Here is a 52,492-nt window from a genome sequence, read left to right as displayed (position 1 = left end):
CTATTCTGTTCCATTGACCTATGTGTCTATTTTTGCCAGTACCTTACTATTTTGATGACTGGTGCTTTGTAGTAGATCTTGAAATTTGGGATTGTGGTACCTCCAGTTTTGTTTTGTTTTGTTTCAAGATTGCTTTGGCTACTTGAGGTCTTTTGTGGCTCCATACAAATTTTAGAATTATTTGTTCTAATTCTGTGAACTAGATTGATATTTTGAAAAGGATTGCATTAAATCTATAGATTGCTTTGGATAGCATGGACATATTAAAAATATTTATTCTCCCAATCCATGAGCATGAAATGTCTTTCCATTTCTTTATGTCATTTTCAGTTTCTTTCACCAATGTGTGTAGTTTTCAGAGCACAGGTCTTTCACCTCCATGGTTAAGTTTATTCCCAGGTATTTTGTTATTTTTGGTGCAATTGTAAGTGGAATTGTTGTCTTAATTTCTCTTTCTGCTACTTCCTTATTAATGCAACAGAGTTCTGTGCATTCATTTTGTATCTTGTGACCTCACTAAATTCTAGTAGTTTTTTCAGGGAGTCTTTGGGGTTTCCTATATATAGTATCGTGTCATCTGCAAATAGTGAGTTTTACTTCTTCCTTACCGATTTGGATGTGTTTTATTTCTTTTTGTTGTCTGATTGATGTGGCTAGGACTCCCAGTGCTATGTTGAATAAAAGTGATGAGAGTGTATGTCCTGGTCTTATTCCTGACCCGAGGGGAAAAGCTCTCTGTTTTTCCCCACTGAGTATGATGTTTTTCACATAAGGCCTTTATTGTGTTGAGGTATATTCCCTCTAGATCTATTTGTTGAGGGTTTTTATCATGAGTAGGTGCTGTACTTTGTCAAATGCTTTTTCTGCATGTATCAAAATGATCATGTGGTTTCTATCCTTACTCTTGTTCATGTGATGTGTCATGTTGATTGATTTGCAAATATTGAACCACCCTTGCATCCCAGGAATAAATCCCACTTGATTGTGGTGAATCATTTTCTTTTTTTTTTTATTTTTTCTGAAAGTTTATTTATTTTTATAGGAGAGAGACACAGAGTGTGAGCAAGGGAGGAGCAGAGAGAAAGGGAGACACAGAATCCAAAGCAGGCTCCAGGCTCCGAGGTGTCAGCACAGAGCCCCACGCGGGTCTTGAACTCACAAACCGTGAGATCGTGACTCAATCCAAAGTCGGGCGCTTAACTGACTGAGCCACCAAGGCGCCCCTGGTGAATCATTTTCTTAATGTGTTGTTTGCTTCAGTTTGCTAATATTTTGTTGAGAATTTTTGTGTCTATGCTCATCAGAGATATTGCTAACTACAGAGTTCTCGAGATCATGAGCAATTTTTATAATTAAGAAACTTTTTCCACTATGGAAAACGGTATGGCAGATCTTCAAAAAACTGATCATGGAATTACCATATGACCCAACAATCCCACTTCTGGGTAGATACCCAAAAGAACCGAATGCAGGGACTCAGACAGATATTCACACAGCCATGCACGTAGAAGCATTATTCTAGCACCCAAGAGTTGGAAGCAGTCCAAGTGCCCACAGATGGATAAATGGCTAAACAAAATGTGGTTTATGGATACAGTGGAATATTCTTCAGTCCTCAAAAGGAAGGAAATTTTGAACATGTCACAACATGGATGAACCTTGAGGACATTGTGCTGCATAAAATAAGCCGGTCACAAAAAAAGGATAAACCGTGTATAATAATACATGGTTTTATATGAGGACCATTTATATGAGGACCATTTAGGGGCACCTGGGTGGCTCAGTCGGTTAAGCGGCCGACTTCGGCTCAGGTCATGATCTTACAGTCCATGAGTTCGAGCCCCGCGTCGGGCTCTGTGCTGACAGCTCAGAGCCTGGAGCCTGTTTCCGATTCTGTGTCTCCTTCTCTCTGACCCTCCCCCATTCATGCTCTGTCTCTCTCTGTCTCAAAAATAAATAAACGTTAAAAAATAAATAAATAAATAAATAAATAAATAAATAAATATATGAGGACCATTTATATGAGGTCCCTAGACCTGTACAATTCAGAGACAGAAAGTAGGGTGGTGGCTATAGGGGCTGAGGTGGGGGGAGGGGGAGTCAGGACTTAATGGATATGGAGTTTCAGTCTGGGAAGATGAAAACATTCTGGAGCTGGATGGTGGGTACCGGCTGCGCAACAGAGTGAGTGCTTCATGCCCCTGAACTGCACTCTTAGAAATGGTCAAAATGGTAAATTTTATGTGACATATATTTTCCTACAATAAAAGAGAATTTTAAAAATTTTTCAAGTTTCATTTATTTATTTGGAGGTAGAAAGAGAGAGTGAGTAAGGAGGGTCAGAACAAGAGGGAGAGACAGAATCCCAAGCAGGCTCTGGATCATCAGCGTAAAGCCCGATGGGGGGCTCAAACTCACGAACCACAAGATCATGACCGTAGCTGAGATCAAAAGTCAGATGCCTCATCGAGTAAGCCACCCAGGCGCCCCGAAAATTTAAAAATTTTTAATAAAACACATTTGGTGGGAATATGGATGCATTCCTCTTTTGGATTGTTCAGCTTTTAAGAGATACTTTGGGTATTTTTCATAACGCTTTTAAATGGGTGAAATCAGCCTTATTTAACATTTGGTAAGGATTCATCTCACCCTTCCTACTGCCCTAGGTTCTCCATCGCAGCGAGTAATAGGGCTTACAGTGAAGAGCGGGTGTGCTAACTCATGAGCTGGGCTGGAATAGTTGTTGTTCCTCAGACAGAGAGGAACTCTCCAAGCATGTGTGTGTAGGAAGTGGTTTGGGGACAGCCAGGGGAGGAGACATGACACACAAGTGCTTGTCCTATTTGTTTGCATCTGGGGAGAAATCCCACCAGCCCAGATTTTGCTGGGCACCCAGCACTACAGCCAGGGCACAGGGGTGCCAGAATACCTAGCTCTGGGGGTCCCAAACAGACCAGGTTGAGCCACCTGCCACCGGCAAAATCCAGAGGCAGAGACACCCATGTAGGGAAACAGGAAAGGAATTTATTTCAGGCAGGCCAACACCAGGAAGACAGCAGACTAGTGTCTCACAGTCTCCAAAGTGCCAAAAATACTTCTAGGTTTATATAAGGAAAATGTGGGGCAAATGTGGGTGGGTACAAGCAGGTGAGCAGTGAGGGTCATATCACGGGGCGGGAGGGTCTTGTTGGCTCAGGGCAGTGCTTCTTGCTTGAGGAGGTAGTTTCCTTCCCACTGGGGATGCTTTGCCCGAAGAGTCTTTTTCCTGAATTAAATAGCAAAGAACTGAATCAATTAGAACGTACAGACTGAGGGGCACCAGAGGGGCTCAGTCGGTTAAGCGTCCGGCTCAGGTCATGATCTCGTGGCTCGTGGGTTCGAGCCCCGAATAGGGCTCTGTGCTGACAGCTCAGAGCCTGGAACCTGCTTCGTATTCTGTGTCTCCCTCTCTCTGTCCCTCCTCTGCTTGCGCTTTGTCTCTCTCAAAAATATAAACATTAAAAAAAAAAAAAAACGAATGTACAGACGAAGATCAAAATGGAGGGAACTGAAACGCCCTTTCAGCACTCGGATGGCATCGCTGTGGGCTTTGAATTGCCAACGTCGATGTGCAGGGCATCGAAAGTTATGGCAGGAGTAGGACGGGCTGAGGTTGGGAGTTCGAATGTGCATTTTTTTCCCCCAGCACCACTGAGCAGGGAAACTAAAGGGAGACCATGAAAACTGTTTTTTTTGTTCCTTTTCCCACTTCCGTTCTTGCTCGGGTCTATTCCCCTGCCTTATACATGCCTTATAGGACAGATGATATATGTCCTTCTTGTAAAAGGTCAAGGACTTAATGATTTCTTTGGGGTCTTCCAGCATAGTAGAGAACATCTAAGGAGGGACCAGGTGGGGTCATTATGAATATCTTGGAAGATTCCACTGACTCACCAAGACCCCTGGCTCCTGGGTATAGGTGACTTACAGAGGACACCTACACACTCCTCTTTGTTCCTGTATGCCTGCGAAAACACAGGCACTTGACTATACTCAGTAAAAAGCCCAGACTCCAAGCAAAGATGAGACTCACTCTTTTTTCCATTCCGAGTTTCCCAGGTGCTCTGCCTGAATCTGCACTCTCTCTAGGTCTGCAATAAATTCTGCTCTCACTTCATCTCAGCGCATTTGGTTTCTATTCTGCGCGAAGCCAAGGGCCCTCTTGACCGGTCCTGTGAGACCCCCCTCTCCATCCTTGGCCCCATCCAGCCTGCAACACCACCAAGCAGTTACCCCAATTCTGGTACTATCTACCTGGATATAGTGTCAGACGGCATAGGTTATGGGCTCAGGCCTAAAAAGACTGCCCCCCCCCACACCTGCCCCCTTGTCCCTTTCCCCCCTTGTCACCTGTGCTTCTGAGGGGCTGGAAATAGACTGGAGGTTCCCATGACCCCGTACTTGGGTTTGATACATGTGCTAGAGTGGCTCACAGAACCGAGGAACATGTTACTTACCAGCTTACCAGTTTTTTATAAAAGGACAGAACTCTCTGCGTGCCATTCTCCCCAAATCTCCACGTGCTCCCCAACCCAGGAGCTCTCCTGGCCCCGTCCTTTAGGGCTTTTACAGAGCCTTCAATACTCAGGCACGATTGATTAAATCATGGGCCGTTAATGATGGATTCAATCTCTAGCCCTGCCCCACTCTCCAGAGGTCAGGGGGTGGGACTGAAAGTTCCAAGCCTCTAATCACTCCCTTGATTCCCCAGGCAACCAGCCCTCCAGCTTTAGGTGTTCCCCAAAAGTCACCTCATTAACATAAACTCACGTGTGCTAGAAAGGAGTTTAACACTATAAAAACACTTTTTTAAAGAAACTTTTAACGTGTATTTATTTTTGACAGAGACAGAGCGCGCGCACTAGAGAGAGAGAGAGAGAGAGAGAGAGAGAGACACGCAGAATGCGAAGCAGGCTCCAAGCTGTCAGCACAGAGCCCCACGCGGGGCTCGAACTCATGAACCTCATGAGATCATGACCTGAGCCAAAGTCCAACGCTTAACCCACCGAGCCACCCAGGCACTCTTAGAATATAAAAACACCTTGATCACTCTTATTAGGAAATTCTAAGGGTTTTAGGAGCTCTGTGCCAGAAATGGGAATGAAGATCAAACATATATTTTTTATTATAAATCAAAATACCACAGAGTAGGAGGAAACCTCTCCATCAGGGTTGCCTGTGATGGTTAATTTTACGCGTTAATTTTAGTGGGCCATATTAAACATTGTTTCCGGGTGCGTCTCTGAGAGTGCTCCCAGACAGGATTAGCATTTAAATGGATGGCTCTTCTGCAAATAGGTGGGCATTTGCAATCTGTGGAGGCGGAGGAAGAGGAATTTCCTCTTTTCCTGTCTCGCGGAGCTGGGACACCTCATCTCATCTCCTGCTCTTTTTTTTTTTCTTAATTTTTTTTTTTAGTGTTTATTTATTTTTGAGAGACAGAGAGACAGAGCACAGACGGGGGGGGCGAGCAGAGAGAGGGGGAGACGCAGAATCCAAAGCAGGCTCCAGACTCTGAGCTGTCAGCACAGCTGGAACCCACGAACTGTGAGATCATGACCTGGGCAGAAGTCGGGCGCTTAACCGACTGAGCCACCCAGGCGCCCCTCATCTTGTTCTGGGATTTACACCATTACTCCCCTGGTCCTCAGGCCTTCATAGTTGAACTGAATTACGCCTCTGGCTTTCCGGGCCTCCAGCTTACATTTCCAAGGGACTGCCATGATATACATAGCAAAAATATGTATCTATAGACATCTATAGATGTGCAGATACATCTCCTACTGGTTCTGTTTATCTAGAGGACAATTGTACACAGATCAAACCCCAACAGAGACCCTGCAGGTGATCCACAGTGGGAAGCAGGCAGTGTAAGAAACTGGCATCACCAAGCCCAAGAAGGAACAGCCACAGTTGGCCTCACCATTGGAGGGCAGTAAGGATTGGTAGGGACTGGGGCAAATTGGAAAAAACAGCCCAGCCCCAAGGAGCCTCCAGCTGCTTGCTGATACAGAGGTGGGAGGGCGCAGTGTCACCTGATCTCTTGATTTCTTTACGTAAACGGAAAATCCGGATATTTAAGCCAAAGCGTCCAACTTGTAAAAACTGGTGACAAAGTCAAACATTTTTTAAACAGGGCACGCCAAACAAAATGCAAAAGCAGGTCAAGTCTGGCCCCCTGCCCTCACTGTAGGAACCTACTGCATAGTTTGGGACAGGAGAGCTCATCTCAGCCCCTGGCTGTCAGTAGAACGTGCAGCTCTTGATCTTGGGGTTGTAAGTTTGAGTCCTGCGTTTGGGGAGTGAGAGTTTAGTTGAAAAAGGAGAGCACATCACTCCGGTGAGCCCTCCTGGACTGGCCTGGGCAGGCCAGCAAGGGAAGCATCTGGTTCCCAGGGAGTTCCAGGTTCAGAGAGGACAGAGGCTACCCAGGAGAGACCCTGACACGTTCACAACCTTGGATTTTCAAGGCAACTGAAGCCAATGCCAGTCATGGCCAACTGGTTTCTGTTTTCATCATTTTGATGAAAACATTTCTCAGTAGACCACACATCTCTGCTTTCTTAAAAATAACACTGAACTGGAGACGGAATCCCTTTAAAATATGGACTTCCTATGTCTGCCTGAGACACCACCTAACAAGCCACGTGTTCCATCCTCTCTGTGGAATCTAGATGAGGTGTCTCTCGATCGGATGGGGGCCCCTGAATGTGGGGTGACGATCGAGTGGAAGCGGGGGGTGCAGGAAGTGAAAGAATTCATCTGAGGCAGAACAAAGGGGATAGAAGTTTATAGAATACACTGAAGGGAGCAGCGAGCAGGACCGAAGAGAGGCTATCTGCAAGAATGTGGTGGGTGGGGGTTGCTTTTAAAGGGGGACGATTGGGGCGTGTGGGTGGCTCAGTCGGTTAAGTGTCCAACTCTTGATTTCAGTTCAGGTCATGTATGATCTCACAGTTTGTGAGATGGAGCCCCACATCGGGCTCTGTGCTGACAGTGGGGAGCCTGCTTGGGATTCTTTTTTTTTTTTTTTTATAACTTGTCTTATTTTTTATTTTTTTTAATTTACATCCAAATTAGTTAGCATCTAGTGCAACAGTGATTTCAGGAGTAGATTCCTTAGTGCCCCTTACCCATTTAGCCCATCCCTCCTCCCACATCTCCTCCAGTAACCCTCTGTTTGTTCTCCATATTTATGAGTCTCTTATGCTTTGTCCTCCTCCCTGTTTTTATATTATTTTTGTTTCCCTTCCCTTATGTTCATCTGTTTTGTCTCTTAAAGTTCTCATATGAGTGAAATCATATGATATTTGTCTTTCTTTAATTTCACTTAGCATAATACCCTCCAGTTCCATCCACATAGTTGCACACGGCAGGATTTCATTCTTTTTGATTGCCGACTGATACTCCATTGTGTATATATACCACATCTTCTTTATCCATTCAGCCGTCGATGGACATTTGGGCTCTTTCCATACTTTGGCTGTTGTTGATCGTGCTGCTATAAACATGGGGATGCATGTGTCCCTTCGAAACAGCACACCTGTATCCCTTGGATAAATGCCTAGTAGTGCCATTGCTGGGTCATAGCATAGTTCTATTTTTAGTTTTTTGAGGAACCTCCATACTGTTTTCCAGAGTGGCTGCACCAGCTTGCATTCCCAGCCTGCTTGGGATTCTTTCTCTCCTCTCTCTCTGCCCCTCCCCTGCTTGTGTGCACTCTCTGTCGCCCTCAAAATAAATAAATAAACATTTTTTTTTTAAATTAAGGGGGAAGATTGAGAGGTATGGTGACGTATCGAATTCTCCCCTTTTGTGGTAACCATGCTTTGGTTGTATGTAGCCCTTTGGCCAGTTAGGGATGAAGGATATTTAGAGGCGGGTCGCCTGATGGGCTTTTTCTACCTTCCATTGTTCAAAGTGGCCTCTGCACACTCCATGGTTACCAAGGCTGTGGTCGGCTGCCCCAGCTCCGTGCGGAGCCCCGTGGTGGCCCCACTCTGAATGTTAGTCATGCCTTCTTCCTGCTGGTGGAGGGCTGACGTACCGCCCCCCCGGGAAGTAGCCTGCTTCCTGGCCTGGCTTGGAATGGAGCCAAGAGGCTCGTGGCTAGAAGCCCCCTGAGCCGTGGCCCAAAGCTGGCCATTGAGCCCTGCCTGCCTCTCCTTAATAAGGGAAGGTGCTGGGGGTCCCTGGCTGGCTCAACCAGTAAAGCGCACAACTCCTGATCTCGGGGTTATGAGTTCAGGTCCCGCACTGAGGATGTAGCCTACTTTAAAAATAAAATAAGGGAAGACACGGGATGGGAAAAAGTCTTGGTCTTAACATGGAACACGGCCTCTGTTTCTCCCTAGGAACAGGGAAGGGGCACGCCGATACATGCACCAGAGCGCTCTCCATGGAGACTTGTTGACAGACCCTATGAGGATTTAGAAATGAGCTTGCTGCATAGAACAGAAGCCCTCCTGGGATGGCTTTAACAGGTGAGGACTGTGGAGTCTGGATGAGGGCCAGTGGGGCTGGGACAGCAGCTCTACTGCCACCAGGAGCCCAGGGAACCTCTGCCTTTCCATGAACGTCCTCCATGCAGGGTTGCTGTGCCTCCAGGCGTCACAGTGGAGGTTCTCATGGGGGAGGAGGGGAGAGGGCCAAAAGCAATCCAGCCTCATCTGACCACTTTTATTCCGACTTTCTCAGGAGTCCTACCCTGTAGACTTCCACATCATCTCAGGGCCAATAGTCCCTCCTGATTGCAAAGCAGTCTTGAAAATCAACTATTTTTTCATATATATACTGTTGCCCAGACCAAATTGGGGTTTTGTTAGTAAGGGGAAAGGAGAACATGGCCCCTAGGGAGGAGACAAACAGTGCCGAGTGGCTGAAGACTCAGACCCCAGCTAGACTGGCCTCCTTGTTGCAAGCATAGAGGGGGAGGGGTGTCAGGTTTTCTTTGGCTCCTTAGACACCTGTCCCCCAATGTCCTTCTCAATTGTCTGTTTAGGGTGGGTGTTTGTCATGAGCTCCAGGGGCTGAGCTAAGGTTAGGAACTAATGAGAATGAAGTGCATAGCCAAAGCTGCCTTGCTTTGCACAGTGAGGTCATGGCCAGGGAGAGGTCTCCTGGCCTGGACAGCCAGCCAACGTGGTGGGGCTGCCCTCTGCCTGACTTCCTGTGTGGCCCTGGATGTTCCCAGGGAAGGGGGGAGGTCCCAATATCAGTCAATGGGGTGGGAAGTGTGGAAGAAGACAGGCAGGAAATTCACCCCTCCTCTTGCCTCTTTTTTATAACCCGGGGGAGAATAGAGCAGAACCATGGTCACCCCTTGACCGTGATGCAGGTGTTACTACTCTGTGTTAGCTTAGAAAACTGGGCTCTGAGAGCCCAAGGCCCCTGAGGTCCTGACAGGCAGGGTTAGGAGAAAGCTAAGGACTGCCTGCCACCCCCTCCCCATCCACCTCTTAATTTAGGAGAAATTTTTATTTTATAAAAGAAATGCACCCACAGGTTGGGGCTCCAGAAAGCAAGTTTGGCCTTCTCCGTTAAATAAGCATAAATTACATACATCAAAGTTTTATCAGACTCTTGGCATTTCATTTCTAAAGCCTAGCTAATTACAAAGGAAATGGGGAGTCTTGTCAAATCACTGTGTGCTACACCTGAAACTAATGTAAGATTGTGTGTCAACTAAGGGACGCCTGGCTGGCTCAGTCGGTTAAGCGCCCGACTTCGGCTCAGGTCACGATCTCACGGTCTGTGAGTTTGAGCCCCGCGTTGGGCTCTGTGCTGACCACTAAGAGCCTGGAGCCTGCTTCGGATTCTGTGTCTCCCTCTCTCTCTGACCCTCTCCTGCTCGTGCTCTCTCTCCCAAAAATAACACACACACACACACACACACACACACACACACACACACACACAGATTGTGTGTCAACTCTCCTTCGATTAAACAAAAAGGGAAGGGGACATCTACAACCTACTGGTTGTAAGGCAGGGAAGCAGTACCCCCCCCCCCCACCCCAACCCCATCTCCCAGACCCGGTCCCACAAGAGGTTGATGCCATGGTCTGCCCTGCATTGGAGGGAGGAGCCAGAGTCCTCTCCCCAGAGGGGCTTGTTCTGAGTAAGGCAAAGGGTTTGGCCTGGGTCCCATTGTGTGAACCAAATAAGAAAGTATCCTCCCCCCAGCATGCTCTCAGTGGCATCAGAGGGCAGTGCTCTCTTTGGGGGTCTTTCTCCTCCCTCTCTCCTACCCCCAACCCAGTACTACCTTGTGTCTTCCTCTTGGTCTCAGCTCAAGGGGCTAAGAGATCATGGGGAAATCCACTCACACCCACAGCCTGCGGCACCCCAGAGGATGCGGACATCAGACAACCGGAGTCAAGGAGGCAAGGGGAGGGGGTCCTAAAAGTAGGGGAAACCTTAAAAAGAGCAGAGCCTACTTCAAAAGGAAGGCCTGGAAAAGCATGGCCACATAATCCCCTTTGCCTGGGCACTCTGCCTCTGAGCCTGGGTTATGGACCCAGCCATTACTGAGATCAGAGATCTGAGCGGGGGGTGGGGGGTGTGTAAGAACACAGCTTCAGGCCCAACAGGGCTCCTGCAGGACACATGGCCCCAAACGTGGCTCTCTGGAGCCACCAACTCCCCTCAGGAGTGACTGTGCTGCATTTTCCTGTGCCCCACGCTGTGTGAGACATCAGAAACACCCTCCTCTCTCCTTTTTTCCCCCCACAAAGTACCACTTACCTTTTAGGGCCAAGTCTTGCCTGCCCCTATCCCACTAGCCCGTGTCCTCCTTGCCCATGACACCTTACACGGCTTCTAGTTAATCCTTTATTTCCCTGTTTTCCTTCCCGGACCCTCCAAGCCCCAGGCCTGGCCGTGCTCCTTGGGTCCCACAGCTGGGGGCACGGAGGTGAAGAATGTACATCACAGACACCCGGACGGGCCAGCAGATGGAAGGACAGCTGTGTGGATGGATGGACAGGAGGCAGCATGATTCGTAAAACAGGACAAAGGAAATGCTGCCCCCTTGTCAGGAGAAGGACCGGCAGGGGCTTTGAAGGGACTTGTTGGTGCCCAGTATCCATGGCATGCACGCCCTCCAAAAGCTCCTGGAGTCCAGGCTCCTCTGTGGCAGGCTAGGGGATTTAGCCCTGGACAAGGGTGGTTGCCCCCTGCCCAGGGTTCCCAGCAGTCAGGGACAAATGGCCCCATCTCTCCTGGCTTAGCTGGCTCATCCGTAAAATGGGGGTGGTAGTGGCACATCCCCAGATGAGGGCTTGTGTGTGAAATTCCTACCCCAGGAGACAAAGGGGTGTGCTGAAAGGTGCAGTGTGGCTGTGAGGGTGAGGACAGGGACTAAGTGGGCGAGGGGACCGCAGCCGGCTCCTGGGCTCCCCTCACAGCCGCAGGGCCTGCTGGAGCATGCGCTCATCTGCCACCTCCTGTGGGAGCGTCACCACCAAGCCCTTGTTGTCCTGCATCGTCTGGCAGATGATCTCGTAGGCCTTTCGGTTCCCAGACCAGCAGCGCCGAGCCACCTGCAGGGTGGGGACAGATGGGGCGGCTGCTGGTGCCAGCACCGGGTCCCCGGCAAGGCATTCCGGACACACCGAGGGCGGGCTGCAGATCCTGACCGTCTCCCATTTGAGGGACCCTCTGTGCTATGTGTGATGCACCTGCCCTATCTGTACCTCTGGCTCAGCCACCTTCTCTCTTGGCTGGATGACTCACTTAGCTGCCTCTCCGATCTGAAACTGGCCATCCTTCGACCCAGCCTACTCCATGTCCAAAAAAGAGCTCGCCTTCACGCAGGGGCAGCAGGCCAGGTATCGGGGAATCACCCTCCACACCCTCCTCCCTCCACCCCATCTTCAGAGAATCTGCATGCATCTCAGCTCTGCCTTAAAGTCTCTCTCCAGTCTTCTTCCTTCTCTCCCCCCTCAGTCCTCAGGGCTCCCCCCGCCTCCCTGCTGTCATATTTGCCACCCCCCATCTTCATGCCCCCCTCACCTCCTCCATCCCTCCCCTCACTGCCTCACGGCCCTCAGGAGAAGTCGGCCGCCTCCTCTGGGAGCTCCCTGGGAGTCAGCCCCTCCAGGGATCCCCCCCCCCACTCTTACGCTCACTCTCTCACCCGACATCCACCCACTCACTCAGCACCCCTCCCCATCATCGCCTGACCTCCCATTTGGGCCCATCACCCCTTCTCGCCACCTGTGATGTGGTCACAGAGAGGGAGGGAGTCCCCGCAGGGTCACACACACATGCACACACAGAGAAGACTGCATCTCCGCACACAGGTGATAGCAGGTGATCTCTGCCTTCAGAGATGTGGAAAGAAAATGCTTTAAAAGGAGGCCCTCAGCCCCAGAAGTTGGGGGTGCTCTCACTGGGAGGGAAGGGCCGGGACTCCTTGTGCACACAGATGCTGAAGCTGGACTGGAGGAGTAAGGCCAGAGGCAGGGAGACACAAAGGAGACTCGGAAACAGCTCAGAAGGATACACAGAGGGACCCCGGTCGCTGGAGAGGAGAGACACTAATGTGCAGGTGTGGTGTGACTGTTTTCTGGGGAGGAAGGGAGCAGAACTCTCTCTCAGGTCTGCAGTCTGGGGAGGCAGAGCCCCCCATTGGAGACAAGGCCAGCGGAAAGGCCTGGGGTGTGACTTACCCCATTGGACACGTCCCAGCTGAGCATCATCCTGGCCTTCTGCTCAGCCTCCTGGGTCCCATCCAGCACGAGGCCAAATCCTCCATTGATCACTTCACCCCTGCAAGAGGCAAAGGGGTTTCCAGGTCACTCTCCAGGCCTGCCCCTGCTTGGAGCCAACAGAAGAACACGCACGTTTGGGGACACTTTGGAAGCCTCGGCTCACAGAGGTAGTGTGTCAAGCACCTGCAGCCTGGAGCCCACGCCCTGTCCACAGCCTAGGGGACGCTGGGGTCGCTGGGCTCTGTGCTGCCCACCTGCACCTCTGGGCTTTACCCATCCCCCACACCCCCCTTCAGGATCCTCTCCTGTGTCACCTCCTGGAGGTGACCTCTTCCTCTGTGGTTCTAAGTGTATCTTATAAAGACACGCTTCCTTGAGGGTCTCTTGTGTTGCTCAATTTAACTGTCATTCTTCCCGATTTCCCTCTATGCTCTTTATTTTTCTTGCCTCTTCTTTCTGCTTGCTTACAGTGTATTTTGGGGTCCTGATAACTTGATCTGAAGGCTGAGTTCCTTTATTTCCCATATATCTTGTTTTCCAACGAACAGATTTCTCTGAGCACTGTTTGGACCCCCTCCTGTCACAGATCTGATACGTTCATGTGCTCATTATCGTGTCTTCCCAGTGACACGTGCCTCTTATTGAAGTACGTTAATGCTATCCGACTTTCCGCATACTTGCCCTGAGGTTTTGTGCCATCGGCTGTGAGCACCCTCTCCTTCCTGGCACCCTGGATCTTCATCTTCACCCTCGGTGTCATTATCAAGGGCTGTGGCCTGTGCCGGACCTGACTGCCACTCCCGCTCAGTGAACATCACTACACCCCGCATTCCCCCATCAGTTACACACACAGGAAACGCCCTCCATCTCGTCAGCACTTGCCAGGACTTTACTGCCAAACACGAACCCCTGGGACCACGGCATCCAGCCTTTCAGTCTCCACTTCCAGCCAATTCGCTCTTGCTCCTTCCTGCACCCAAAAGGTGCATCTAGCTTCTCTAGTCTCAGATCCTTCAGGCCTTACCTGCTTCTCTGCCCAGTTTGGGCTCTCCGGACAATCGCTGCCAGTTCCCACCAAGAAGGCGAGATGCCCTCTACCCCAGGAGCCAGCCGTGCTCCCCTCTCCAGGAGTGGGAGCCAAGCACCCCCACCAGCGGGCAGCCGCCCCTGCCCTGCCCTCAGCCTGTGTCCCTGCAGCTGGACAGCCCCGTGCCTGCTGGCGGGCTCCCTGCACATCTCCCACCAGCTCCTGCGCAGATTCAAGGTCATCGTCATTCACCTGCTGATGTTGGGTAACAGGGGAAAGCCGGTGCCAGCCAGAGTCACCAAGTGAGGACCTCAGTGTGTCCTTCGACCAGAGAAGTCTTTGGACAATCAGAAGTACATCTGTCCAGTGCACGTTTAAGTATGAGATGTGCTCTAAGACATTGTTTAGTGAGGAAAAGTGTTGGTATTAGGATAAAGATAGTGGGTCAAAGGTATGTGTTTACTCCTCAAAGACGTGGACCCTCAGGGCTGAATCTTGCTGTGAGATCACAAGGTACATCTGAGGGTGACATGAAAACACGGATTGAGAAGTCTCAACACCCAACCTCGAAGCCCTGTCCCTTCAGCTCAGCTCCCAGAACTGGCCGCACCCTCCCTACAAGGACAGGTGACAAGAGCTGTGTTTACTGAGCAGACCAACCAGTCTAAAACCAGAGACTGAGCACTGACCTCTTCTGCTCTGCAGCCCATGGTCCAAAGGTCCATGAGCACACCCGGCCACGGGCGCCATCTCTGAACACAAGCAGACAGCAAGGACCACTGCACAAACAGCACAAGGACAGACTCCAAACAAGCAACCAGAAAGAGGGGCTCTGAGGAGACAGAGGGAGAGAAAGACGACACACAGCTGATGTGGATGAGGCTTGTCTTGGAAACGTAAGAGATCCAAAGCAGGGAGCAAATAGACAACATAAAAACTGAAAGCAAATAAAGAAATGGGGGGAGGCGGCGGGGGGGGGTGCTTATCACTTAATAATGGATTTGTGTAGAAAAAGAAAAAAATTAGCTGACAAGTTGGAAGTGATTTCCTCCTGGACCAGGAAAGGTTGAGGTTCAAATTTTTTTCCCTGCTGATTTTTGCAGTAAGCCTTGAAGGAGTATCCGACAGATTAAATTATGTGCCTGTGTGAGTATGATGAGAGTCCAAAGTGAATCTGAGGCACCTTCCCAAAAGAGCCCTCGAGGACTGCCAGGATGGGCGGGGGTGGGGGTGGGGGTGGGGGTGGGTGTTGATGCTGGCCTCTGGCTAGCCTGCAGCCCTCTCTGCACAGCCTGGGGGCACAGCCAGAGGGTGGGAGCAACTTGGGAATTGGCAGGGAGCCTTTCCTCTCTTGGGAGCTCCCCACGCAGGGGGTCCTGCCCTGAGGCCCTCAAGTCATGGATGCTTTCTCCGGCCAGCTCTGCTCCGCCCCTTCTTGCCCTCTGTGGTTCAGTTGGCAAACAGCAGGTGGATTCTGGGAGGTGAAAGATCTGGGTTCGATCCTGGCTCCACCCCCAGCTCTGTGGCCTTGGGCACATTACTCAACTTCATTCTCTTCACCTCCAGCACCGAGTCAGCAAACCCAGTGCCAAGACGCCAGGCACCCCACAACCAGGCACTCTTCGTCCTGATTTTCTCTAGCTCGTGTATCGGAAAGAACACGTACTCCGGTCACATTTTCCATTAATTAGAGCCACCTGACGGTTCCAGCTCGGAATTCTGGCCTCGAAGCCAGCCCACCGGAATGCTCTGGGAAGCTCCAGTGCTGAAGGACTTGGCTCGGGAGGGCAAGGCCAAGCTTAATCCGGACAGCACAGGCTCAGAGATCAGTTCAGAGATTGCCCTCCCGGGAGCAGTCCTCTCCGAAGCAGCAGCGCCCCCTGCTGCCCCGGGGAGCCAGGAATCCAACTTGGCCTGATATCCCAGACCCAGCCAGGTGAGGCCAGGTGAGCTGGGACAGGTCCAGCTCATTAACCTCCTGGTGCCTCAGTTTCCTCATCTGTAAAATGTATTTTCCTTCTAAGATTAGGTAAGAGACTAGATTCAAAGAGTTTATTTAGCAAATGCTTGCCACATCATCCATGTGTAATAAATTTTAGTTATTCATTATTCTTTGTGAATGACTATTCCTTGTGATATTGTGATTCATAATAAGAAATATACATTTATTTGGTCTTCGCTCCATTTCTGGCACAAAGTTCCTAAAAACACTTGGAATTTTGTAAGAAACAGAGCAGTAAACGTGTCTTTTGCTATGTTAATGAGGTGACTTTTGGACCACCTCTAAGGATGGGGGGGGGACGTGCTAGTTTCCAGGGGGATCCAACCATATCTTTAGGGGAATCAGAACTTTCAGTCCCATATCCCCAGACCTCCAGTGAAGGGAGAGGGGCTGGAATTTGAATGCTCATCAGGGATCAATGATCTTGTCAATCATGCCTAAATAATGAAGCCTCCATTAATACCTGAAAGGATGGGTTTGGAGAGGTTCTAGGTTGGGGAACCAGACTTCCACGTGCCACCATATCAGGCCCCAAATTCCGCAAGAACAGACACTCCTTTATTCGGGACCTCTCCCTATGGCTCTTGATTTGCACCCTTTGATATCCTTTGTAATACATAGATAATCTAGTGAGTATACCGGTTTCCTGAGTTCTGTGAGCTGGTCTAGCAAATTAGTGGAATCCAGGGAGGCTATTGTGGGAACCTCAGCTTGGTGGCCAGTCGGTCAGAAACACAGGCAACAACCTAGACCTGCACTTGGCAGTCTTGTGGGACTGAGCCCTAACCTGTGGGGTCTGCTGCTATCTCTGAGTAGATAATGTCAGAACTGAGTTGAATTGTGGGTGTTGGAGAATTGCCTGGTAGTGTGGGAAAAACCCCACATGTTGGAGTTGGGGGTGCAGAATTAGAGCATACCTACTCATGACGGAGCTACAACTGTCAGCCATTATAGGACCCTCCCATGGACCCCAGTCAGACTGCAAACAGGCCTGGCAGGGCAGAGCCATGAGCTGGGGACCCAGGAGAGCTCAGAACCCAGGTCTTCAGCCTCCCAGCCCAGCTGCCCTGAGAATGTCAGTGGAGGAGGCCCGGGACCAGATAGCGCTGAACATTCCTGAGAAAAACTGTGAAAGCGAAGGGAAAACTGACATGAAAGGGGCAGGTGTGGTTCCTACGGCCTTTGTGTCCCGTGTGACAGGTGAGACCCCAAAAGGTAGAGTGGCTGGGGCACGCCCTCTGATTTCCAGCTCATGTGAAGAACACCTCACAGCCAAACCGTTAGCAGAGAGAGCTCAGGGGAGGCAGGGCCCAGGACCCTCGAGGGAATTCTCAAGACCTCTACACCAGCCAGCACCCACAGCACCCAGTTCTCCAAGAACCTTACCAGCCGACACCCCCGCCATTATGAAGAGCGACCCAGGTGGCACCTCGAAAGGCATCTCCCACGAAGTTCTGCACAGCCATGTCTGTGGAAACAGAGGCCGCCACCCATCATTCCCTGAATGAGGTGGGCCGGGGGAAGGCCAGGCCAGGCCAGGCTCCGCCCAGGGAGACAACGGGCTGAGTAGGGCCTGAAGGACAGACAGGGAAAGGGAACTAGAGACAGACTGTAGAAACAGCAATAATTTATGTTTGCAGAGCCGAGCAAAGCTGGAGTATTAACAAGTGCCCAAGTACCCACTGTTAGCCTTCTGGATAGTTATGCGTTCTAGCACTAAATGCCATATAAAGTGCCCCAGAAGCAGAAAGAACACAAGGATTAAAGGCGTGGTGGTACTGATTTTAGCTCAGGCACACAGAGAGCCAAAGAGAGTCACTTCCGTCCTTAAAACAACAACAGAAAAATAAGGGTAGGGGAGAAACTACAAATTAATGACTGTCTTTGACCGCATCAGAGAACTGAGGTCCCAGGGCAGCTAGCTCATTACAATCTGAGACAGGCCCTTGCACAGAGAAACAGCACCCAGACTGGTCACTTTACATGTGTGTCTAACAAACTGCTAAATGACAAGCATGAGCTTGCCCCAAACCTTGAGGCCCCTGGGACACAGACATAAGGGGGTGTGTGTGTCCTAGCAGGCCCTTCCTCCAAAAATGCTGACTGGGCGCTCACAGAGAAGATAAGGGAGGACCCCGAGAATGCTCTTCTCCTTGTGCCAGGCTGTGAGATGTGAGAAATGCAGCTCTAGAAACTGGTAACGGCCCGGGAAATTCTCCCGGAATTCTCCCGGAATTCTCCCCCAGGGCCTCCTGGGATGTCATGACCCTGCCACGTCTTGGCTCTAGCCCACTGAATCTGATTTCAGACTTCCGACCTTCAGCACCGTGAGAGAACACATCTGTGTTGTTTTAAGCCATTAAAGTTTGTGGTACTTTGTTACCGTGGCCATAAGATACTAACATCAACGATATTAATATCAGAGAATTTCAGAGCAAAGACTATTATTAGAGACACAGAGGAACATTACATGATGATAAAGAGTCTGTTCTCCAGGAAGACATCATAAGCTGAAATGAGTGTGCACCTAACAACATAGGTTTACAATACTTGAAGCAAAAATGGGTAAGACCTGAAAGGAGAAGTAGATAAATCCACAAACTCACTGCTCCCTTCTCAGTGATTTACAGAAAAATTAGGAAGAATATCAGTAAGGATCCAGATGACCAGAATGGCATTAGCAACCACTGAACCTAGCTGGCATCTGTAGAACCCACCAAATAACAGCAGAACACATGTTCTTCTCAAGTGCACCAAAATAGACCATGTTCCGGGCCACAAAACAACACTTAACACATTTAAAAGAACAGAATGAATACAAACTAAGTTCTCAGACCATAATGGAATTAAACTAGTAACAGGGGCACCTGGGTGGCTCAGTGGGTTAAGCGTCTGACTCTTGACTTCAGCTCGGGTCGTGATCTCATAGTGGTTCGTAAGATTGAGCCCTGCATTGGGCTCCATGCTGAGAGCACGGAGCCTGCTTGGGATTCTCTCTCTCCCTCTCTCTCTCTCTACCCCTATTCTGTATGTGCACGTTCTCTCTCAAAAATAAATTAAATAAACTTAAAAAAAAAAAAAGACGTCAGTAACAGAAAGGTATCTGAAAAATCTCCTAAAACTTGGGAACTTAAAAGCATACTTCTAGTTTGGATCCAAGAGGAAGTCTTATAGGAAATTAACAAATATTATGAACTGAGTGAAAGTGAAAATATTTAAAAATTTGTAGGATGCAGTGAAAGCACTGTTTATAGGGCCATTTATAGCATTAAATACTAGAATTCGAAAAGAAAAAAGGTTTCAAATCAGTAACCTCCTCATCTGCCTTATGAAGCTAGGGAATGAAGAGTGAGTTAAATCCAAAGCAAGCAGAAAGAAGGACACGCTAAAGATTGGAGCAGAAATCAGGAGTGCCTGGGTGGTTCAGTCAGTTGAGCATTGAACTCCTGATTTTGGCTCAGGTCATGATCACACTGTTGGGAGATCAGGTCATGAGATAGAGCCCTGCATCGGGCTCCACACTGAGTGTGGAGTCTGCTTGGGTTTCTCTCTCTCCCTCTTCCCCCGCTTGCACTCTCTCTCAAAATAAATAATAAATAAACATTAGCACAGAAATTAATGAATTGGGAATTAATTAATGAATTTGGAAGCAGAAAAACGATAGAAATGGGTGCCTGGGTAGCTCAATCGGTTGAGCATCCAACTTCGGCTCAGGTCATGATCCTGCAGTCTGTGGGTTTGAGCTCCATGTCAGGCTCTGTGCTGATAGCTCAGAGCCTGGAGCCTGCTTCAGATTCTGTCAGAGCCTGGAGCCTGCTTCAGATTCTGTGTCTCCCTCTCTCTCTGCCCCTTCCCTGCTTGTGCTCTGTTCCTCTGTCTCTCAAAAATAAACATGAAAGAAAAAAAGAAAGAAGAAAGAAAGAAAGAAAGAAAGAAAGAAAGAAAGAAAGAAAGAAAAGCAATAGAAAAAAATGAATGAAACTTAAAGCTTTTTATTGAGAAGATCAATAAAGTTGATAAATATCTTAACAGACTGATCAAGAAGAAAGAAAACACAGATCACCAACATCCGGAATGACAGAGGAGACATCACAACTGACCCCACAGACATTAAAAAGATAAGTAAAGGAATACAATTCTATACCTACAAATTTGATAACTTATATGAAACGTATCAATTCCTTGAAAAAAGTGTTACAGATTGGGTTCCTGAATGTCCACCTCCTTTCCTTGGGATCCCATCCATAATGGAGGGAGCACTCCAGTGCTGGGAATGAGCAAGCTATACCAGACCTAGAACCCACCAGCCTCTGTGATGATTATAATTGTAGTGGGTACAGAAGCAGAATGGTAACAGCAGCTGCAGCAGATAACCAGTGAACACTGGCTGTGGGACACCTACTTAATGCTGCACAAGTATTAATTCATTTCCTTCTTCACAACAATCCTCTGAAGTAGGCACAATTGTTATTTCTATTTTACAGATGAGAATATTGAGGTTCAGAGACTTTAAGTCTTACTGAAGTTTGCCCAGCAAGTGACAGGGTCAGGTGCACACCCAAGTCTAAGGCATCCAACTGTCCCGTTTTGCCTGGCACTTGCCCAATTTAAAAATGAAAAGTCCCAGGTCCCAGAAACCTCACTGTGCTGGGCTGGGTGACCCTATGCCAATTCTCTCAGATACCAGAACATTTTTTCCAACATTATAACTCGCTGAATGAATCAATTGATTTCTAAACAAAGTCAAATCCAACATTAAAAAATTTAAAAAAATTTTTTTGTCTTCCTCACCTGCACAGAAGGCAGAACCATCGTAAATATTGGAGGTCTCCCTAAAGGGACTGTCTGTGCCACTCACGTCATGGTGGTCTCGGCTCAGGACCACTGGTGCCTGCAGCAGGGAAAGATATGAGGTATCAGCTGACAGTGTTTACCACAGCTGCCTGGCAGAGGGCAGAAGTCAAAGGTCAGGCCACACCAGACACCCTTTAGATCCCTTCCCCTGGAAATAGACCTTCTTCAAGAAGAGGAAGCATAGGAGGCATTGTCTGTCTCCTACCTAACGTTCAGATTTCCTGGTCACTTCTTTGAGACATCCAGATGGCTAACAGACACATGAAAAGATGCTCTACATCACTCATCATCAGGGAAATACAAATAAAATCCATGATGAGATACCACCTCACACCTGTCAGAATGGCTAAAATTAACAACTCAGGAAACAACAGATGTTGGCAAGGATGTGAAGAAAGGGGAGCCCTCTTGCACTGTTGGTGGGAACGCAAACTAGTGCAGCCACTCTGGTGACACTATGGAGGTTCTTCAAAAAATCAAAAATAGAACTACCCTACAACCCAGCAATTGCACTAGTAGGCATTCACCCAAAAGATACAAAAATACAGATTCAAAGAGGTCCGTAGACCCTGATGTTCATAGCAGCATTATCAACAATAGCCAAACTACAGAGAGCCTAAAGTCCATCAACTGATGAATGATGTGGTACATACATATAAAGGAATATTGCTTAGCCATCAAAAAGAATGAAATCTTGCCATTTGAAATGAGGAGGATGGAGCTGGAATGTATTATGCTAAGAGAAATAAGTCAGTCAGGGGCTCCTGGGTGGCTCAGTTGATTGGGCAACCAACTTTGGCTCAGGTCATGATCTCACAGCTCGTGAATTCCAGCCCCGCATCAGGCTCTGTGCTGACAGCTCAGAGCCTGGAGCCTGCTTCAGATTCTGTGTCTCCCTCTCTCTGTCCCTCCCCTGCTCACATACTGTCTATCTCTGTCTCTCTCAAAAATAAACATTAAAAAAATTTTTTTAAAAAGTCATTCCGCGAGAGACAAATATCATATGATTTCATTCATAGGTGGAATTTAAGAAACAAAGATGAATATATGGGAAAGCGGGGGGGGGGGGGGGGAAGAAGAGAGGGAAACAAACCATAAGAGACTCTTAATGACAGACAACAAACTGAGGGTTGATGGAGGGAGGTGGGTGGGGGATGGGCTAGATGGGTGATGGGTACTAAGGACGGCATTTGTGTTGAGCACTGCATGTTGTATGTAAGTGATGAACTACTGAATTCTACTCCTGCAATCAATATTGCACTGTATGTTAACTAAAATTTAAATTTAAAATAAGTTAAAAAAAAGAAGAAGAGGAAAAGCATAGATGTTTCAGATGTACCTTGCTAAAAGGGGAGCTCCCATTTCTCTGAATTAAGAGGCCCTCTTCTTCCCTTGAACCAGCCAGGCTTGCTGTCGCCTCTTTGTATGTGCCCTGAACTGCCAACCCCCCGGTATTCTAGCACCTCCCAGATATTCAGGTTTCAGTTCTACATCAGCAACTCAGAAGGCCTGATCTGACCACCCATCAGACAGACCACTGCCCCCGACCCCCTCACCCCTACCTCATGTAGAGTCACCACTCTCCCTACTCCGTAACCCCTACCCCATCTAGAGGCATCACACACACACACCCCATCACCCCCATCCCATCTAGAGTCACCGCTCCCCCCCACCCCATCACTCATAACCCATCACCCCCACCCCGTCACCCCCATTCATTTTCTTCTCATGTTCATCACCATCTGAAGTTCCCTCTGAATTTATGCTTTTATCCTGCGTTGTCAGTTTCCCTTCCCCAGTGAGTGGAGGAGGCCAGGACCCTGTCTACTTTGTTCTCTGCCACGTGGTCCCCAGTGCTTTAGAATAAGCCTGGGGTAGAGGAGGCCCTCAATCGAGCATGTGGAATGAATGAACGATTAAGACCTGGCTCTCTAGGCCGACCAGCCGACTGCAGCCTGGATGTGAGTGTTCCTGTGGAGCCCTCCTGGGGCAGCTGCCACAGCTGTCCTCATCTCCGTAAGCACGCTGAGCGGTGGCGCTGTGGCAGTGTTCCCGAGATGGTCTGGGAGCTGTCCTTGCTGCCACCGGAGCCACCCACCGGGACAGCCTTCACATTCATCCAACTTGATTTCCCTTTCACATCTGATCATTAGCACTGGCACTCCCAAACACAGGGATGCCAGCAAGAACCCTGCGGCACGTGCTTAGAAAATGAGCCCCCCAGAGGAGTGTGCCCAGAGCTCCATGTCCCCCAGGGTAGGCTGGCTGACGGGGAGGAAAATGAGGGAACACCAGGGAAATTTGTCATGGTTTATAAAAGGAGAATTCAAGGAAGATGTGGGAAGTGCTTGCATGGAAAGTGACTCTCTTAATCTTCCCACCCAGGTCTTGAGATTGACACAATTCTCCCCTCACAGAAGATGGCACCTGTGGCTCAGAGAGGGCATCTGACCCGCCAAGGTCACACAGCAGGGAACATGTCAGAGGCTGGGTTGCAGGACAGGCCTCATCACTTCAGGTCCCCAGTTATCTGCCTCCCACCTGACATAAACACAGAGCCGAGGGCCTCAGGGCAGTGCCAGCACCCAAGGGCAGGAGCCCAAGGGAAGCTTCCTGCCTGCAGCACAGAATGTGTCACCTTGATCTTCCCACTGGCGATGGCTTGGTTGAAGGCCACAGCGATGGCCACACGGCCTTTCTGGTCTGAGTACAGGATCCTCGCCTGGGAGCCCACCACCTGCAGAGAAAAGGGAGGGAAGAGGCACCTCAGGGACCTAGGGATATGCAGGGGATAGATGTGGGTGACAGGTCCCACCAGCAGCCAGATGGTCCCCTCTAGGGAGGTCACGGAGGACCCCGAGGTGTGTGGTACAAGGTAGACCCTCATGTCCAGCCCACCGGGCAGTCACACCAAACCCCTGCCTGTCCACGTGCAGTCTGGGACCCCAGCTGTCCCTCCGTGATCCACTGCCTCGAGGATCAACCCCAGGAGTGGGCTCTGAGACCCTGACCTGCCCATCTCAGGGATGCTACCTCTTATGAACATACCCTTGCTTGAGTCCTTCCAATGACAATAATACCACCACCCAATGCAATTGTGGCCTGTGCCTGGCACAACTACAAGCACTTTGCACACAGTCACTCATCGGTGAGTTAATGAGGAAGTTGCTATTGTTCTCACCCTAGGCTCCATGTTTCAGATGAGAAAACTGGGGCACAAGGGCCAAGAACCCTCCCACAACCGCCCCGGGCAGTCGGTGACATGGCTGAGAGCCCGCGGACTCATCCATCAGGATGCCGCACCTCTGGAGGGTAAGACAGTTTACTCCCATGAAACGGAAACTTCAGCAAGTAAAAAGGAGTCACTGGCACAGTGGTCCTCAACCAGGATGACATTAGGGAATGACTGGAGACACGGTTGAGTGCTGTCGGCACGGGCAGGGGTCTTGCTAAGCATCCTGAGACGGCCCCCCCATGACAGAGTATCCAAGTCCCCAGGCACAAAAGCAGATATTTGCACCCCCAAGTTCACAGCACTCACAATAGCTACAATGTGGAAGCAATCCAGGTGCCCACTGACGGACGAAGGGACAAGCAAGGTATATACATTCTATGCAGACGATGGAATATCATCCAGCCTTGAAAAGGAAGGAAACTCTGACACAGGCTACAACATGGATGAACCCTGAGGACATCACGTTCAGCGAAAGAGGCCGGTCACGAAAGGACAAATACTGTAGGATCCCACTTATGCGAGGCCCATAGAGTGGCCAAACACACAGAGACAGAAGTAGGTGGGGGTCAGGGGCTGGGGGAGGGTGTTGGGGGAGCCTTTTTATTTGATGGGGACAGAGTTTCAGTTTGGGGAGATGGAAAAGGTCTGGAGAGAGATGGTGGTGATGGTTACACTCAATGGAAGTGTACTTGAAGCCACCGAGTTGTACCTTCGAAATGGTTAATACGGTAACCACATGGAACTAGCCACACAAAAGTCTGAGGGAACAGTATTCTAGGCAGAGGGAACAGCAAGTGCAAAGGCCCAGAGGTAGAAAGAAGCTGGGCCTATCCCAGCAAAACAGGCCAGTCAGCTAAAGCATAGGGGGCATTTTATGTCAAAGTGTAGTCTGCCACAATTGAAAAAAATGATTTGGCCCCAAACATCAGTTCTGAGGCTGAGAAGCCCTGGATTCTCCAGGTGTTTCCCTTCCAGCCTGGCCACGCGTCCTGGAATGGGTTGGAAGGTTCTGGAGCCAGTGATGGAGCTATGCCACCCCTGACCGCGAGCCTGAAGCCAACGCTCCGTCTGGACGGCCCCGCCAGCAAACGTGGCCCTTCCTTCCTCGTGACTTGCTATCCAAGGCCATACTGCCCTCACGCCGGCTGCCTCAAAGCCTTGTGGGAAAGACTATAGTATAAACCAGCACCGCAGAGATTTTCGGATGGCTTGGATCCAGAAAAAGGAAATTGGAGACAAACCGACATAGGACTGCCAGCTCCGTCAAGAGTGAACCTTACGCGAAACTCAATTAAAATGTTTAAAAAGGATGGCCTTCTGCAATCATCATCGTTCATGAGACAAAGAGCAACGTGAACTAAGTAGGGAGAACACAACCTCCGAAAACTCCAACTCAAACACAGAAGAGACAGTCCCGGTTATTCACGGCCCTTGTAGCGGCCTCCAGAGGGCCATTCCCCATGCCCCTGACCTCCCAACCTCCCGCCAGCCCCTTCCCACTCTGTCGGTGCCCCTCCCTCAAGGCTGGGGTCCTCCTCTTCTCCAGGCCCGCCTCTGGACTGGCCCTGCACAATTCCACTCCCGCCCCATCCTCCCCGAGGCCCCAACCCTCGAGTTCAACAGCCGTCCGGTGGGTGTCTCAGACTCTGCGTGGTCACAGAGACCGCTGTTGGCACGGGGGTCTCTGTGGCTGAAACACGTGTGCAAGCCACTGGGCAAGGAGGAGGTGGCGCTTTGGGTGGGGGGTGTTGGGCCACAGAAGCCCAAAACATGGGGGCGGTGCTCAAGGGAGTCCCCCTTCTGGCCCTGGGACCCCCAGGGCAAGGACACGCCAGTGCGGACGCGGCAGCTGCGTCTGGCTATCGGGGTCTGTGGACAAAGCCACGTGAGTCAAAGGCTCGTTTCTTGCTCGTCTTCCGTACACCAAGGCCACTGCTGCCTCAGGGCCTGTGCATTGGCTGGTCCTCTGCCTCCCCCCACTGTCATATGGCTGCTCCCCCGCCCCCTAGTCCCCCAGCATTTAGAGCTGAACTCACAACTCAGCTCCTCAGAGACATGTCTATGACCCATCAGTATAAAGCAGTCCCCACTGGGCATCACCTTGAGTCACGTTCGCATGCCCGGGAGCGCGCGCATACACCCTCTGCCCAGCCCGGGCCGGGAGTGCCTCCTGCAGACTGCCACCAGAGGGCGTGTGCCAAGCACGTGCACCACCACAGCCCCCATGTGCAGACCGTCAGCAGCGGCTCCACTGCCCAGCCCAGCCGGGACAGTAGGCTCAGAGAGGCTGAGCCACTCGTCCCAGGTCACACAGCTGAGAAGCCAGGAGGCCCGACCTGAGAGAGCGGTTTGCAAATCAGCTGGGTGAGCAACGACCCGACCGGCCCTGGTCACTGCCCCCGGGCCCCAGGCCACCCTTTTAAGGTCCCACAGCCCGCCGGGTGAGGTGGCTGCTGCTGCCTCCTCTGAGGCCAAGGAGGCTGCCACCTAGGGAGTCCCACGGGGTGTGTTTGGCACCGTCCCGGGGCTCATGTCTGCCAGCCCGGGCATGGCCAGCAGTACCCCGCCTCGGGCAGGGCAGTCCAGTGGCCCACCCCTGCCTCCCGCCAGGCGGAGCCCTCACCAGCCGGTGCCTGGCGGCCTCCCGGATCCAGCGGATGTTGTCCACATACTGCAGCTTCACAGCCGGGTTCACTGCAGGGAGAAAGAGTGGTGTCGCAGGCACCAGGAGCCCCCGTCCCGTGGGGCTCGGGCACAGGCCCTCCCTCCGGCAGCCGCTCATCACCATCCATCCATTCCCTCAACAAACATCTATTGAGTCCTCACTGTATGCCAGGCACTGGGCCAGGCACTGGGAACAGAGGAGGCTGTGGGCCATGGAGGAAAGAAATATGGTGAAGTGGTCACTAGGGTGACGGGTCAGGGGGGCCCCAGGCCTCTCTGTGGAGGTAGCTGTCAAGCTGCAATCGAAATGCTAAGAAGGAACCCACCACACAAAAGGCTGAGGGAACAGTATTTGAGGCAGAGGGAACAGCAAAGGCAAAGGCGTAGAGGTAGGAAGAAGTTGAGTTCCTATCCCAGGAAAGCAGGCCGGTCAGCTAAAGTGTGGGGGGCATGCAGAGTCGGGTGGTAGCTGTGTTGCTCAGGAGCCTGCTTCCACTAGCTCATGAGAGCAGACGGTTAAATCCTCAGGGATGGTGTGACCCAGTGGTTGACACAGATACCATTAAAATTTCAATTAAATAAACTTACACTTTTTCAGAGACAGTGCGTGCACATGCACACATAAGCAGGGGAGGGGCAGAGGGAAGGAGAGAGACTCTTTTTTGTTTATTTACTTATTGTGAAAGAGAGAGAATGCACACGCGAGTGGGGAAGGGGCAGAGAGAGGGAGAGGATCCCACGTGGGCTCCGAGCTGTTAGCGTGCGGCCCAATACGGGGCTTGAACTCACAAACTGTGAGATCGTGACCTGAGCCGAAATCAAGAGGTGGTCGCTTAACCAACTGAGCCACTCTGGCGTCCCAGGAGAGAGAGAGAGAACCTTAAGCAGGCTTCACGCTCAGCCCAGAGCCTAACGCGGGGCCGGACCCCATGACCCTGGGATCATGACATGAGCAGAAACCAAGAATCAGACGCTTGGGGCACCTGGGTGGCTCAGTTGGTTGGGTGACTGACTTCAGCTCAGGTCATGATCTCACGGTTCGTGAGTACGAGCCCCACGTCAGGCTCTGTGCTGACAGCTCAGAGCCTGGAGCCTGCTTCGGATCTGTCTGTCTCTCTCTTGGTCTCTACCCCTTCCCTGTTCACGTTCTTGCCTGCCTGCTGCAAACGCTGCCACTGCTGTGCATGGAGCTTTGATGGGAATCAGCCACTCTGAGAGTATTTACGCAGGGGCCATCTGCAGATGCCGCAGCTCAGGGCTTCTTCCCGGAGGACAGGTTTCTAAGAGAGGATCCCTTCCTTCCCAGGAGGCCTCCTCCTGCCCAGTTCCTCCCACCCTCCCCTTGTTCTCCAGCCCTGCACCCTGTATCCTGGACCCGTCCCAGCCCGCCCAGCCTGGATGTGGACCCGTCCCAGCCCGCCCAGCAGGGGCGAATGGCCCTGGGGATCAAAAACAAGCAGCCAAAGGTTGAAGGACCTACGCAGCAAACCAGAGAGAAGGTGGCCCGGACCTGCAGAAAAGCTGCAGAGAAGTGCGGGTAGGAGTCCTGACAGCTGAGGAAGCTTCATAAAACCCCTGCCTTCTCTTCTCCACGTGAGAAGCAACGTCACATGCACTACACAGGAAACGACTGTGGTTAAACCAGGGGCGGGGGCAGGGACACGGGGACGACCACCACCAACCACGTGGGAAGGCAGTGCAAGCTCTCTGTCGCAGAGACCACAGACCCACGGACATGGGGAGAGCAGAGTGGGCACAGAGGACAGCTACGAAGAATCAGAAGCACCGCTGACAGGCACAAACCCCAAGTCCACGTGCTCTCGTGCCCCGGGGGCCAGGCCGAGCACGAGCAGGGAAGGGGGGGCTGCGTCAAGGGGGTGGGCTACCCTGGAGCCTGTGGTGGGCCACCTGCCTGTGAACGTGTCCCATCCTGCAGCCTCACCTCCGTCAGCAATTGCTTCCTCCAGCACAGACGTGGCCAGCTGATCTGTGACCGCCAGGTCCTGGGGGTCCCCTGACGTGCATACCCAGCGGAAAGGCCCGAATCCCTGGGAGAATATGTCTCTGCGAGGACAAAATGCAGCCTGGCTGCACCCTCCATGAACCAAGGAGGGGGGGGTCTATCTACAGTGCTCCAGAACTGAGAGGGGTGTGTTGGGGACGTGGTATGTGGGCCTGTGGAGTGAAGTCAGGGCTTCAGCATCCAGAACTGTTGCTGGATGCCCCTAAGCCGCTAACTGCACAGCAAGTTTCAGAGGCTAGCCCCCCAGGTCCCCTCCCCTGCTCAACCCCACCTTCTCCCCTCAGTGCCCCCCACCCCCACCCCGGGTCTCTGTCCCTCCTCTTAGACCGGCACCATCTCTTGCTGCAGAAGCCGGGACACAGGCAGAAATTCCTTTCTAGTGCAACTACTCTACAAAGACAACCTGAAAATCAGTGAACTAAAAGCAAGTAGTTGGGAAAAAGAGTTTAACTGTGGGGACTTGGCCAGGTTTGCCTTGGGTGAACTGACCTTCCTAGGTGGCCTCCAGGCAGAGGGATGGAGAGGCCTGGGCCCCGCCTGGCTCCTGCACTCACCCAGCCCCCTGGGCCCACCGTCCTCTCTGGACAGGCCCCCCACCCCCACCCCGCTGCCCCCTGCTGCAGCCTGGCAGTGCAGCCCCCTGGGTCTCTGCCTCCTCACCCACGATGAATCCAAGAAGGAGACCATGGCCTTCCTCCTCTCCCTTCCTCTCTGGTCCCATCTTGTGCACAAATGGGCTGGCAAGCTTCCCATCCCTGTCCCTGTGTTGCTTAAGCCCAAATTCCTTCATGTGGCCTGGTGGCCTCCACCGTCAGCCCGATCTCTCTCTGGTTACCTCCTCCTTCTCCCTACTTGGGGACTTTTCCAACCTGAATGTCTAGGACCCAGATGCCGCAGGTGACCCCATCACTCACCCCATGATGTGCTGGACGTACGAGGGGTAGCGGAATTCTGTCTTGTTGGCGCCTTTCTTCTCCACGTCAGCTCCTGCGGGCACAGAACCCACCCAGAATCACTTGGAGGGTCTGAGGGCTGGCGGGCCCCGCCCCGAGGTGAGGACTTATACCACTACCCAGATGGTGAGTTAAACAAAGTTTTGATAGGGAAGCCTCCTTGGGTCTCATTTTATGACGAAGAAGGGAGACAGCAAGTGCTGCCATTGGTGTGGGGCCGGGTAGGGGCATACACATGTTTGTGCCCACATTCCCGACATGACACGCCAGAACCTTTGAACTCCAGGAGGGGAGCTGGCACCAGAAAAAGGGCTGGGGGTGGGGGGGTGACTTTCCACTGTGTCTCTCTCTCTCTCTCTTTTTTTTTTTTTTTTTACATTTATTTATTATCAAGAGACAGAGAGACAGGGCATGAGCAGGGGAGGGGCAGAGAGAGGGAGACACAGAATCCGAAGCAGGCTCCAGGCTCCGAGCTGTCAGCACAGAGCCCAACGCGGGGCTCGAACTCATGGGCTGTGAGATCATGATGTGAGTCGAAGTCGGATGCTTAACCAACTGGGCCACCCAGACGTCCTGGTACTTTGTGTTCTTAAGGCACATGGATAAACTGAAGCCCAGAGAAGCCAAGGACCTGGCAAGACCAGCTTCCAAAAGGTCCAGGCAGGGGCACAGTGAAACCTGCAGGCCGTGGCCCCCACCTCTCCAGGGCACCTGCCAGGCTACTCCTGGCTGGTGAGAAGGGAGTATTCCCAAGGGCCAAAATCTTGGCCCCTCCAAGCTTGGGAGGCTGGGGGCCCCTCATGTGACCTTCATTTTCTCTCACCTGCTCTCTGGGCCTCCAACAGGAAGGCATTGCCATAGTCCCAAAAGAAGAAGTTCTCTTTGGCCAGTCGGTTGATGGCTGAGACTTGCCTCCTCAGGCTGCAACAGGCCAGCAGTTAGTGATCAGCCCTACCCACCAGTAAGGCCCTGAAAGCAGGCCCTCTGTGCCTCACCGCTGTCACCCCCGGCCCCATCCCGTGGAGCTCAGCCAGCTCTGCTTACTTCCATCCCATCTGACAGATGAGGAGACAGTTCAGACAGATTCAAGGTCTTGCCTAAGGCTGCACAGCTGGCCCCTGGGGGACCAGGCAGAGGCCAGAGTCCCCAGTCTAAAAGCTCCTGCTGGCTGTGTGTGCCTCCTGGGCCCTGGGAACTCATCACCTTTCCTGGACCAGGCTCTTAAATGCAGCCGGGTCGGAGGCCATGAGGCTCTGCGCCTCTGCAAAGCCCAGCTGCACAGGGTAGTAACCGCCATTGAACGGGTTGTGGCAGGACGTCTGGTCTGACCCCAGGTCCACCAAGAGCTCCCCCGTCGTGTCCAATTCGTGGACCAGCCGCTCCCTGGGAAAGACATGAGGCGATCAATGCCTGGGGCAGGGGAAGGCACCGTCTGGGGCCTGAGTTCGAGGCCCAGCCAGCAGGGGATTGCCCTTCTCTCTTGAAAGAACATCTGCTGGAAGGCGGCCTGCCATGAGCTCAGGCCAGGATCTGGGCCTCGGAAGCTGGGAGCAGAGACACAGGCAGAGCACATTGGAAGCTTCGTGTCTGGGGAGACTGGCCACCATCAGTACCTTGTCTGGAGGGGGAAGTTCACCCAGGGTCCCCAAGGCTGCCAAATCCCATCCCCCACTTACCAAAGATCTACTACATTGCCATGGTAACCAAGGCTGAGCACCTCCTTCCTTTTCCTTGCTTCCCTAGAAGGGGACAAGAGCAGAGCAGATGGTCCATTGCACCTGCCTCACCAGTACCAAGCTGGCGAGAATGCAGAAGGTCACCGAAGGCACTGTGTGCCAGCATAGGGCCTGAGGCACAGGGACCTCCGAAGGGTGTCCACTGAGGACCCATAACCGTAAGGGAAACAGAGACGTGAATGCTCCATCAGGGAAAACTGAGAACCGAGATGACAGCAGTGATGAGCCAACTCGAGGCAATTCACAGAATCAGGACCCTTGCCGTTAGGGCTCTGATTGGGATTGTTCTAGAACTCGTGCAAGGTGATCCTAAAATTGCACTAAAGATGATTCCAAACACTGTTTAGAAAATATAAACGGACAAAATTAAAAAACAAGAACCCCCACGAAAGCCTATTTGGAGGAGCAGAAGGTTTTCACACATGAAGCCCCACGGGTGGCAGAGGTGTCGGAAAGCAGCAACACGTGGGGCAGTGTGGCGCCCACTCGAAGGCACCGTTCGACGGAACACCGTGCTTGGCAGAGAGATGCCAGTGGAGCCAACGCGCTCCTCTCTGCTGAGCGCGAGGAAATCGAAGCAAGAAGAGGGCCTACAGGCCCAGGGCTGCGAGGAGGCCTCTAAGCAAGTGGCGAGTGGAGAAGGAAGGACTGAATGGCGGCCGCAGGACCAGCACGGGGACTGGAGAACCCCTAGAAGCTCCCTCCGCACCCGTCTGTGTCTTCCCCGGAAGTATGACCGGACGGGCTGCTTAGGGCACTTGGCTGAACTGACGGGAACTGATTTTGTGGTGAGTGTGTGAGTGTGCACGTGGATGAGTGCATGCACGTGTGTGCCAGCGTGTGCGTGCGTCTGGGATGCTAAGCAGCATTCACAGGCATAGGAGGCAGATCAGGCCAAACCCATCTGTGTCCCACCAGCAGTCTGGAATGTCTCCTGTATTTAATGGAAGCTCATCTGAGAGTTTTACACAGCGGTTGCCATGGGGCCAAACTAGCATTTTCAAGAGATCAGTGTCAAGCAGTATCCGATCCTAGTAATGGGAGTATTTCTCAGTTTGGTTTGTACTTGGACATTTTCCTCCAAGCCCCCTTTGAAGCCCCCTGGGCGACTGATCGTGGCGGGGCTGGAGAGCCGCTGTGTGGTGCGTCCTCCCTGCACAGAGCTCAGCTCTCCAAAGTGTGTCGGAGAGCAAGCTTCAAAAACGGCATCAGATCAGCAGCCGCCAGGGCAGTCCTTCCCCCGTTCCCGCAGTTTAGCCATCAAACCGGAGGGCAGTGTTGCCGACACCCCCCTCAAGCAACCAGACCACAAGTGGGGAGGGAGATTGGCTTACCCCAAACCTGGTGGAGTCACACCGAGGAACGGTTCCGTCTTTCAAAGTTTCATTTCCCCCCAACAGATGAGGCGAGCACTTAATACGTGCCAGGCTCCGGGCTGGGCACTCAGGCCACAACAGTGAGAAATACAAGGCACAGTCTTCGCTCAGCCTGTGGCTGAGTATCAGGCATTTAACAGGCCCACGTACAGCAGCCCAGCCTCTGGACCCCTTCTTGTGGCCTCCCCAGGCCCAGGTCAGGCGCCGTACCTGAGTCTTTCAATGCAGTGGTCCAAGCTGTCGGTCACTTCCATCAGCCATCCTTGCTGGTGGCGTTTCATGAGGGCGGCTTTATCCACCTGGGACCACGAGACACAGGGCCACCCAGTCAGTCACTGGGCATGTCAGGCTCCACCAGGAGGAGGCCATCCCCCGCGTAGATCGCCCATGGCAGCACAGGTGCCACGAGCTGTTTTCCCGTAGTTACTCCCCCTCCTGCATTCCTTGTCAACAGAACCTGGATTTTCAGGGCGACACTGTGACCCCACTCCAAGCTAACTACAGCTACTCTTTCCACTGTCTCCAGCCTCCCTTTTAGGGAAGAACTTCCATTCGATCCAAAACTGACCAGTGAGGTAAAAGAACGAGTTTCTGAGGTATCATCGAGTCAGTCACAGGTGGCACCTTCCCCCTTCCTCCTTTCTGCCTTCAATGTAGATGCGATGGCTGGGGTGGGGGCAGCCATTTTGAACGCATGAGGGAAACCCAAGAGAATCTAGCGATGTTGGCCCTGACATCGCGGAGCCGCTGAAACAATGCCAGCACTGCGGGCTGCGTGAGAGAAACAAAACCTTATTTGTGCAAGCGGCTGTAGTTTGATTTTACTATTGGCACCCAGGTGGGCTCCTAAGAAATATAAGAGTGTATGACGCAGGCTTAGTACCAACTGAGTATAAATCACAAAGGTGGGTGCCTCTCTCTTTTTAGGATTGCTTATTTGCCATCTGGGAATTTTATTACAAATATGTACTGCTCTCTCTGTGGCAAACACTTTTAAAAAATACATGCTGTATTTAAAACAATTTTTTAATGTTTTTATTTATTTTTGAGAGAGAGAGACAGAGCACAAGCAGGGGAGGGGCAGAGAGAGAGAGGGAAACACAGAATCCAAAAGCAGGCTCCAGGCTCTAAGCTGTCAGTGATATGGGGCTCAAATCCACAAACTGTAAGATCATGACCTGAGCCAGTTGGACACTTAACCGACTGAGCCACCCAGGTGCCCCATATTGTTTTTAAGTTTATTTATTTACTTTGAGAGAGAGAGTGTGCGTGCAGGAAGGACAGAGAGAGGGAAAGAGAGAGAGAGAATCCCAAGCAGGCTCCCTGTGGTCAGCACAGAACCCGATGTGGGGCTCAAACTCATGAAGTGTGAGATCATGACCTGAGCCGAAACCAAGGGTCAGATGGTTAACCGACTGAGCCACCCAGGCGCCCCTGTGACAAACATGTTTTGAAGATACAGGGGGAAGTAGGTGAGGATGAGGGTTGAGGATGAGACGAGGGGAAGTCAAAGCTTTTTAAAAACATAGGCTATTTTTCTGCAGATTCCAGGGGATGAGCTAACATTAGTTGCTGTAACTTATTTTCTATATAGGGGCCAAGGGCACCCCCCCCCCCGGAAATGTGCCACCTTGGCATATTGATTATTTTAAATAAAAGTTGCTTAAGGGACCCCGTGTACAAGGACACTCAGGCCCTCCTCTGTCCCCTTGGAAGCAGGAAATATATCTCCCATGAGAAAGGTACCCCCGACCAACCAAGGTTTGTCTTAAAGCCCCTCGCCTCCTCTCCCTGGCTCCCTTCCTCTCCTTGGCTCTACCGAAGAAAGTTGTAAGAACCACTGGCCAAAGGCTGTGTGCACACACCTCTACTGATGTCTGTCGCCCTCACCTGACTGTGACCTGTCAGAGCTGGGGGAGGCCATGTTCATCTCCAGGGATAAGGGGAGCGGTGCCCACAGAAGGTCAGTTTCCCGGGGTGGGCGGGATCAGCAGGCATTGACCATGGGGGAAGATGGACACTTTGAAGGCAGGAGGCATAGACTGCCATGGGAACCCACCCTGGGAGGCTTGGAGGGCTGGTGGGGGGGGTGCAGGAGAAGAGAGGGCTGTGAGTGGGGGCGGCTCTAGACTGAGGGAGGACACAGGTGGGCAGAGTGCCTGCTGGGCTCACCTCTGCTATCACGCCGATGCACCCCACGATGACCGCAGCTTTGGCCTGAGCGCCACTCATTCCGCCCAGCCCAGAGGTGACAAAGACCTTCCCAGCCAGGTCCTTGACCCCCAGGTACCGTCGCCCGGCATTCAACACGGTGAGCTGCAGGGAGAAGAGGAGGAGTTCACTCTCTACTCCGGCACGTCCGCCTCCCACCCCCGGCAGCCAGGCGTGGCCCCTGTTTCTCACCACTGTGCCATGGACGATGCCTTGGGGACCGATGTAGCAGTAGCTGCCTGCTGTCATCTGGCCGTACCTGACCACAGAGAAGGCAAGCTCAGGGCTGAGCTCGGTGCTAGGCACAGCTTTAAAAGGCACATGCTTTAAAATTCATTGTCAATTACCCCAAAATGCATTCCTACGTTTTCCTTTTAAAAAAAAGAAACCATTATAGAGAAAGCTACAGTCCCCCAATTCTGGTCCCCTCTGGCCTCCGGGACCTTTTATACACAGATTTTGATCTGTTAAACACTGTAATATAAGTGGCAAAATCACTGTGGGGGCCATTTGGCCGTAATGACGGAGGCGGAAGGTGATCGGGCACCTTCACTTTCTGCGCTCACGCCCATGTGAAGACAGGCCCACCACTGTTCGCGGCAACTTTGTTTGCGGTGGCCAAGCCCTGGAAGAGCTGGAGCTCCCAGCACGGAAGAGAGAGAAACAAACGGCTGCGTAAGAACACAGCAGAACGCTTCACAGCAAAGAAACAGACCAAAGTCTTCCTGTGGCTTCACGTGGCTCAGTGAAGAAGCCAGATGTGGAAGAACCCGTTCTGTGGGATTCTGTTGGTATGACATTCAATGACCTCCAATGGGGGGGGTCTACCTGCTGGAAGGAGGGCACAGAGCTGCGGGAGGCAGGGGTGACGCCTTCAGAAAAGGGTGCTCACAGAGCGGCACGCTTCATTCAGGTTTGTGGGCTATGCCATCACTGAATGGCATTGGGGTCACTGTTTGCAGGTGGGGTTATTGTCGTCATTAGTATTCGTATTATTTACATCAACAGCCTCATCTTGTAGGTATTGGTATTGCTTGTGCAGCTGGGCCCCTTACCTGCGGGGGCCTTTCCACATCAGCACACACGGGTCCTGCTGATGGCTACTCATGGTTCCACGCTGTGTGTATCAGAAACCACAGAATGTTCCCCTGCCCCCTCTGATCTCGTTACGCGAACCACACTGCAGTGAGTGACCTCCTGTCTGCCTCACTGGCCCGGGGAAGAAACCAGGAAGGGGTAGGGCTCAGTCATCAGGTGCAAGTATGTAAAATATTACTAGACATTGTCAAATTCCAAAGTGACTGTCACCAGCAATGCATAAGGGTGCCTGTGTCTATCCCTTGATAATTATCAAACACTTGAATATTTTTGGCAGTGCATTTTTCTGGGTTTTTTTTTTTCTGTTGCCTTAATTTTACTCTTCCCTGGAGACCCCTGAGGTAAGAGATGCTCCAAGGTTTACTGCCGCTTGCTTTTGTCCTTGGTCCATTTCAACTCCCTGTCTCTTTTCTATTGGGTTCCTGTCGCCCAGCAACTCTCCCCAGCCCCCTTCTCTTCTAGATCCTATTCTTGCAGGTGTGAGTCTGAATGCCAAGTCTATCCTATAATTTAGATAAGGTACTGGACCACGTGGAACCTCTTCATCTTCTTCCAAAAAAGGGGGAGGCATTATCCTTACCGTGGAAGGTTGTATGACTATTATACAATATAAAAAATGGTTCTAATATAATAGCCATCCAGCCAGGGAGATGAGTGAAACCATCAGAACCCCCCACAAGGCTGCATGGACCCCCTAATCTCTGCCTTGGGGACCCATATCCACTCAAGCAGAGGGCCCACGTCTCCCTTTGTACCACATACTAAGGGTGTCCTCTTGATTGTTTCGTGAATTCTCACGGAACTCTTTGAGGCAGTAGCTATGAACAGACAGGACCCAAGTTCCGAGGTTATACAGGGATACACTGCAGAGCTGCGAGCTGACTTCAAATCCTTCTAATTCAGTCCTTTGTGCTCAAGTTACCCACTACATGCTGCTCCCAAAATAACTCTAGGAGGTAAAATTGTGGGATCAAGTTTCCTGCACTTGGAACTTTGACCCCAGTCACTAGGTATAGTCCTCCCGGCCACCCCCAGCCTTGCTAGACCCGCCCACAACCAGCGACCACCTGTTTTCCCACATCTACCCTGGTGCTGACTGTTATCTGTAACTTCATTGTGTCAGCCTGACAGCTTGGCTAAGTTAAAGGTTTAAACCCTTCCCGCCTGTGTGGGTGATTTGCAGCCATTTTAGTCAATTGCCCACAGCACCCGGGTCAATCCTCAGGTGCAGCAGACCAGGTCTGACTCTGCAGTTCTACTCTCTTTAAACCTCCACCCTGAATCTATAAAACAGAAGCATGCCACCTTGTCCAATGTCACACTTAGGAGGCAGCAGGTCCAGGATGCAGACCCTGTCCCTCTGACCCTGCGGCTGCTTCCACTGGTGAAGAAGAGGCCATCAGGCCTCGCAGTAAATAGTAGTAACAGTAGCTACTTAGGACCAACCAAAAAAGTAATCGGGTTTCTGAACCTCGGTTTCTTCCTCCACAAATTGGGCCAATAAGGGCGCCTAGGTCAGAGGCTTGTACAGAGAGCCAAACACCATGGTATCTATAAAGCTCACCAGGACACCTGACACCTGGTAGTGACGATTATGATGATAACATTGTAAAATCTTAGCCTGAGGCTTAATTGGCTCCCAATACTACAGACCTGATCACCCCTTGTCCCTGGCAAGAGTCCTTGACCCCTTGAACTCAGGACTCACTCCTGAACTCAGGAAATGCCTAGACACTCCTGCCTGTCAATTTCTTTTAGAAACTAACTAAGGAAAGGCTGAAACAGGAAAAGGAACATTTGAGAACAATATAAGCCCTGCCACAGATGAATCATAAAGTGCCTGACAGTTACCTCAGCTTCATTATAATATTAAAATCACCTTCTGAATATTTATCCTGAGCCCTCAGAAAAGAAGCCTGCTTAGCTGTTGAGAGAGTGGCTTTGGACACGATTCCCCATGACCTCCTTATTCTGATGATTAAAGTGACCTTGTGAAGCACCTCCACCTGGTGTGGTCTTTGTGTATAGCTCCTGGGTAGACCAGACCCACTTTGGGCCAGGTAGCAAAGAGCAACACACCCAGAGATCCGTAAAAATGTACAGATCAGGACATTCGCTGTAGCATTCTTTATAAGCCCAAAGAACCTGAAACAACCCAAATCAGGTGGCAGGGGGGTTAAATAAATCATGGTACAATTGAACACTGCAGGTAAAACAAGAGTGCATTAGACCCACGTTTCCCGAAATGGAACAGTCTCCAGCTATACTGTCCAGGGTGGAAAGGCTGGTGCAGATGGCATCCATAATGGTCTACCTGACTCTGTATGTGCATGAGAAATGTTTGGAAAGACACAATGTGAAATGGGGAGTCTAGGGTGGGAGAGGGGTTTCCTTTTCGCCATACCTCTTTTTAAAATAACGTTCCGGGGGTGGGGGGAATGTTTGCAATTCAGAGCACGCATTGCATTAATTTTATGACAAATGAAACGGTTGTGCTCTGCATTTTGGGGTTTGGGTTGCACAGGTGCACACATTTGTTACACTCATCAAATGGTGCACTGGGATATGCGCCTTTCATGTAAATTTCACTTCCGAAGAAAAAAGCCCTGTAAACAAATACTGAATTCCTGGCGGTTGTATCTGCTGCTTACTTTGAGGCTGTCAAAAACCAAGTTGGACAGATGGATGCATGGAGAGAAACAAGACTTACATTGTAACTCCCATAGCAAAGAGCTTCTCATACTCTGTCCGGGAGGAGTAGTTGGGAATGACCTGGAAAAGAGGAATGGGAGCCAAAGGCTGGGGACTGGGTGGTGGGGGGGGGGGGGATAGAGCCCTCTGAAACAATGGGGAGGCAGGTGTTGGGGGCACCTGGCTCTCCTGCTGCCCCCAGGCAGGCACTGTGCCCGGCTGCCCCAGGACCCACCATCCCGTTGGTGATGACCAGCCTGGGGGCCCCGGGGCTGCTTGGGAAGAGCCCCAGAGGGTGTCCGCTATACATGACCAGGGTCTGCTCCTCTGTCATCTGTGACAGGTAGGACATCGTCAGCCAGAACTGCAGGGGAGAGCAAAGCACGGAAGGCTCTGTAAGTGGAGGGCCAACACTGAGCCCCAAGTCACCACCCAGGCCCAGAGAGCTCCCACAGCCCCAGCAGTCCTGCCAGTGCCCTGTCCCTTCAGGCCCTCATTACTCTCCAGTGGCTCCTGGTGCCTCGAATAATGCCACACATGCCCTGAGGGCCTTTAGTACCCCCAGAATGCCCAGTGTCACCATCTCAGGCATCAGGGAGGCAGAGACCTGAGTCCCGAGCCTTAGATTGTTAGATCCTACCAGGCCAGAAAATGTGGGGAGGGGAAAGGCCATACAGTCCAGCGTACCTGAGCCCAGTTGCTGAACACCTGCCCATTTCCTCCATAGGTCACGAGCTCCTGGGGAAACTGGAGAAGACATGGTGTCATCTGAGATGGGGGTCTGGGAAGGGAGGGCCCCCACCTCTGTGCTGTGCCCAATGGCTGATGGCCCTTGAAGAAGGAGTGTTAAGGGCAGGGGGAGAAGGCAGAAAGGGCGAGGCCCAGACACAGTGACCTCTGCAAGAACACTGGCCCCCCCATGACCTTGTAAGAGCTCAGCGTGAGGTGAGAGTCAGAGCTGGATCTGGGATCGCTTTGGGAAGTTAGCCCAGGGTCAATGTCAGGGGTCTGTCTGTGACCAGGTTCTGGAGTCAAGGCCAGGGCTGAGGAAGCTCTCACCTCTGGGTAGAATATTCAAATCCTAGGATCATATTGCCCTCAAGTATAATACTCAGAGACTCACCCCCGCAAAGGTTATCCTTTATCAGATATGGGTATCTGATGTACAGACTGGCTCTCAAGGACCCCCATGACAGATGCATGTGGCCAGACTTGCATCATCCACACAACAGTGTGGCTATTGAGCACTGGAACCATGGCTCATTTGACATGCCCTAAGTGTAAAATTCACCCCCAATTTCAAAGACTTAGTAGGGAAAAAGGTTGTAAAATGTCTCAGTGATTTTTATGTTCCATGTTAAAATGATAACATTTCTGATACATTGGGATGGACAAAATACAGGAGTATATCTGTTCGTTATTATTTGTTTGCTTTTTCATGTGGCTTTTAGAAAGTTTTTTTTTTTGTTTTTTTTTTTGTTTTTTTTTTTTTAAGAAAGTTTAAAATGCCATGTGTGTCCATCATACCAACGTTGATATCTGGAAGTTCATGCTGTACTCTAGTCACAGACGATGTAGCCACCGGGGGGAGCTGGGAGAAGGGTCTATGGTCCCCCTCTGCACTATCTTTACAACTTCCTACAAATCAATCGTTGTTTCTAAATAAAAAGCTTAAAAGCATTACATGTATGTCTTGAGTTACATTTCTATTGGGCAGTGCTGGCCCCTGCCTCAGTTTCCCCCGGCTGTTACCTGGGCTACGGCAGGGTCCAGGTTGTTCATGATCATGTGCATGATGGCTGCAGCGGCCCTCGTCCGGCAGGGGTACTGCTCGATTGGGTAGGCCCTGCAAGGGGAGTCCAGCCACCAGGTGTGACGAGGGGAGGGCACCAGGCTTCCGGCCTGCTGAAGCCTAGGCCCTCCCTGGCCATAGCACAGCATCCGGCCACAGAGGTGTGCACAGCAAGACCTGGTATCCTGCAGAAGCCACCTGGGAGCTGCCAGCAGAAGGCGGTTCCAGACCACCTAAGCCGGCCCACTCTGGTGCTCACATTGTATTTAACACCCCTGCCCTTCCAAGGATGGCAAGTTAGGCCCCTACCACCCTCGGGCCACCCCTCCCTCCCCCTTGGCGGGCTCCAACTGGGAGAAGATGGACTTCAAAATAAAGCTGAAGTCTGCTTTCCAGAAGCATCTCCTCCAGGTAGAGTTTATTATCCATCCCTTCTTTCCTTCATGTCACCAGTGCTCCTGGCATCAATTCTAGAGCAGATGCCAGGCCAACAGGCCCCAACAGGAATGAAGGGACGTGGTGCCTACTTGATGGGGAGAATGACATCCCCTGGGGGTGGTTCCAGACAGGTCTGGACCTCTGGCACATTCAAGAACAAAGGTGCTTGGAGCGTGAGTCCTGGGCGGGGGCAGCAGCATCTGGGAACTGTGAGAAGGGCAGATCCTTCTGGCCCCCCTGCTCCCAAACTGCTGAATCCACAGTGTGGGGGGAGGCCCAGCCATCTACATTTTCACAAGGCCTCCAGTGCCATGCACAGTTCAGCCAGAACCTAAGCTATCTCCTTACTTCCTGGCAGGACAAGACATGAGGTTTAGAAAGGGATTTTGTACACAATTTGGCTCCAGAATTGCACAGGATTGACTACCCAGGATGGTAGGCCAAAGAGACCTCTCTGGAAAGGATTCCCTTATCGTCTGGCCAGGCTGGGGGGCCTGCAGCCAGCTCCAGGCTACAGACCCCCACAGGTGACAACACAGCCATCATGCCCTCTCCGTGTGAGGGGCATTGACTCAGCACGCCACAACTCAGCACGCCTCCTGGTGTGGACAGCCTGCACTTCCCCCTGCTGACCCCTGAATCGGCCCCTCCCTGGGAGCTTCTGGGCCCCCTTTGGAGCTGCACCTACCAGCGCTCACCTCATTTTAATGTCAGGGCAGAACCGGTACATGTAGATATGCCCGTACAGTCGCAGCTCCTGGGCAAACTCAGGGGCCAGCAGCTCCTGGACGTCCGGGGGGAAGTAGCGCAGGGCATTCCTCAGTGCGAGCTGGGGAGTGGGGGGAAGAGGGGTGAGGGGCAGCAGGGGGGCAGAGGATCTCCAGGCCAAGGATCACGAGGCTTCCATGATGCGCCATCCTCCTTCCCTACTCAGAAATCCATGGCCCCATCCAGAGACCACCTAGTTCTCACTCCAGGCCCATCTACAAGGTCACCTTTTGCAAGAAGCCTTCCCAGATTGCTCTCCCCCTTCACATAGGCAGACGTCTAGGCCCTCCCTCGTCTTGCTCACTGGAAACCAGACTGCTTGATCCCAGTCAAGGACCAGAGGGTGGCCTGCCCTGAGGCTTGCAGCTACACTGGGAGATGCAGACTCAAGGGCCGGAAAGAGATGTCCCAGGAGCTCACAGGCACCTTGTGCAAATGCAGAGAAGCAACCCTCCACCAGCGCCCACCTTGGCAAGCCGCATCAGACAGCGCACCCTGCACATTTTCCCCCAAATTCAGGCAGGCCTGGGGCAGGCCAGGAGAAAGAAGAAACCTTCATAGGGCTTCTCAGGCAGCCCAACTCCCAAGCCCCCCAACACTCCTCCACACATCCCTGATGTTCCTGGTCCTGCCGCAGGGCCTTGACACTTACCTCTCTGCCACCCTGCCTTCTCTTGGAGGGTCTCTCTCTTTACTCAGGTCTCGATCCAGGTGCCCCCCTCCACAGAGGCCTGCCTTGACCTCCCCCTCTTGACTCCTAGCCTCTCTCCCCACCTCCGTTTCCTTCCCAAGCTTTTCACTGCTGGGTGTTCTACTGGTTGTTTGTTTCACTGCTTACAATCTGTCTTACTAAGCACAAGGAGGGCCAGAGTTCTAGCAGACCCCTTCATAGCTCCCTTCCTTCCAACACCCGGACTGGAGCCCCGAGGCAGCAAAGCTGGGGAGGCGACCAAGGGTATCTGGGTGGAGGTTGAGGCCATTTATGCAACCAGCTGACCCTGGGGAGCAAACTGTTTTGGGGGTGGGGAGCTGAGGAGCTGAGAGTGGTGAATTTATTCCCTCATTCATTCAGTGCATGCCTACTGAGGGGGAGAGGTGGTCTGATAACCTGAAGACAGGTGGGCTTTGGACACGGGGAGGCAGGAGGTGATGGGAGAAGGCCAAGGCCCAGGACTGGGGACACCAGCTTTGGGCAGGGGCAGAAGTGCCCCCAGGGAGATGGTGCTGGAAGTCCAGCCAGGAGCACGGATTCCTGCCGGCCAAGGGCAGAGGGCTAGGAGGAGGGCGGCTTGTCCGAGGCACCCAGCGGTCCAACACTGTGTGGGCTAAGACACATCCCAGGACTGAGTGACAAGGATGTCACTGGGGCCTCAGCAGCGGGGCAGGGTGGGAGGAGAGAAAGGAGAGGGGTAATCCGGGAAGGAGCAGATAGCAAGAGAGGCGATGAAGAAAACCCCAGCTCAGGGTGTTACAGAAACTTGGGAAGGTCTGCAGACCCACTCCCTCATTTAATTTTCATGTGGAACAAAAGCCCGTCATCCCTTCTCCCTTAGAAAAAAAGCTGATGAGAAATATGAGTTTCTCCCTCAAGAACAGTGGCCAGGAATACCCTGCAGCAGGAGGGTGTCGAAGTCCAGCTGACGCGGGGGTTGCCCACAGGGTCTGGTGTGGCCTCTGCTCTGCGTTCCTCACCAGTTCCCTGGTGCCGCGCTGCTGGCCCGGGGACCCCACTTTGGGAGCCGCTACAGGACAGCCAGGAGGATAAATGATCCACAGCAACCTGCAGCAGCCGGGTTGGCTCTCCTGACCCTCTGTTGAGTGAAAGAAGCCCACACCTAAGGGACATACTGCCAGCTCTGTTGAGAGGCTGTTCAGGGGCAGGTGTGGCCGTGCCACGTGTTAGAGGTCAGGCCAGCAGTTCTCCTTCAAGGCTGGGGTCTGTTCCCCGCTCCCTGCACCTGTGACAGACACATCTGTGCACACGTGGTTTCCGTGGCTTTCTGTGCATGTTGTACCTCAACACAAAGACTGTTGTTGTTTTCTAGCTGGTGTATAGCTTCTAACAAGAGCTTGCAAGTGAAACTGAACATTTAAAGAAAAGTTTTGAAAGCAATATATCACACACACACAATCTACACAATATATATTACACGCATACACACACAATCTACACAAGACTTGACCTTACTACCCAACTCTTAATATATTCTATCCACTTCTAGCTTGTTTTATTTTGCTTTCTGATGAATGCTACTTGCAACCCCCTAACCAGATTTCACAACCCGCTAAGAGGTGGCAAGCAGTGGTCGGAAAAAAACTGTCTTCACTGTTTCCCCAGCAGGGCTGGCTTCACTACTGGGCCTAAACCTGGTGTTCTTACTAAGGACCTGGATTCGACCTTGTCAAATGCTTTTGCAACCTTGTTCAGCTAATCACATAACTCAAAAAATACAACAGAGGTTCCTGTCAAAATCAATGGTTCTTAAATTGTGTCAGTTGATAGAAATGACTAGGCCATTTTGCTTGCTTTTCTTGCTTTCCTTCCTTCCTTCCTTCCTTCCTTCCTTCCTTCCTTTTTCTTTTTTCCTTTCTCTCTTTTTTTTTGAAGTTTTTATTTACTTAAGTAATCTCTCTACCCAACATGGGGCTCCAACTCACCACCTGGAGATCAAGAGTCACACACTCCTCTGACTGAGCCAGCCAGGTGCCCTTTGGCCATTTTTCAAAATGTCTTTAAAGGCCGTAAGAAATTCAGTCTGTTCTGAAGGAAGAATGCATGTGTGCCATAAACGTAACGGGGATTCTGGCAAGGTCCATAGCCTAAATGCAGCACAGAAGCTCTGTGTGCTGTATTTCCCCTTGTATAAGATTTCCATTTTGTGACCATTGAATTTTTCTTTATCCCTGAAATTCACTAATTTAGTCTAGACCTGTCTTTTTTTTCTTTATTATTTTTTTTATTTTTTAATTTTTTTAATTTTATTTTTTAATTTTTATTTACTCTATCCCAGAGTGCAAGTGGGAGACAGGGGCAGAGGGGGGAAAGGGAGGGAATCTTTTTTTTTGAATGATTATTTATTTTGAGAAAGAGTACATGTGCATGAGAGCAGGAGAGGAGCAGAGGGGGCGGAGAGAGAGAATCTCAAGCGGGCTCCATGCTGTCAGCACAGAGCCCCACACAGGGCTTGATCCCATGAGCCCTGAGATCATAACCTGAGCTAAAATCAAGAGTTAGACACTTAACCAACTGAGCCACCCAGGCACCCCAGTCTAGACATGTCTTAATGTCAACTATTCTATATCAAGTTCTCATTTTTTTTCTGGGATAAACGATATCCTTTTATCTACAATTTCATGTTTTTACTTAGTTCGGGAACATTGTCTTCTATTATATTTTCGCTCAATAACTTTATCCCCTGTGTCCAGAGTTACCTAACAGTCAGGCAGTAAATCCTTCTTCAGTGAAAAAATCTACAAAGTAGCAGCTCTGTTTGCTGACCTGGGTCACTCAGTTCTGAGTCTCTGGTTGGGAGTTCTCACAAACTTCATGTTTGCCCAAGGTCCGCCAGAGGTCTGAGGCAGGCCTATGGGGGGCCCGGGGGCCCCCACAGAACCTCGGAACCTCAGCAGAGGAGGCTCAGCGAGGAAAGGGTGGGTGCAGTGACGAGGTTGGGAGCCCCCATGATAAGCATGGGGACAGCAGCCAGAGTTGAGTCTACCCTTGGCCCTGCCTCCCACTACCCATGTGAACTTGGGCCGGTCACCCCTGCCTCAGTTTCCTCATCTCTTGGCATGGCCTACTCAGCTGGGTAGTTGGAAGGATTCGATGAGCAAATGTACATTGTGTAGCATACAGCACCTCTACTCACCCACTCTTTTGAAGATCCCTAAACCAGAACCTAAGGAGTATTTCTTGCTTCCTCCCCTGCCCTGGCTTTGTAGCTTCCTTGTTTGCAGGGCTTGAGTTTATTGTAAGATGCCACAGCACCCACAGGGAGCACAAGTAGGCACCCTACTTGGCAACTCACACCCTGGGTGGTCAGCTGGCATGCTAATCACAGGATGCTCCCACAAACACTTCACCTCTCCATATCTCAATCTACACCAGAGGGTCTGCTATTCCATATCTCAGTCTACACCAGAGAGACTGCTATGCAGCATATAGAATGTCAGACATGGATTTTCACTGGTCAAATTATGGCCCATTAATCATATAATGCATGTTCCAAGTGGGCTCTTATTGGTGAAATCAGCTGTATTCAAGACACGTAAATTGGAAAGAATATTCCAGACCACCCCCATTGCCTTAATAGGCCTAAAAATCTAACAAGCTCAGTTAGGGCCAAAGGATTGATTCATAAAATGTTCCAGGGTCAGTCAGCAGGTTGGAGAAGTCTGGGTGCTTGACAGTGTGGTGGGCAGAATAACGACCCCCAAACACATCTGCATCCTATTCCCCAGAACCTGTGAATTTGTTTAATGACAAGGCAAGAGAGACTGCAGATGTGATTAAGGTAAGGGTCTGGTGTGGAAGATTATCCTGCATCATCCAGGTCAGCCCTATGTATCCGCCAGAGTCCTGGTAAGAGGGAGGCAGGAGGGTCTGAGTCAGAGAGAGAGAGAGACCTGAATTTGCTATGCATCTGGCTTTGAAGACAGAGGACGAGGCCACAAACCAAAAACTGCAGGCAGCCTCTAGAAGCTAGAAAAGGCAAGGAAAGAGATCCACACCTCCTCAACCCCCAGAGCCTCCAGAGGGAATGCAGCCTCACTGCATATATTTTTTAACTTGACCCTTGTACAATGCATTTATTGCTGCTGAAAATATATTACACGTACGCATAAACTAGGCTGATCTGATATGTAATATTTGCGTCCAAAGAAATGAGAATCACGAGACTCAGTAAGACAGCAACTGAGCAAGCATGATTTCCATATCCTTGCATTTGCGCTAATGTTTCTTGCTCGTTGCCCAAGGAAACCCATTTCAGCTTTCTGACACCCACCATTGTAAGACAATAAATATGTGCTGTTTTAAAGCCACTCCGTGTGTGGAGATTTATTACAGCAGCCCTGGAGAAATAATGGACAGGGACAGGATCCTGTCTTGGGGACAGTGTTACTACTGCCCTGAGCAAACCTTTTCCACTGATCAGCTAAAAGGATGCCAGCCTGTGACTTTGTTTATAGCTCACGGAATGTGTGTGTGTGTGTGTGTGTGTGTGTGTGTGTGTGAGAGAGAGAGAGAGAGAGAGAGAGAGAGAGAGAGAGAGAGAGAGAGAGTTTGGCTCAGGTCTTACTTCCATTCTAACCTGGCAGTGTGCTGGTGGGGCAAAACCCACCTACCTGAAAGTCGTTGGCTGTCACTATGTCTACCAAAAATGACGGCCATGACTGATTTGGTGCAGCCTTGTTTGAATCACCCCTGTCCTTGCACTCACTCTTGCTCAGGCTTCATTAGGTCTGCTCTGGCCTGAACTGGAGCCAACCAGACCAACTAGGAGGGTCCAAACTGAGGCTCAGACTCTTCCTAGCTGGGGATGGGGTGGCCTCTGCATAGGCTGCTGCTACGGTGACCCAGCTCTTCCTACCTCAGTCTACACCAGAAGGTTGGCTACATCACACGTGCACGCTTCACCTCTCTGACCTTCGGTCTCTTCTGTAAAAAGAGCACACTGATAGCACAGGGCTGTCTTGGGGACTCACTGAATCAACACGCTCGGCACAAGGTCTGGCACACAGAGGTGCCATGTGAGTGACAACTGTCAAAACGATCATGTCCCACACTCATGGCCCTCCATGCTGCCAGCTCTTTCTTCTACTTGGGTCTCTGCCCACCCTGCCCTTCTAGATAATCTGTCGAAAACTTTTATACTCTCTTTATAACTATATATATGTATATATAGTTAATGAGCAGGTTTATGCTCCTACTCAGACACCCTCAGGGTCTCCCATGACTCAATCAATAAAGTCAACACTGTTTTTGGCTTTCAGGGTCCTCTATAACTTGGCTGGGCCTGACTCTCCAAGCTCCACAGCCAGCTCGAGCCTACACAGGGCCTCCTCCACCCCTGGTATACTTTGGCCAGGCCCATCTCTGCATTGTCACTCACTGCCTCCCCTTGTCTACAAATGGCCTTCCTTCTTGGACTGAGTCCAAGAACCTTGCCTATGTTGCCAAGACTGCCTCCTCCAAGAAGCCCTCCTAGGTTTCTCCTGCCTACTGAACTCTTGTAGGATTTGGTGGGGGCGCTTAACAACATACCAGTTCATTCAGCAACCCAGTACCGGTGTCACTGAAGATCCAGAAATGAACCCAACAGAGCCCCACTCTTAAGGAGTTCAAGATAGTGTGTTATTAGTGATGGGGACACAGACACACTGGGGTGGTCTCCAGGTCTGGTATCTGATGTCCGGAACTGTCCTTGTGGGTGGGGCAGGGTTTGGGGAACAGGTCACTGAGAGTAATTGCGTACGGGGTCAGGGGGTAGCTGAAGACATTTTGGGTACAGCAACCGCTCCTGTTAGATGATGGAAATTCCTGCACTGTAAAAGTCGTCTTGTGTTTGTGCTGAAAACACATTGCCTAAAATGTGACAGCCAGACTGCCTATGTTTAAACAGAGAAATCTACTGAAAGAAGAGCGGAGAGTGAAGCACACCAAATAATGGAATACTACCCACCAGTTAAAAGGACGGGTAACTCTAAACTCGCCGGTAATGAACGTCCAAAAAAACTGATGTGTATAGATTGCAACCACTTACATGCTTAAGAAGGACACACACGCATATCGTATGTACATAAAACACATGTGGAAGGATATGCAAAAAAAAAAAAAAAATGGCCGGGGCGCCTGGGTGGCTCAGTCGTTTAAGTGTCCGACTTCGGCTCAGGTCATGATCTTACCCTTCGTGAGTTCGAGCCCCGCGTCAGGCTCTGTGCTGACAGCTCGGAGCCCAGAGCCTGCTTCGGATTCTATGTCTCCCTCTCTCTCTCTCTCTCTCTCTCTCTCTCTGCCCCTCCCCCACTCATGCTCTGTCTCTCAAAAATAAACATAATTTTTTGTCAATGGCCTATCAGGAGAAGTAGGGAACTTACACTTTTATAAGACTTGAGTTCCTCATCTTATACAATTACCTGGAAGAAGTTTATGTCAAACATCAAAGAGACACATTTAAATTTAAACAAAAAGAATAGAAAGCAAGCTGAAGGAAAAGCAGAAAGCGAGCTGCTGGCGGCTTTGGAGGTTGCTGGGTTCGGACTGCCTGGGAGAAATCGCTTGTGTTTCTCCTCTGAGGCGAGTGTTCGCACACAGGACGCTTCTGTGACTGGTTTGGGGGGTTCCCCTCCCCCGACCAATTCTCCACACCAGCTGGGTGGCCCAAGCGTCATTCTGTTCTGACATCATCTGCCTGAGTCAGCTGAGACCCCGAAGGTTAAGGGCTGAGTCCCACAAGACTGCCCCTCCCACCTCAGATGCCATCACACACCCCCAGGCTTTCACCTGTACTGGGGACCAACCCGCTAAGTACCGGGGTTCCCACCACTTCCCTCCTTGGGTTCAGTAATTTGCTGAGCAGCTCACAGAACTCAGAGAAACGTGTCTACTGGTTTATTATACAATAAAGCATATGATCAAGGGTCCGGATGAACAACCAGATGAAGGTACACAAGGCAAGATGTGGGGTGGGCCCAGCACCTCAATGTGTCCTGCAACCGAGCTCTCGGAACCCTGCAGTTATGGGATTTTTATAGAGGTTTCAGCACATAAGCATGATGGATGATTAACTCAATTTCCAGCCGTTCTCTCCTATCTAGGGAATGGGGGGGGGGGGGGGGGGAGGGGCGAAAGTTCCAAGCTTCTTATCTTGGAACAGTCTTTCTGGTGACCAGCCCCTATCTAGAGTGGCTTCCTTAGAACAAAAGAATTTCCCTATCACCCAGGAAATTCCAATAAGAGCTCTTTGTCAGGAGCTGGGGTCGAAGGAAGGGAGGGTCAGGGCAGAGGTCAACATCCGTCCTTCTTACTATCTCACCAACCTAAGGCTGGCTGACCCTGGCACCCTGAGGGAAGATGTAGCGGCTTTCAACAGCCCCAACTCCCGGACCTGCAAGCAAACTGCGACCTACACAGGGCAAGGCTGAGGTGGCCCAGCTCCTCAGCTCCCAAGTGCCCCCCTCCCAGCACAGGACACCATCACGCAGCCATAAAGGTGTCACCTGAGATGGGCAGGTGACAGGGCCCTCCATGCCCTCACGGTCGAAGATTGAGCCCTTGGAGCCCAACAGGGAGGTGACCCAGGGGGAGGAAGCTTGAATGACTATTTTGACGTAGTTAAGCTGGGCCAGATAAGCACCATGGAAGAGGAGGCGGAGCCAGGCCCCCAGGGCCCAGGCCCCCCACTGCCCCTGCACCGGAGCTGTCCAGTCCCACCCCAGCGCCCCCCAGCGCCCTCCAGCGGCCTGGCCCCACACTTCCCCTGTGCCTGCACTGTCCAGTGGTGCCCCAGCTCCGCCCAGCGCCCCCCAGGGCCCCCTCGCAACACCCCTTACCCCCAGCACCCTTCCCCCACCCTTCTCCTGCCCTAGCTCTGTCGGGTCTGCCCCAGCACCCCCCAGCGCCCCATCCGCGCTTTGTGAGCTGCCTCTGCAGAAAGTTTAGGGGGCAGCCACTGAAGGGCGGCAGTCTTCACTTAGGGTGGGGTTGTGTGATTCCTTTTTTAATGTTGGTGCCTATTTGTATTTTTTTACTTTCCCCTGCACTGTTCCTGAATTTCTCAAGTAATTCTGAGTAAAGGAAAAGGAGGATACTTTATATCATTGTGCCACCTTCTTTATTTCCTCTGGTCTCCTCCACTGCTCCGTGGTGTCATTTTCATCCCCAGTTTACAAGGGAGACAAGTGCGCTCCTGGACGGTCGGAGCTGCCCGGGGTGCAGGCTCGAGCGCCCCCAGTCCTGGGCTGGCTCCAGGCTCTCCAGGCTGTGGGTGATGGTCAGGGACACCTTGGCAATGCTTTCAGCAGCACCATCCCGCCCCCGCTAGGGTTCTAGCCTTGCTGGCTGCACACTCACTGCAACACTGGGGGGAGGGACACAGAAGCGAAAACAAGAGCTGACCTGCTACGTTGTAGAACTTCAAAGTCATGTGCGTGTCAGGGGTGGAAGGGTACACTTTGGGGGCGCTTGGATGGCCCAGTTGGTTGAGCAACCAACCTCTGCTTAGGTCATGATCTCACAGTTTGGTGAGTTCAAGCCCGGCGTCCGGCTCTGTGCTGACAGTTCCGAGCCTGGAGCCTGCTTGGGATTCTGTGTCTTCCTCTCTCTCTGCTCCCCTCTCCACTCACCCTCTGTCTCTCACTCTCTCAAAAATACACTAAGAACATTTTAAGAAGTAAAAAAGAAAGAAGGCTACACTTTGTTTACACCAGCCTCACTCCTCTGACTGGAAGCAGCCACAACTCCACTGCCTCCTGGCTGGGGGACCTTGAACTTCAGGATCCCCATCTGCAAATGGGTACCCTAATCTTGCACCCAAGGATGAACGTTGGGGAGAGAATGAACTACAGTAGGTGTGACGAGTGCAGAGCAAACACATTGGATCCCCCTGTCCCACCGACACCCCCTCTGGGCGCTCTTGGACACCCCCTGTGGGCTCTCCTGGACACCCGCTCGGGGAGGCTTGGCGGTGAGGGGTGGGAGGCTGAGTTGAGAAGCTGCAGCTCCTGCGGAGAAGCAGGAACAGAAAATGCCCACCCGGACCACCTCAAGGGCACCCAGAGGGCAAAGGGCCCAGCAGGAATGGCGCCCAACTTCTTACCTGCTCCTCCGCAGGGCTAAGGCCAGGGGTCCTGACGGGTGCATGGGGCACCCCAGCCCTGCGTCCCCGGTTTTCCGGGAGGGGCCGCAGTGGCAGGCCGGAGCATAGCACCTGGAGGCTGGACATGTTTGGCCGAGACTGAGACGGAGGCCAGCTCTGTGGGGAGGCCAGGGAGAGACTGGGCAGTCATGGCCCAACTGGGCGGGGACCTCCTGCTCCAGGCCACCTCCTCCAGCCCCTCATTGGGCCCAGGGCCTGCAGAGGGAGCCATGTGTGGGTCATTGGGTCATTGGCCCCTCGCCTGGCTGCCTGCAGTGTTGACCCGAGGTGGGGCTGGTGTTCTGGGTAGAGGCAGGCTTCACGCAGGGGAGATTGCTACGTATTGGTTTGTTTGTCCTGTTAGCGAAGTGTTGGCCTTGAGGGGCTGTGTTTCCCAGGACACGGCTTTGGAGGGCTGCTGGGGCTCTAATGCAGGGGTTCGCTTCAGCAGCCTTACACCAGGCAGGCGATGCTGGGATTTGTGTCTTGGTGACGGGGAGCATGTGATACTGAGGCTGGCACAGAACGCAGGGTCTGTGCAGAAAGCAGGCAGTGCACCTTGTACCCCTTCTCCCTGCCACTCGTGCAGGGGGCACGGCAGAAGCCCACCCAGCAGCAGCTGTACCCTCCTCAACTCTCACATGCTGCTTCATCCCCTTCCCAGAGCTCTCTGTAAAGGGCCCACATGGAGATGCCTCTCATCCTCGATTCCATTAACAACTTAGCAAGGAAGTGCTCCTTATTAGCCTTATGCTACAGATGGGGAAACTGAGGCCCAGGTGGCACTCACACAGCCAGGAGGCGACGGCAATAGAATCCTGGTGGTCCTAGGAAAGCAACCCATCTGGGTGTGAACCCAGCTCAGCTCCTGACCAGCCCTGTGGCCTTGGGCCCTGTCCCAATCTACGCAAGTGGGTGGTAATTAATCACTGGGCTGTAGGAGGCACGAATGGGTTGTGTAAGCACCCAGTACAGTACCTGCGTGGGGCAAGGTGAAAGGAACAACAAACAT

The 52,492-nt window shown here is 51.7% G+C and overlaps 1 protein-coding gene across 1 annotated transcript; it reads right to left on the bottom strand.

The window, feature by feature from the left end:
- Positions 1-10,665: 10,665 nt before the first annotated feature.
- Positions 10,666-51,567, bottom strand: UROC1 (urocanate hydratase 1). Its single transcript, XM_042927555.1, has 20 exons — positions 51,442-51,567; positions 41,554-41,684; positions 40,378-40,471; positions 39,313-39,372; positions 38,861-38,989; positions 38,645-38,706; positions 35,029-35,095; positions 34,798-34,941; positions 32,836-32,924; positions 31,190-31,252; positions 30,717-30,896; positions 30,337-30,434; positions 29,475-29,547; positions 28,480-28,601; positions 26,497-26,567; positions 23,277-23,375; positions 20,576-20,675; positions 17,171-17,252; positions 12,714-12,813; positions 10,666-11,582 (listed from the first exon to the last, which is right to left on the bottom strand). The coding sequence occupies exons 1-20, from the start codon at positions 51,565-51,567 to the stop codon at positions 11,442-11,444; spliced, it is 2,031 nt and encodes a 676-aa protein (XP_042783489.1). The 3' UTR covers positions 10,666-11,441.
- Positions 51,568-52,492: the final 925 nt, after the last annotated feature.

Source organism: Panthera leo, chromosome A2 (assembly GCF_018350215.1).
Source record: "Panthera leo isolate Ple1 chromosome A2, P.leo_Ple1_pat1.1, whole genome shotgun sequence".
NCBI lineage: Eukaryota > Metazoa > Chordata > Mammalia > Carnivora > Felidae > Panthera > Panthera leo.
Note: the sequence above shows the minus strand (reverse complement) of the source record. Positions and strands in the feature narration are given on the sequence as shown.

Excerpts from the sequence above, each read along its gene's own strand:
- UROC1 (XM_042927555.1), bottom strand. The coding sequence starts at position 51,567 with ATGTCCAGCCTCCAGGTGCTATGCTCCGGCCTGCCACTGCGGCCCCTC. Across the intron at positions 41,685-51,441 it reads TTAGCCCTGCGGAGGAGCAG|CTCGCACTGAGGAATGCCCT; the intron begins GTAAGAAGTTGG and ends CCCACTCCCCAG. Across the intron at positions 38,990-39,312 it reads TGTTCAGCAACTGGGCTCAG|TTCTGGCTGACGATGTCCTA; the intron begins GTACGCTGGACT and ends TCTCCCCTGCAG.